Consider the following 72,089-nt stretch of genomic DNA (forward strand, 5'->3'; position numbering starts at 1 on the left):
ACCTTTAACTAGAAAGTTAATTTATTTACATTTATTAGGATTGCTGATATATTTGGATTCATTACCATCCTATTTCTTGTTTTGTATGTTCCTCTTTTGCTTCATCGCTTTTACTTTTTATCACTTTTTCTGCATCTTTTACATGAAGTTTTTATTTAAATTCTATTTCCCTCTTTATTCTTTTAATAGTTACCATGAAATTTTAACAGATTTATTTACTTAAAGTCTACATTAATCATTTTCTCTATTCCTTCTTTATATAACATAGGGACCTTAGAATTATAAAAATCAAATCACCTGCTAGTCTTACTTATTGTCCCATATTTTAATTATATCCTTTCTGTATTCCCAAATTTAATTTTTTTGTTATTTCACACAGACCCTGTGGTTTATCTACATGCTTTCCATGTTCTTCACTCAACATTTCTTCTTGTATCTGCAGCTTTCCTTTTGTAGTTATTTTCCATCTTGCTGACATATCGTCAAAAGTTTGTTGAAGTGTGAATCTATTCACTTTTAGGTTTCCTAAAGGGAGTTTTAGTTTTTCTTTTAGGTTTACTTACATCTTACTTTTGAATTATTTCACACATGACAAAATATGTGAGAGGAGTACAACTATTAATACTTCCTATATACCTTGCGCCCACATCCTTTACTTGTTTATGTTTTACTGAATGCACTTTATCATTCTCTCTCTCTTCATCCTCAGTGTTCATTTTATTACCATGTTGACAGGAAGAGTTGTTCTTGATATTATGTAAGGATTTTAAATCAACTTATTATCACTGCAAATTTCCAAAAGACAGAAAGAAGGGTAACAGTGTGAATCTCTCTGGCTTCTAGTAGAAATGGAAATATTGCTTAGATTGGAGGAAGGTCATAGAGCACTCAGAAGAAATATGATCGTATTGTCATCATAGAAGCAATACATTTGTCTTTTGTCTCCTTACTTGTTTATATTTTTTCAACTATTTAAATCAAACAATTTGAGGTGAAAGTTCACCACCACTCTCACCTACCAATAACAAGATAGAACAGTGGAAATATTAATTCACAAACATGTGTTTTCATTTTGATGATAGTCAGCTACTAATCTAGATGCTTGATATAAGAGACATTATCTAAGCTCTACCATACCTGTATCAGTAGAATTACTTCCCTATTATACATGAAGATATACAGGCATACCTTGGAGATATTACAGATTCAGTTCCAGACCACTGCAGTAAAGCAAACATTGCAATAAAGTGAGTCATACAAGTTTGTTGGTTTTCCAATGCATAAAAAAGTCATGTTTACATTACAATATAAGCAGCTGAGTGTGCAATAGAAGTATGTCTAAAAAACAATGCACATACTTTAATTTTAAAATACTTTATTGCTAAAATGCTAATGATTATCTGTTCCTTCATCAAGTTGTGATTTTTCACAGGTAAAGGGTTTGGTCCAAGTGTTGGTGGCAGCTGACCAATCAGGGTGGTGGTTTCTTAAAGTTAATGTGGCTGTGGCAATTTCTTCTAACAAGGCAGCAATGAAGTTTGCCACATTGGTTGACTTTTCCTTTCATGAAAGATTTTTTTTTTTTTTGTAACGTGATGCTGTTTGATAGCTTTTTCCCCACAGTACAACTTCTTTCAAACCCAAATTCTACCACTGCTTTATCAACTAAGTTTCTGTAATATTCTAAATTCTTTGTTGTTATTTGAAGAATGTTCACAGCATCATTACCAGGAGTAGATTCTATCTCAAGGAACGACTTTCTTTGCTCATCTCTAAGAAACAAATCCTAATGCATTAAAATTGTATCTTGAAACTGCAGCAACTCAGTCACATTTTCAGGCTCCAGTTCTAATTCTAGTTGTCTTGCTGATTCCACCACATCCGCATTTACTTCCACTGAAGAGTTAAACCCCTCAAGGTCATCTGTGAGAGTTGGACTCAACTTCTTCTAAACTCCTGTTATTGTTGATATTTTGGACTCCTCCCAGGAATCACAAATGTCCTTAGTGTCATCTAGAGTGGTGAATCCTTTCCTGAAGATTTTCAATTTATTTTACCCAGATTAATCAGAGTAGTCGTTATGGCAGCAATAACCTTACCATGTTTAGTTCTTATGTAATAAAACTTGAAAGTTGAAATTACTCTTTGATTCAGAGGCTACAGAATGGATGTTGTGTTAACGAGCTTAGAAACACTAATATCCTTGTTCACCTCCATCGGAACTCTTGGGTGGTCAGGTACATTGTCAATGAACAGCAATATTTTGAAAGGACTCTTTTTTTTCTGAGCAGTAGGTCTCAAGAGCGGGATAAAAATATCCAGTATACCATACTGTTAACAGATATGCTGTCATTCAGACTTTGCTCCATTTATAGAGTACAGGCACAGTAGATTTAGCATAATTCTTGCTATTTTCAGAATCGTTAATCAGTATTGGCTTCAACTTCAATTTACCAGCTGCATTAGCCCCTACCAAGAGTGTCACCCTGTGCACTGAAGCTTTAAAGCCAGGCATTGACTTATTTTCTAGCCATGAACGTCCTAGACAGCATCTTCTTTCAATATAAGTCTGTTTCATCTACACTGAAAATCTCTTGTTTAGTGTAACAAACTTCATCTATTATCTTAGCTAGATTTTCCAGATTATGTGCTAAAGCTTCTACATCAGCACATGCTACTACTTCACCTTGCACTTTTTCTTTTATTTTGGGATGGCTTCTTTCCTTAAAAATTATCAACCAACTTCTTCTAGTTTCCAACTTTTCTTCTTCATTTCTCTCAGCCTGAAGAGAATTGAAGATAATTTGGGCCTTGTTGTAGTTGGTTTGATTTTCTATCCAGACTGATAAAACGTTCTCCATATCAGCAACAAGCCTGTTTTACATTCTTCATCGTTCATTTGTTCACTGTAGTAGCACTGTCAATTACCTTCAAGAACTTTTCCTTTGTGTTCATAAGTTGGCTGTTTGTTATAAGAGACCTAGCTTTTAGCCTCTCTCAGCTTTCAACATGCCTTCTTCATTAAGTTTAATCATTTCCAGCTTTTGACTTAAAGTGGGAGATGTATGATGCTTTTCTTCTCACTTGAACACTTACAGGCCATTGCAGGGTTATTACTTGGTCTAATTTTAATATTGTTGTGTCTCAGGGAATAGTGAGGCTTGAGGAGAAGAAGAGAGATGGAAGAACAGCTAGCTGCTGAAGAAGTGGGAACACACATGATATTAATTAAGTTTGCTATCTTATATGTGCAGAGTGTATGGTGTCCCACAATTACAATAGTGACATAAAAGATCATTGATCACAGATAACCATAAGTAATATAATGACAATGATAAAATCTGAAATATTGTGAGAAGTATTGAACTGTGACCCAGAAACCAAAAGTGAGCACATACTGTTGGAAAAAATAGTGTGGATAGAATTGCTCAAGGCAGGCTGGCCACAAACCTTCAATTTGTAAAAAACACAACATCTACAAGAAAAGTGCAATGAAACAAAGTACGCTTGTCATTGCTCCAGGTTACAGAGAAAAAAAGTGGAAGAGATTAGATTCAAATCAAATCTCTCTGATGCCAAAATCCATGATCTTAATCATTAAATACATTGCTTCCAATTTTATGTCTAGATAATATATATTTCATAGGTTTTATATAAAAATCTATTGTTTAACCTCATCTCATTAGTAATATATATATAATATTCAGAAAGTTTAATTAAACAATGGTTGCTTAAATGAACTACTGCTTTATTAAGCAAGAAACAAATCTTAATCTGTAATATATATTTAGAAGTAGCATTTATAACATTAAAATAAGCCATGATGGTTTTTCCAAAATAATGAGAAAATGACCCCTTAAATCAATTATACTTTAAAAAGAAAGATGCCTGTTTTGTCTGTCTTTATGAAGGAGATGAAATTTGGCAAGGCAAAAACTATAGATTGTTAAAAGAAGCAAGTTAACTCATGTTTATGTTTTATAACTTATTTTATTTTTTAAAACAACCTTGAGTAGAGTTTTCTTTGTATTTATTTTGTACTATTTTAAGATGTATAGGTCATTTGCAAGTAGTTAGTTTCTGAATTTTCGGTGCAATCCAAATACTTAGTTTAGTATTACCTGTGGTTTACCTGCTAATTTAAAAAAATGACTAACATGCAAATTAAGATTATAACCACGCATTTTCAACTGCAAACTATATGGAGAGAGTATTCGTTATGAAAAAGATAAAAAATAAAAATCACATAGTTTCTATTTTCTTTGCAGTTTAAAAATGAATTGGAAAATGAATTAGTAATAATGTTTAAAATGCATTTAATTGTGTTTTTTAATGTTGCATGGCATAAAATTTTAATAGCTCGGTTAGAAATCTATGTCTGAACTAGATTTCAGAGAAATTGTTTTCCTCTTTCTATTGGTGAAATACAAACTGCTGTGTCTTGATATGACCACTTGATGGAACTCTTTCATTTTGCTTTCAGCAATCTCTAAGCAGTGACAAACTTACCTTTCTTGGCAGGTATAAAAGTGTATATAAGTATGTATGTGTGTATATATACATGTATATGTATGTGTGTGTGTGTATATATATGTATATATATGTGTGCGTATGTATATATGTATATATATATATGTGTATATATGTGTATATATATATCTATGCTTAAAGGAATTCGTTATTTGGCACATTTAGTATTCTCTACCGTTTTTTATGTATGTGAATTTTATTTATTTCTATGGAGAACCACAGTGTTAGTAAGTCGACCTGTAGAAAAAGAAATAAAATTCTACTTCTTAAATAAACTCTTGTTCTCATTTCCCTCCAAGAATTTTTTGCAAAAAATTAATTTTAAATAATTCTAAATATTTAAATATAATAATATCCAAGATGTTATTTGCTTTATAATCAAACTGAAACTGTATTTCTGGAATGCCTTCAAAATTCATAGTCAGAAGCATTCACAAGGTCTTGGGAATTAGAGGGTGTTAGGTAGCTGTGGGAACTTCCTAACAATTATCCTTATTAAGAAAGATAGTTTGAGAAGGGGAGAGATTGATTTTGAAGTGAAGCTTTCAATAAAGTCATATAGAACAATTAGGAAAAACTAGAAGTGAAGGATGGGGTGAAAATCACCTTCTCTTCATTGAAAACATTGACGCTATAGGTCATCCAAGAGCTGTGGATTAGGTATCAATCATCTATTTGTGACTTTTCATTTAAACTTTCTGAAGTTTTGCATAAAATAGGGATAATCGTAAATCTCTCACGAGGCTCAGATACAATAAAACTCACTGTAGTAATACATTTGTAAACTCTAAAAACATCGTGGAACTAGTAGTTGTTGGAATGATCACATTGTTGTAAAGAAAGCCCACATTAAGCATGTCAGCATATCTCGGAGAAAAAGGCCGTCTTCGGTAACTCTACCTTACAAAATATTTTCCATGCTCTGTAGTGTCTGGCTCCTAGTCAGAAGAATCTCAAGGAAGTAAGGCCTCTTTTTTGTTTGCCATTTATTCTAAGTGATCTCTGCCACTTTAGTGGCATCTAGTCCTATGCTAATGGTGGCCAAATCATTTTTCCAGTCCAGAATCTCTACATGAACTCCACCATCCTATTAGACACTTTCTCCCCAATATTCTGGAAACTTAAATTTCTCTGTCTTAAACCAAACTCACTGTGTTTATTCTGCAAAACTGTTGCATACACTTGGCTGACAGAGTTTTTGGTTTTTAAATTGATGACCGTGATTAATTTCTCTTTTGGCTCCCCAGTACCCAGCCTACAGTAGTCAGTGACCGATTAACCATTGAATGAATGAAGTATTTTGAAGCTCAAGACACAGATTTGACCTAATGGTGATAATTTCAAACATTAATTTGTTTTATTGTGACTCTGTTAGAGATTGGCTTATACAATATTACTTTCCTAGTGATTCTTGTTTTTATCTATTTTTGGTCTACACAAGGCATTGAAAATATAAGTCACTGAATGTGCCCTCATTTTCAGAGTTTAAAAGAAACTTCATTGCTGCACTAATGATAAACATTTAATCAACCCATTTTTAGGAATAAGTTATAAAACACTATTAATGCTTTTTCTCTATATACACTTTTTCTTCTTGAATTACTGGAGTGAGGAAATTCACTTAAGAGTAATGTCTTTCAATAAGAGCAGCTGTAAGGGAAAAGCATATTTTCACTGCCAAGAAAAACTATCAGATAAAATACATTCATTGTACAAAAAAATTACAAACGATTTCTGTAGACATGCAATATGGTATGTACTATTGAATGTGTTGGGGATAAAGTAATAAACAAAAGTACATGTCCTTACATTCTTTGAGCTTGTGTGGGAAACCCAATATAAACAAATGTGCTATTTATATTTCGGTTTAAATTATTTTATTTCAGGTTGCAACAGAACTATACAAAATGTGAAGTAGGGAAGGTGATGAAGTAACAGAGGCTGCTATTTTCTAATGGGTTGTCAGAGAAGATCTGTCTAAGGGGAGACTTTATATAGATATCTGAGTGAAATGATGGGCCAAGGCATTTCGGGAAGACATTTTGGATTGCCTCGAGAGGTCTCAAGAACCTTCCAGGGCTCTCCAGAACCCCTCTTCAGGGATCTCTGACAAGATACTGATTACAGAGATGTCTGAGGACAGAGCTGGGACAATCCAACATTTGTAGTACTGATGCAAAGAAAGCCCACCAAAAGAGATTTAGATCATTTCTATAGTTCTATAAAAATGTTTTTATGACTCCCAATTTTCATTTAGTTAGCGTATTTTTTCTTCTTCATGTCACCTTTACCCTTTGGTTGACTGTAAAGGAATCCATACACTTACGCAATGTATTCTGTAACAGCATAAGCTGTTTTCAATGATGGGAGCATCAATTTATAGGTAAGTATAACTCAATTAAAGCACATAAGTTCAGGTACTAAAATCAATACAAAGAGCATATTCTGGTACCTCCCAGTCGCCCGCCTCCGGTTTACATATGCTTAACATTTCTGGTGGACAGAATCTTGCTGCTTGTTTGGGATTCTTGACATCACAATATTCATCGTAGAGTAGGCATGCAATGCTTTTAATTTAAATCAATAAGTTAATTTCAAGGGGCAGGGAAGTGAGCAAAAGGGGGCTTATGACCCTTTTTCCTAAAGAGCAACCAATGGTCAGCCACCATTGATTGCTACACAAGGCCACTCCTGAGATCCCAGTTCTAATATCATAAATAATCAAGTACATGAAAATAATAGAAAATGAAACCCATCCTTTTCTGACAACAGTGTCTTGCTTCTGGAGATAAAACTAATGATTTTCCCAGAAAATTTTTAAGCAACATTTGGAGGAAAAGCTAAAGAGAGATTTGAATATTATTCCTTCAGGACAGGATTGCCTGGTAACTTACAGGGCACCTATTTAAATGTGAACTTCAGATAAGCCTCTAAGTATTTAAGATGTTCTTATACTAAAAAGTTATTTGTTTTTTACATGAAATTGAAATATAAGTAGAAATCCTATATTTTTATTTGCTAAATCTGACAATCCTATGTTAGGAATACTTTAGACAGATGAGGGTAAGATACTTTCTCTGGAAACATCAAGCAAGCTATTTTTGTTAGTCCATCAATCAAAGCCAAGGAGCCAATAGGATAGATTAGTATGGCTAAATGTCTTAGGCTATTGGCAAAAATGTGTGGGTGTAGTATTTTTCAGGACAAAATAAAAGAAAGGAAGTTAGCTTTTAGATGGATGAAATGTTCTTTCTTAGCTATGATTTTATTAAAAATATACTGAGATGAGAAAATCAATCCTTTCTCAGATGAGAAGAAATCCAAACATAAGCGCAATAAAACGTGTGAAAGCAATAAAATACATGCTATAGAATTCAACCATATTCCAATATATACTGATAGAGCAAATATGAGAGAGGATAATAATACATGAAGCTAAACTATGCCCTCTTCCATGAAAAATCATAGGCTCAAATTGTCTATGGAGGGGCTAGGCCACTCATAATGACAAAAGATGAAGACATTAATAAGAGTTATATAACATTTTTGTAGTTATATTAAGCTTCTAAGTGAGGGTAAAAAGTAGCAGAAATATTCCCAACCGTGTGATAAAAACAATAAAAAATTACTACAATTGACAGAACTCCAGGATCATAAGAGACTTGTTAGATTCTAAAGGAAGTTGCTAATGAATAAGGAAAGCTGTTAAACAGGCATTGAAAGTCTCCAAAGAACTAGGGCATGCATTAAAGAAATCCTCAGGAAAATGCAATATAGTAAAATTCAGAAAAAAATGTTTAACTGTGGTGTGGTATAAAATTCCAGTGGTGTGAATTTCAGAATCAAGAATAGACCTGAGAAAGAAGAGGAGGAGGAGGAGGAGGGGGACCTTTCTAGCAAAGATCATTACCTGTCAAAACCATGAAGTCTCTTAATAAAATAAGCTACTGACTAGATTTTAAATTTGCATTGGAAATGCCATGATTATTAAAAATTTTTACATAAAAAAAGGCCTGGGTTATTTGAATGTGTTCTCTAACTCTGGTTGTGTGCTTGGAAATAAAGCCCTATCACTGGCGTTCCAACTCTGCTGTGATCCTATTTTGGGGGTTAGTTCCTGGCAGTGCTGCTATGAGCATATTTGCCAAATTGTCTAAAGACCACTTTTCTTGTTATGCAAATATCAGTTTAGTCGTCCAACTTGTGTATACAGTTCTGGAACAAGAAGCATCTGGAAAAAAAGAACATATTATGACAGTTAGCTAAAAGTGGGGGATGGTGATATTCTTTGGAGGAAAAGAATTCTATCAAGGACCTAATGTATTTAATTCTGTTCGTTAAAAACAAATTTCCAATGGTTTCAAGCCAGAAATTAATTAAAATAAAAATGGGAGTTAACATGAAATATTAACAAAACTTTATCATTTCTATTTGTTTTTGTTAACTGTGCTTAATAAGTGTTCAGAAAAAACATGGCATTATATTAATGTCTCCTAAATATTTGAAAATCTGTAATTTAGCACTTCTTACATTTCTTTATTATTATTATTATACTTTAAGTTCTATGGTACATGTGCACAATGTGCAGGTTTGTATACATGTGCCATGTTGGTGTGCTGCACCCATTAACTCCTCATTTACGTTAGGTATTTCTCCTAATGCTATCCCTCCCCCAACCCCCCACCCCATGACAGGCTCTGGTGTGTGATATTCCCAACCCAGTGTTCAAATGTTCTCATTGTTCAATTCCCACCTGTGAGTGAGAACATGCAGTGTTTGGTCTTCTGTCCTTGCGGTAGTTTGCTCAGAATGATGGTTTCCAGCTTCATCCATGTCCCTACAAAGGACATGAACTCATCCTTTTTTACAGTTGCATAGTATTCCATGGTGTATATGTGCCACATTTTCTTAATCTAATCTATCATTGATGGACACTTGGGTTGGTTGCAAGTCTTTGCTATTGTGAATAGTGCCACAATAAACATATGTGTTCATGTCTTTATAGTAGCATGATTTATAATCCTTTGGGTATATACCCAGTAATAGAATTGCTGGGTCAAATGGTATTTCTAGTTTGAGATCCTTGAGGAATCACCACACTGTCTTCCACAATGGTTGAACTACTTTACAGTCCCACCAACAGTGTAAAATCCTTCCTATTACTCCACATCATCTCCAGCACCTGTTGTTTCCTGACTTTTTAAATGATGGCCATTCTAACTGGTGTGAGATGGTTTCTCATTGTGGTTTTGATTTGCATTTCTCTGATGACCAGTGATGATGAGCCTTTTTTCATGTGTGTGTTGGCTGAATAAAGGTCTTCCTTTGAAAAGTGTCTGTTCATATCCTTTGCCCACGTTTTGATGGGGCTGTTCGATTTTTTCTTGTAAATTTGTTAAAGTCTTCGTTGATTCTGGATATTAGCCCTTTGTCAGATGGGTAGATTGCAAAAATTTCCTCCCATTCTGTAGGTTGCCTGTTCACTCTGATGGTAGTTTCTTTTGCTGTGCAGAAGCTCTTTAGTTTAATTAGATCCCATTTGTCTATCTTGGCTTTTGTTGCCACTGCTTTTGGTGTTTTAGTCATGAAGTCCTTGCCCATGCCTATGTCCTGAATGGTATTGCCTAGGTTTTCTTCTGGGTTTTTACGGTTTTACATATAACATTTAAGTCTTTAATCCATCTTGAATTAATTTTTGTATAAGGTGTCAGGAAGGGATCCAGTTTCAGCTTTCTACATATGGCTAGCCAGTTTTCCCAGCACCATTTATTAAATAGGAAATCATTTCCCCATTTCTTGTTTTAGTCAGGTTTGTGAAAGATAAGATGGTTTTAGATGTGTGGTGGTATTTCTGAGGCCTCTGTTCTGTTCCATTCATCTATGTATCTGTTTTGGTACCAGTACCATGCTGTTTTGGTTACTGTAGCCTTGTAGTATAGTTGGAAGTCAGGTAGCATGATGCCTCCAGCTTTGTTGTTTTTGCTTAGGATTGGCTTGGCAATACAGGCTCTTTTTTGGTTCCATGTGAACTTTAAAGTAGTTTTTTTCCAATTCTGTGAAGAAAGTCATTGGTAGCTTGATGGGGATGGCATTGAATCTATAAATTACCTTGGGGAGTATGGCCATTTTCACAATAGTGATTCTTCCTATCCATGAGCATGGAATGTTCTTCCATTTGTTTGTATCCTCTTTTATTTCATTGAGCAGTGGTTTGTAGTTCTCCTTGAAGAGGTCTTTCACATCCCTTGTGAATTGGATTCTTATGTATTTTATTCTCTTTGTAGCAATTGTGAATGGGAGTTCACTCATGATTTAGCTCTCTGTCTGTTACTGGTGTATAGGAATGCTTGTGATTTTTGCACATTGATTTTGTATCCTGAGACTTTGCTGAAGTTACTTATCAGCTTAAGGAGATTTTGGGCTGAGATGATGGGGTTTTCTAAATATAAATCATGTCGTCTGCAAACAGGGACAATTTGACTTTCTCTTTTCCTAATTGAATATTTATTTCTCTTTATTTCTTTATTTCTTTCACTTGCCTGATTGCCCTGGCCAGAACTTCCAGCACTATGTTGAATAGGAGTGGTGAGAGAGGCCATCCCTGTCTTGTGCCGGTTTTCAAAGGGCATGATTCCAGTTGTTGCACATTCAGTAAGATATTGGCTGTGCGTTTGTCATAAATAGCTCTTATTATTTTGAGATACGTCCCATCAATACCAAATTTATTGAGAGTGTTTAGCACGAAGCGCTGTTGAATTTTGTCAAGGGCCTTTTCTAAATCTATTGAGATAATCATGTGGTTTTTGTCTTTGGTTCTGTTTATGTGATGGATTATATCTATTGATTTGCGTATGTTAAACCAGCATTGCATCCCAGGGATGAAGCCAAATTGATCTTGGTGGATAAGCTTTTTGATGTGCTGCTGGATTCGGTTTGCCAGTATTTTACTGAGGATTTTCGCAGCGATGTTCATCAGGGATATTGGTCTCAAATTCTCTTTTTTTGTTGTGTCTCTGACAGGCTTTGGTATCAGGATGAAGCTGGCCTCATAAAATGAGTTAGGGAGGATTCCCTCTTTTCCTATTGTTTGGAATAGTTTCAGAAGGAATGGTACCAATTCCTCTTTGTACCTCTAGTAGAATTCAGCTGTGAATCCTGGACTTTTTTTGGTTGGTAGGCTATTAATTATTGCCTCAATTTCAGAGTCTGTTGTTGGTCTATTCAGGGATTCAGCATCTTTCTGGTTTAGTCTTGGGAGGGTGTATGTGTCCAGGAATTTATCCATTTCTTCTAGATTTTCTAATTTATTTGCATAGAGGCATTTATAGTATTCTCTGATGGTAGTTTGTATTTCTGTGGGATCGGTGGTGATATCCCCTTTATCATTTTTTATTGCGTCTATTTGATTCTTCTCTCTTTTCTTCTTTATTTGTCTTGCTAGCGGTCTATCAATTTTGTTGATCTTTTAAAAAAAACCAGCTCCTGGATTCATTGGTTTTTTTGAAGGGTGTTTTGTGTCTCTATTTCCTTCAGTTCTGCTCTGATCTTAGTTATTTCCTGACTTCTGCTAGCTTTGGGATGTGTTTGCTCTTGCTTCTCTTGTTCTTTTAATAGTCATGTTAGGGTGTTGATTTTAGATCTTTCCTGCTTTCTCTTGTGGGCATTTAGTGCTATAAATTTCCCTCTACATACTGCTTTGAATGTGTCCCAGAGATTCTGGTATGTTGTGTCTTTTTTCTCATTGGTTTCAAAGAACATCTTTATTTCTGCCTTCATTTCGTTATGTACCCAGTAGTCATTCAGGAGCAGGTTGTTCAGTTTCCATGTAGTTGTGCAGTTTTGAGTGAGTTTCTTAATCCTGAGTTCTAATTTGATTGCACTGTGGTCTGAGAGATAGTTTGTTGTGATGTGTGTTCTTTTACATTTGCTGAGGAGAAGCACTTCTTACATTTCTGATGTGAAAACTGTTTAAACACTATGGCATCCTAGTTTAAAAATTACATATTGAGTGGTCCAAACAGACCGTAAAGTTTTCAGAAAGCAATATTCATATCACGTACATTGAAGTTAGTTTCGACTGGATATTATACGATACTGCTTATTTAGGCAAGATAGTGTTTTCTTTTAATATTGCAATGTGTGATGTACTAAAGAACTTTAATGTTGAAGCTTTAAAAAGACAGAAATAAGAGAAACCCAAACACATTCTGACTGGCTGTAAAAGTAAGAATAAATAGTACTTGCAAAGCATCATAAAATGGATATAACAGCAAAAAAAAAAAAAAAAAGGGTAGAAATGTTATCGTTGATTTTTCTTTGTTTCCTCAAGGAGGAAAAATAACACTTTTATCATGGTTGGGACATAACTTCTAAAGAAAAACAAGTTTAGAGCTTTCTATGTATTTTCTATTTCTTTCTTTAGACAATGTTACCACGTGGTCTGGTCTAATGCAGCTGTGACACATACACATACACACACATCACCGACCAGGATATGCTGTGCTATTGCTTTTGCTTCTTCGTGTGAATATTGAAAGGCCACAGGGTCACCTTCAGCTCCTTGGACACTGGCTTCCTGTGTGTCCTGCTGTGCATATAGGGCCTGCTACCGTGGTGTTTCCTCTGAGTCCCACACGCTGTGCCATTTTTGTACGAATTGAGCCAGATATTTTCTACATGGCATCATGGTCTGCCACTGGAATTTTACACTGAAAAGTTAGCAATAAGCATTTTACTACTCATTATTATTTATATGTTGCTATGTAATAAAGCACCGCAAAGCTTAATGACTTCAAATCACAGCCATTTTATTGGGTATGATGCCATGAGACAGCAATATGGGCAGGATGAAGAAGAGAGAACTCGTCCATGATTGACATGGTTTTGGCTGGGACAGCTCAGCTGGACATAGTGGAACCCATTGGCCTCATTTGCACGTGGGGCCTGGTACTTGCTGTTGGCTGGAATGCCATGGGTCTCTTCCATGTAGATTGTGTTTCTGCCTGTGGCCTGTCACTCTCCCGTCTCTCTGTGTGGTTACCCTCCTTAATAGGAGATTCCGGAATTCTTTATTCGGAGCTGAGTTCCGAAAGGGAAAGTAGAAACTGAAGACCTGAGCTCAAAAGTCCTAGAACATAACTTCTGTGACATTTCATTGATCAAAGCAAGCCACGTGGGCAACCCAGATTCAGGAGTTAAAGAAACAGACTTCACCTCTTGACAGGAGGGTGGCAAACACCTTAGAAAACGCGCATAGGCATGACCATTGGTGGGCAGTTTTCATCACTGTAGCACACTGCTTTTATGGGAGATGTGCAGTGGCCTTTGAAATGAACAGCTGTACCCAATATCATTTTGCTTTGAATAAGGCAGGAGCATGGATTCTAATTTTTCTCCCAAGTATTCCCTGAAGGAAAAAAATTTATATATCCATTTGTGGTTATAATGTTAAATTAGTTTTAAAAGTTTACAATTTTGATATAATCTCTTCCTCCTCAAGTAGCTTAGCTGGTTAATTCAGAAGGACTAAATGCATCTATTTCTATTTTTCTCCCTGTTTGAAAATAGACAAGTCACCTGTACTAATTTTCTATGATAAGACGTGGAGACTAGGTTATATATCTTTGCAGATAAGCACGCTCAGAACTGAAAGAATAAAGTTGAAAGTATGTTGTTTCAGTAGGGAACAGTGGGAAATAATTAATAACCCACATTAGTTCTGTGTGTTGGAATGTTGTTGTGGGGGTAGGAGAAGTAATTATTTTGCAGTTAAATTAATACAAGTCTACTTCCTGATGCTTCTGCTACAGTAACTTCTTTTTGTCTTACCACCTCGAATCCATGTGTTTTGTGATGTGCCATTATCTTGCTTTAAGCTCTTCAGTTTCTTCCAGTGGCTGGTAGAAAACAGTGAAAATTCCTTAGTGTGACATTTATGAGCCTTGCCTGGTTCCAGCTGTCACTCATCATGCCCCACCTCACGGCCTGTGCCCCAGCCAATCAAACTGCCTGTAATTTTCTCAGATGGCAGTCTGGGTCAGACCTGCAAGGCTGCTCGTTCAGTGCTCTCTGTTGTAGCTTCCTTTGGTCCCGGACTTCTTTTACTCTCCCACCTCCCAGAAAACTTGGTCCAAGAACACTGCTTCTCTCTTTAACCTTAGGTCAATACTGAATCTTATGTGAATCTTCTTGATAATCGCCTCCTCTTATGTAGAAGTGACCTTTTTATCCTATGTGTGCTAATTTCCGCACCTTCATAAGTTTTATTTTTGAAGCTATAGTATACTCCTGCATTTAATTACTTACTTATCTTTTTCTATGGCTGGACTACATGTAAATATATCTTTTTTTTTTTTTTCTAAATCCTCTCTTCCTAGGACAATGTCTGGCACATGTTTGGTATTTAAGAAATGAGGCTTGCTGAATTAATGCACATATGCCAAAATCCCTTTTGATAGTGAGTCTTCCTAGTAAATATTCTAGACATGTTCTAAGACAGATGCATAAGTATTATCTCAGCATGGACTTTCCCTGTATGATTCAGAACAGATTACTCAAATATGATTCTTTGTTGTTTTTTTTTTTTAATTGAGACTGGAACCATGATGAGAAGGTGAATGTGATCAGTCTGAGGATGTGCTCGGCTAGATTTCTGCAGGGTAAATTTTCTCCTCTATGCCATAAAATAACCAGCAGACTGTTTAAGAGCCACCAGGAACTCCAGTTTTTCTTTCAGAAGTCTGTTAAGACATAATGTTTGATGTGCTTGCTTTCCAAGGCATACATTAGTTGAGTGCAATTATATAAAGGAATGTTGTACCCACAAGCCATATTGCACTGAGTATGTTCTGCAGAAATGTACCTTGATATGCCACATAACACCCATACACATTTGCGGGCCTGCACTCATTATCGATTGAAAACAATCTGATCGAAAAGTGACAGTCTCGATTGCGATTTTCATTTGATCTTACAAGTTATTTCCAAGGGCCACGGTGTTGGCACATTTTTAACTCCTGTGTCTCCTTCACCCTCTAAAACAGACTTAGCCCCACCTTTTCATGGAAAAGCACAAGACCCTCAAATCATTGTGTTGTCCTAACGGCTTTCAAAGAATTACTTCCTTCGAAGTTATTTTCCTCTTTTTTTAACTTACGTTTCTAAAGCTAGAGTCAGGATAGTTGATTCTGGTGCTGAAAAAAATCAGTTAATAACCATTTTTATAAACTTCTACACATTTCTTTGGTGTAGGGTTGGTGTCGTGGAATATTGTGCATTTGGAGGTTAGAAAGAAACTGTTTCACTTCTTTTTTTTTTGAGGCAGGATCTCACTCTTGCCCAGGGTGGAGTGCAGTGGTGCGATCCCGGCTCACTGCAACCACCGCCTCCCGGGTTCAAGTGATTCTCCTGCCTCAGGCTCCCAAGTAGCTGGGATTACAGGCACCCGCCACCACGCCCAGTTAATTTTTGTATTTTTAGTAGAAATGGGGTTTCACCATGTTGGCCAGGCTGGTCTCAAACTCCTGACCTCAGGTGATCTGCCTGCCTCGGCCTCCCAAAGTGCTGGTATTACAGGTGTGAGCCAACGCGCCTGGCTGGTTCACATTTTAAATATGCAACTTTTTAACCAAATGATTTGGGGCAAGTTTCTCCTGTTTTTCTTTTTTTTTTTGAAATAGAGTTTCATTCTTGTTGCCCAGGCTGGAGTTCAATGGCGCAATCTCAGCTCACCACAACCTCTGCCTCCCAGGGTCAAGCGACTCTCCTGCCTCAGCTTCCCTAGTAGCTGGGATTACAGGCATGCGCCACCATGCCCAGCTAATTTCATGATTTTAGTAGAGACGGGGTTTCTCCATGTTGGTGAGGCTGGTCTCAGACTCCCGCCCTCAGGTGATCCGCCAGCCTCGGCCTCCCAAAGTGCTGGGATTACAGGTGTGAGCCAACGCGCCTGGCTGGTTCACATTTTAAATATGCAACTTTTTAACCAAATGATTTGGGGCAAGTTTCTCCTGTTTTTCTTTTTTTTTTTGAAATAGAGTTTCATTCTTGTTGCCCAGGCTGGAGTTCAATGGCGCAATCTCAGCTCACCACAACCTCTGCCTCCCAGGGTCAAGCGACTCTCCTGCCTCAGCTTCCCTAGTAGCTGGGATTACAGGCATGCGCCACCATGCCCAGCTAATTTCATGTTTTTAGTAGAGACGGGGTTTCTCCATGTTGGTGAGGCTGGTCTCAGACTCCCGCCCTCAGGTGATCCGCCAGCCTCGGCCTCCCAAAGTGCTGGGATTACAGGCATGAGCCACCATGCCCAGCCATTTCTCCCCTTTTTCACATGTTTTCTCAGCTATAAAATATTTATCCCTGTAGATCTCTGTTCACCTCGAAAGTCAAGATAAAACTTTCCATTTGCTTCCCAGTATATATTTGGACATTTTGCCATAGTGAACTTACCCATGCCTGTTTTTAAGTGTGTTCATTTGTATTACTTTGGAAAAGCAATTATCTTGCCATCCTCTTTGTTGTCTTCAGATTTCTACTCCCTATTTTTCATTGAGATTTTCTTCTGCCCTCAAGTAGTACATGCTCATCCATCTCCATTGCATATCAATAGGCCTTTGAAAATAATCCTAGCTATAAATCCTGACTATTAAATAATTCAGAATTATTTACTCATCTGCATCATCCTGATTTATATTCCTATGTTTCCCACACCGTGTTCAGTGGTAGAAACACATGCTAAATTATGCATGTACATTTTCTTTTTTCTTTTTTTTTTTAGACAGAGTATCACTCTGTTGCCCAGGCTGGAGTGCACTGGCACGATCTTGGCTCACTGCAACCTCTGCCTCCTGGCTTCAAGCGATTCTGCTGCCTCAGCCTCCCAAGTAGCTGGGATTACAGGTGTCCACCACCATGCCTGGCTAATTTTTGTATTTTTACTAGAGACGGGGTTTCACCTGTGGGCTGGGCTGGTCTCAAACTCCTGACCTCGTGATCTGCCCTCCTCGGACTCCCAAAGTGCTGGGATTCACATGTTCATTTTCCAGTCACTATTTACGCATTCTTCAATCATACTGCTTTTCTCAGCGTATACATACATAAAATGTTTTCTGTGCATCAAGCCTTATTCTAGGCACTGGGGATAGACTAAAAACAAACAAAATAGGATAATCTGTTCCCCTGCCCCCTTGAAACTCACGGTCAAACAGAAGAAAAATATATGAAACAAAAGAATAAAGTAAATAATTTTGTCATTTGAATAAACACAAAGATAGAGTGATATTATAGAACAAAATCCTTAACTACTTTTGGACAATGAGTAAGAGTTTTTAAAGAAATGCCATTTAAACAGATACTTTAAAAATAAAGAAAGATTCACCGAATGACAGGGATCAAGGAGGACGTATGAATAAGTAAAATTAACCTAGAGAGGAACTTAAGGAAGAAACGTAGATCAGAATGTGCAGAGCTTTGAAAGAGTCATTTTAAGAATGTTCTTACCTTTTCTGAAGGGTACTGGGAAGATACCGAAAAGTTTCAGCAGAAGGGTAACTTGACCTCATTTGTATTTTTAAAGAAATCATTCTAGTTTCTGTTTGTGGAGCAAGAAAAAAGAAAGATTGTTTGGGAAAGAACAGGAAGTGGGGGAAGATGGTGAGTAGAATTCTACAAGTAGGTTTTGCAAATATATGTGTAGAGCTAGAAGAAATATCTGGTACAGATATAAATTTGGGTCCCTTCAGTCTATCATTATTAAAGGAAAGAATGGGAGTAGGTGAGATTGCATTGAGTGTATATTGCATGAAGAGTGGGGAAAAGAAATTATGAGAAACTTCAACACTTTAAAATTAAGTAGAAAAGTAGGACCTGGTAAGGAACAATCAAGATGCAAGAATGATAGAGGTGTGAGGAACATCCTCAGAATGAGGTTACATTGTATGATGGGTGCTGTGATCACAGCCCTCTTTAAGGGTGGTCTCAACTGCCTGCAACCAATGACTGATCAATAGACGGATATGAAGGCACAGTCTACCCGTTCCAACTAGAACTTGGCCTTTATACAACTCTGAAGTGTTATTTTACCAGTGTCCCCATAGGCTGAAGCTGCGTCCAGCCCACTTTCTCTCCTTGTCCTACCATGCTTCTCTCTACTTTCCTAGGTATTGATCCCAAGAGAATTCCATAAAAGACATCCTTCTTGTTAGTATCCATCTGACATTCTCCTTCCCTGGGAACACAACTGGTAGCACATGGAAAACTGCATGTGTGTGTGTGTGTATGTGTGTGTGTGTGTGTGTATCTGTGTGTGTATGTGTGTGTATGTATGTGTGTGTGTATGTGTATGTATGTGTGTGTATGTGTGTTTATGTATGTGTGTGTATGTGTGTGTGTATGTGTGTGTGTATGTGTGTGTATGTGTGTGTATGTATGTGTGTGTGTATGTGTGTGTATGTGTGTTTATGTGTGTGTGTGTATGTGTGTGTTAAAAGAGTGTGCTAGATTGTGTCTAGTAATCTTGCACAGTCAATAAATAATGTCTGCAATAGGAACAAAGTAGTGATTCGCCCTTTTGTTTCAGTAGTGAATGCAGCTAAATTGGTCAAGTCATGCCAGCAGCAATGGAATTGGACCGTGTAGAGGAATAAGAGAGGGAGACTTAGGATGGGTAATGTTGACAATCTTCCTGAAGAGCTTAGGAGGAAACACAAAATCAGGACAGTGGTAACACATGTAAAATTTGTTTCAGGTGGAAGAAATGACATTGACTTTGGAATGTTCCTCCACAGGTGGCGGAGGGGACATAGGAAAGACTGGCGTTAGGTTGACTAGAGGAGGATGCAGCACAGTTTCCTGTCTTGGCTTTTGTTTGTTTCAGGGAAGAAAGAGACAAAGATTAAGGACAGCAGAGGGAAATACAGGTTGTGTTTGTGGTGAAAGATTAAAATAGTCATTCTGAAGGGTGATGGGTTGAATTGAGAAAATAAACGTGGTCTCTTTTTTTTTAGGCAGCATCAGGAGTTCAGTTGAGAGTAATGACAATGAATTTATACGGCACAAATGTAGGCAATCACATGTTCTACTTGTTTTCTTGTTTAATATAAATGGCCATGCATTTTGGGTTGGTTGGTAAATGGTGTTTGTGATGAAAACATCTGTTTCCCTTTTTTTTTACTCTCTTAAGAAAAATACCATTTAAAGAAAATTTAAATTACCTTGCATTTGAAAAGAACACATCAATAAGCTTATATAAACATTTTCTCTGTTGGGGAATACTTCCTAATGAATCGCATCCTTTGTCTATAGGGTAAAAGGAAAGAACATTATCTGACTAATAAGGAAGAAGGAGCTCTTTGTGAATCTATAATAATAAGCATAGATATTTGTCAGGCTAAACTTACCTGGTTGAGCCTCTATAATTAGAATATGACTGATGAAGAGAAGAAATATTTGTATATAATGTAATGAAAGGCTTTGTAAAGTTTATTTGCATAGGGGATGTAGGTGGAAGGCTGGCTCAAATTAATCAGTATTATCTGCGGAAGTGATGGCATTCCACTTCGGAGAATAAACGACATGACATCCTGTGGTTCCTTTGAATTCTGGACATTACATGAAAGGGGACATATTATTGCTCTCTTAAATAATATCCGACTTGTAATTAAAAATGAATGTAGGGTTTAATGACTTCTTTTGTCTTCTTTTTTGTGCAGAGAAAACTTCTAAAGCTCATTTTTAACATTTGCTATTCAATTTATAGATTTATAAGCCTAGTTCTTCTCTAGGTCTCTTTCATTACTGAGATTATTTTATTTTTAAAATGGGAAATTGCAGCAATTATTTTAAGGGCTTATGAATTTTTTTAATCTTGTTTACAAATGTAAGACATTTTCAAATATTTTTAAATTTATTTATAAACCTTTATAACTTATTTTTTGAGTGCTTCAAATTTAGGACAGTAAATTTTTTCTGCATATCTAAATAACTTTTATAAATCTAATTAATAAAAATAGTGACCCTAAAATGCATCTAGTTGTTCCAAAATAATATATAAATACTAAAATATCAATTTAAAATACCATGTCAAAATCAAGCAAATAATTACATATTTTAAGTTTGAAATTATGAAACCATCATTCCAATTCACTAGGAATTCCAAATGTAATATATTTTATTTCACTTAAGTTCTTTAGTGTCTGCATCTACAAACAAAATTTCCCCGATAATTTTATTTTTGTAAGAACAATCAATATGGTGAATCCAAACGCTTTGCCAAATGTTCCAATATTGTTTATATTAGTAAGAAATTTAAAATCAAATATCTGTTTCAAGTACTCAACTGCATATTAGATATTGTACCTTTAAAACTCACTCTCTGCTGGGCATGGGGGCTCATGCCTGTAATCCCAGCACCTTGGAAGGCAAAGGAGGGCAGATCACCTGAGGTCAGGAGTTCAAGACCAGCCTGGCCAACCTGGAGAAACCTTGTCTCTACTAAAAATACAAAAATTAGCCGGGCGTGGTGGGGTGCATCTGTAGTGCCAGTTACTCAGGAGGCTGAGGCAGGAGAATTGCTTGAACTGGGAGGGGAGGTTGCAGTGAGCTGAGATCCCACCACTGCCCTCCAGCCTGGGCGACAGACTGAGACTCTCTCTCAAAAAACAAAACGAAGCTTTCTCTCATAAGCGAAGTTCTCTTAAACATTACACGTATGTAGATTTCCAACTCAGATTGGATCCTTTCCAATGCCAAACTATCTTTACTAGGATTTCAAATTTTTAAAGTATTTCTATGCTTAATTGGAAACCCTGCCGAGGCTAAGGAGACGTGTACACATCATGAGAGCAATGACTATCTGGTAACTGAAGATACTCACAATACCAAACGCTTAATTCTAAATCTTATGCTGTGGGAGATCATGTCATCCTGCGCGACTATGATTTATTATGACCGGAAATCTTTGCCAGGATTTTGACTGATCTTTTTAGATTCTATTTTTTTTCTGAGCTACTAATAAAAACTTATGTAGAGCTTTTATGTTGGAGACCCTCAGACCTCAAGGAGGAAGTTATACCACCCATTCCCTGGAGTTCCTTGGAACAGATTTTCTAATTCTCCTGTCTAATCACAGAACTCTGCCCTCCCACCCACATTGGTCCTTTGTCTGTATGTCGAATGCATTATTTTAGCTCTTAAGAAACATATGTGTATTTTCCAACTAAACCTTAAAACTTCATGGGAATACCAATGAATGCCTTTTCCATCTAACTTTAAAGAACTTTGAACTTCATAGAATTTTCTATTTTTTCGTGTTCTTAATACCACAAAACACAGGTATTAATATCATATGTTATATGGCATTTGGATATCTCTTATAGCTTTATCTGACATGGGTTTGGAAATTATAAGGTCATTCTATTGGCATTTATTTAATTATTGCTTATGACATTTTATGTTGATTGATCCCTACATTTTTGGCTTTTGGAAATAAAGACTGCTGTGATTTTGTCTGTAATGGCACAAACACATTGTCATTCATTGACATATGAATGTACTTCAAGTTTAAGAGATGTCCTGTTTCTCTTGATCATCAGAAATCTCAGAGCTGACAGCACCAGGCATGTGTGTTTGTGTGTGTGTGACAGAGAGTGAGAGAGGGAGAGAGAGAGAGAGAGATTAAAAAAAACACTCCAGAACATAGTAAAGTGACAGAAACAAATTAAAGATGAATTAAATTTCATCCAAACTTTAAATATGGTCATTTTGCATCTTTGAGAAAGTTGGGTAGCTTATTCTAGGACGATCATATTGCAGAAAGGATGGAATACCTGATTAGTACATTAACGTAATTTTGAAGACATGAAATGAATAAAGTACTTGATTCTAATGCATGATATGCAGGTGTATGTAAGAACTTTGCTAATAGTTGTCTTTTTGAAACAGTAATAGATGTTTCCAGGTGTGCACAGGTATGTGCGAATATCAGAGATTAAAATAGAAATGGAACCAAAAAGCTGTGCCATCATTGAAAATGTATTTGTTTAAAGACTATATGACACTTAGGAGGCATTTTAATACGGTATTTTATGTATGCAATTATTTACATATGTTTAAGTGATTTTTATTTGACTTCCATAAAGTTTAGATTTGTTGCAATCTTATTTTTACCCTTGAGGGAAGAGAGAGACCCTCTCATATTGTTTTATATTGTTTTATACTCAGTACCTGTTTTAAGAAAAAAACAAGGAAGTGAAATCAAAGACAGGCAGCCCAGCGCCAGTCCCAAAACCAGGCCTGGGCCTGCCTGGCCTAAACCTAGTAGCTAAAAATCAACTCATGACTTAGAACCCGATGTTACCCATAGATTTCAGGCATTGTATGGAAGAACATTGTGAAACTCCCTGCCCTGTTCCGTTTCACTCTGACCAAAGGTGCATGCAGCCCCTGCCACGTACTCCTTGCTTGCTCAAATCAATCACAACCCTTCCTTGTGAAATCCTTAGTATTGTGAGCCCTTAAAAGGGACAGAAATTGTGCACTTGGGGAGCTCGGGTTTTGAGGCAGTAGCTTGCTGATGCTCCCCACTGAATAAAGCCCTTCCTTCTACAACTCAGCGTCTGAGGGGTTTTGTCTGTGGCTTGTCCTGCTACACCCTTAGTAGTTTTTGAATCTTGGAAAGGAAGGGGAGGGAATATCCAAATATCTTAAACGGGGTTCTCAGACTTCTAATAAACAGTTAAAATTTTACACACAAGGTATTTAAAGCATACAGATGATTCTACATGTGTCCTAACAGATCATAGTGCCATGAATATTTGTCCATTAACGAACATTCCTTACGTGTAAGAACATTTTGCCACTGTGCTTTTAGTTATCTCCTTTTCACCTACTGTCCCCTGGAATAGTCTCTACCTTTCGTTTCTCAGAGGTCTTCTTGAGCCTGAAGCTTTTATTGGGCCTCACTTTTTGCTGCTTTATTCCTTCGCCAGTTCTGGGCCTTTGTGCTGCGTCGACTACAGGTTGAAAAAAGGAGAAAGCGCAACCCCAAGCTACTGACCTATGAGTAACAAGGTCACCGAATTCCCCTTAGTCCTGCTGGGGTCTGATCCTCTACTCTGTGAAGACCACGGCTGGGGAAGACCTAACCTTCACTCCAGCTTGCCTGGATTTGTCAGTCTTTGATGATGGAAGCCTGAAATGCAGACCTTATACCCTAACCAATTCTTCCTCGGCCAAAAAAAAACAACCAAAAACCAAACAAAACAAAACAAGAAAACACGGCCACCTCTTTATGACCAACCATACTTTTGGTTTAAGCCTTCAAGACGCCCTTGTCTACTTAATCCATAATTACTTTGTAGTATCACGCTAAGCCTGGAGTTAATATCAAGGAGCAAATGGCCTCTGGCCTTTTGGAATCCACATGATCTTGGAACTCTGTGGAGATTGTCTTCGGATCACTTTGCCCTGCTGTTGTCCCCCCACCCCGTGCATTTTGTCTTTTCTATCTCCTTCCCTATTGTCGTGTAAAGTTACATCACGATGTTGAGTGGTGTGTTTTACACCCCGATGTCCCATAAACAAATACTTTTAATACCCTTTTGTTGGTCTAATTTGTAAGTGACCATTTTATACGCCACAGTAAGTACCTGTAAAGTTGGAGACAAAGAAAAGAGAATTGTGTTGTTCTTGTGCTAAGAAAGGGCAGCATTAAACTCCTCCGTAACCTCATTTCTGTATTTCCGTTTTAACAAGGGTAAAGTTATCACAAAGTGGGTGAATGTAAGCATTCTTCCCTCAAACATCTGTGTTCTTCAGCCTGTCCCACTTCACCCTTTCCAAAGAAGGGCAGGTTTTTAAATAGAAGAGAAGCAATGTTGAATAAAGACTATATCAGAACGCTCCATAATTCATCTAACCTCCAGACAAGTTATCAGGTTTATTGGTCAGAAAACACATGGTGACATTCACTACATTTTTGTTATTATTGTAAAGATTTCTGTGAGAGTGTGGGGCTCAGTCAAACTTTGTAGGGAGAAATAAGCCACAGTCACAGAGATTCATTCATTCATTCAACACGTAGCTTTGTTTCTATTATACCCCACTGTCCTAGGCTCTGGTGATGAGACAGTGACCAAAACTGACAGGTATTTAGCCTCATGGAGCTTAAAGCATATTGAAGGGAACAGACAAAACTCACATAGGAATATGCGATGTGCATAAATAAAATACTTTCGGTAAGTGCCATGACTAAAATACACCGAGGGCTGACATACAGTTGCATGTTGCGTAAGAGAGACTTGCGTTAGGTAAGGTGTCTAGGTTAGCTGTCTCTGAGGAAATTGCATTTCAGCTGGGACCTAAAAGATTACAGTGAGGTCGGAGAGTGTCCTAGGCAGAGATAAATAGAATGCGTAAAGGAATTTACGTTGAAAAATTCCTAAGCTGTTTGAAAAACTGATAGGGGCCAAGTTGCAGGTGAAATGGATGAGAGCAAGTCAAGCTATTTCCATTTTATTACAAACCACACATAGGGTCTTTAAATGTTCCAGAATTTTGATTTTTTTTATTACCTGGGAGAGAATGTAATTTTATTTTCATCAAATCTTGTTCTTATAAACTCCTTTTACATTTTGCTTTCATCTGAGTAAGCTGACCATATAGTGCCCTCGTGTGGCGTAGTGCTGTATTACACGATTAATACTGTAGACTCTTTGAGGCATGATTTTAGCAAAATTCTTTTACACCTTTTTCAGTTAATCTAAGTCACCTCTAGCTGCTCTCACTCAGACTCAAACATAGAATCTTATTTATTTGTATTGTTGTGTTTTACTACTTTCTCACATTCCACTGTGGAATGGACACGCGCTGGGAGCACAGACTCCAGTGACCTCAGGATCCAGGCAGACTGAGAACAAAAATGAGGGAGGCCAGACTAGACCTGAAACAAAGACTCTGAGAGATTTGGAGACGCAGGTTATAGGAAAGACTTTCAATTTTATGTATTTACTTTATAAATAAGTAATGCCAAAATAAATAGCCTTGGGGACCATTGTATTTTTCAGTCTCTGTCCCCAGATTTCTACGTTTAACAAATGTACATGGTTAATTTCTCAGTCAACACCACAAATGCTTTGTATCCTTTTGTACATTTTGACTATTTTAGAACTGATTATTTTGTGCATCAAGTTGTCTATTTCTGTTTCCAAGTTCAGCATTTTGCCACAGGTTTATTTTGGAAAGTATTTCAGGAATCTTTGTTGCTCAAAACCAAGCACTGTAGCTGGAGCTGGTTTCTTTCCTCCTCTCCCTTCCTCTCTCTTCCTTCTTCCTTCCTAAGGCTTGAGCCATTTTTCACTAGAAGAGTTTTATTTTTAATTTTATTTTTATTTATTTTTTTTGACAAATGACTGCCAGTATGATTTATGGAATGCAGCTGTTGAACTTTATTTCCTGCTTTTCTTTGCATTAAAGTAGTCCCAAAATTGTTTTCTGAGGAACTCTTCACTTTGACTGCCAGCGCTGCTTGTGTACCTTTCAAGTCAGAAATTGAGCGGTCTGTTCAGGCCCATCTTTATCCAGCTCCTGCTTTTCACATGAGGATGTTTGTGCTACATGCAATTTTGTTGACTTTTGGAGTGTAAAGCTTTGTTTGTAAATGAAAACATAGAATTACAGCTTTCCCGGTACTTGTCAGGGACTATAATCACGAATTCACTGCAGCTGGATACTTTTCAGACACGTGGATAAGATAAATAATATTTATGAAAGATGGCCTGGAGGAAACGAAGCCATCCATTCTGCCATGTTATCTAAAATCTGTTTCAAGATGAAGTGAGACCATCAAAAATGCCTAACTGGCCAGGCGCAGTGGTTCACGCCTGTAATCCCAGCACTTTGGGAGGCTGAGGCGGGCGGATCACAAGGTCAGGAGATCGAGACCATCCTGCCTAACACGGTGAAACCCCGTCTCTACTAAAAACACAAAAAATTAGCCGGGTGTGGTGGTGGGTGCCTGTAGTCCCAGCTACTCAGGAGGCTGAGGCAGGAGAATGGGGTGGACCCGGAAGGTGGAGCCTGCAGTGAGCCGAGATTGCGCCACTGCACTCCAGCCTGGGGGACAGAGAGAGACTCCGTCTCAAAAAAAAAAAAAAAAAAGGACCACATCATACTGGGCCCAACACAGTCGCTTCTTACTGAACTGCTTTAGCCATCATAAAACCTTCTCTTCATGAGGGGCCGTAGGAAATATTTTCTCTTATTTCATATTGGTGTTCTCCCAAATAACTAGAATATATCATGCACGGTCTTGTTACTGGTTATATTTTCTCCTTTCTGCATGTTAATTAGAAAACTAAAAGTCAAATTTGTGCTCTGCCCTGACTCAGTGCATGATTCGTCAAAGTGTCCATTTGTTCACTGACCACATTTCTGACACCATCTTCCTTCCCTATTTTTTGTATTTTCTAAAGGTTCTTTCTAAAGAGTTTAAGTATTTTATATTGCTATATTGTATGCATTTGCAAGCAACTTAAATGCATTTGGAACAGAAGTGATAGATAAGTAACAACCATGGGATCGCTATCGATTCTGTACCTAATTATAAGTACATAATTCCTGGCTTAACCGTCTGTAACCTAAATAAGTAAGAATTAATACACCCTATAATTCCTCGATAGCTGAAACCTCCCCCCAGATAAATTTTATAAGCCATGCTAATCCTATTTCTCAGTGCACAGAGGTTGAACTTGTGGACTAATAATGCATTAATATTCCTCATGAAAAATATAGCTAAATAGGGAGAAAGAGATGAAAAGAACCAAAAATATTCTTTTAAGGATAATATTTGATCCTCTGCATCCATTCATTAAAGCTAATATTCATTCTCCATTTCTCTCTGTCCGTCTGGTTCTATGAAAAGACCTAGCCTGCCCTCAACATGTGTGTGACATTAATAGATGTTAGTGATACAGAGATTGCCCTCAGTGCAGATTGACAGCACTGTGTGGAGGTGAGAAGGAGTCTTGTTTACCACTTAGGATCTGGATCTCTGGTCTGCTTTGTCATGCAACACAATCCTTCTGGGATTTGTAAGTGATGACAAGCCTCAGCGATGATTATATTAAAATGCTTTTAACTTAGTGTAAACATAATTTAATAAGATGTAGATGTTCCAGTAGGCTAGCCTTGAATTCAGTCTTGAGACCAGAGACAATATGCCTTTGTGCATGATGTATGTCTGGAAAGCATGTACATTCTTTGACCCCAGTTAATTTCTACGAAGAAGTGTGTTAGTCTCTGATCTAATAATCTCATCTGCAGATTACTACATTTTTATTACGATAAAGAACACCTGGGCTTTTAAAATATAGTAAGGTTATCTTACCTGGAATATTAAATATTATTGAAGTTACAACTTTGGAGAAATTATATTTTGAATGAATATGGTTATATTATACCTGTTTGTTATTAGAGTAGCCCTCAAAGTTGGCGATTTATCAATGCGTTGCTGCTGAATAACAATAGCTTTATTGAATGTCTGCTTGATACTGAGCGTTGTATTAGCGGCTTTTCATATATTATCTCATTTAGTCATCGTAAAACATTTTATGGAATGCATTGTCAACATGTTGAGAATGATAAGTGGAGTAAATTGTTTGCATTCCCTTAGGTGGGCAGGTATTTTATGCTAAAAAAAAAAGAAAATAGTTGCATTCACATCTCTTAACCTATATGCACACTTCCTTTGCACGGTGGGGTTTGGCAAAGCTCTATCTTCTGCTAGTGATAGGGCAATTCTGATTGAAATCATACCATTTTAGATAAAATTAAAATTAAACTTGTATTTGTATAACTTGAAAATTGTGAATTTTTCCTGCAATGACAGGGAGGCACACATCATGATTGGCACTCAGGTTTATGTTTTAGAGTAGCAAACAGACAGTGATAAGCCAGAAAAATGAGTTTGTACATAAACTGCAAATATTTTTACTTAATATAGTAAGCAGTAAATAATTAGTCAATGTTTTTGATCATATGAATGACAATTTGAACATGGGAATATTGCAGCCCTTATGCACTGCAGATGAGATTATGGATTGTCACACTGGTTGAAAAAACAATATGAAATTATACAATATGTTTTAAGATGCTCACAACCCCTAAAAAGCTAGCAAGGAAGCTCAGACACATGTGCATAAGGACACACAAGAGCATCCATGGCAGCTCTGTTTACGGTAACGGGGCACTGAAGATCAGCAGGAGAGCAAGTTAACAAATCATAGCATGTTTACAAATGGAATACTACACAGCAGTGTGAATGAGGGACCGGAACTGTAAATGTTAACAAGATTAATCTCAGGAACACAATGTTGAATGAAAATAGCACACCACAGAAACATACATACTTCTTGAGTATACTTGAATAAAGTTCAAAGCATGCAACACTAAACAACATATTAGAGGCACATATGATGGTACAACTATTAATAAAAATAAAGAGGAATTAAAAACCACACAAGATACAGGATAATGGTAATCTCTCTGGGGGAGAGAGTTGTCAGGTTGAGGGACCCTCAGGGACCCTAAGGGTTTCGGCAACTTCTTTTTTTTTTATTTTTTTTTGAGACGGAGTCCCGCTCTGTCACCCAGGCTGGAGTGCAGTGGCGCGATCTCGGCTCACTGCAAGCTCCGCCTCCCGGGTTCCCGCCATTCTCCTGCCTCAGCCTCTCCGAGTAGCTGGGACTACAGGCGCCGCCACCACGCCCGGCTAATTTTTTGTATTTTTAGTAGAGACGGGGTTTCACCGTGGTCTCGATCTCCTGACCTCGTGATCCGCCCGCCTCGGCCTCCCAAAGTGCTGGGATTACAAGCGTGAGCCACCGTGCCCAGCCTCAGCAACTTCTTATTTTGAGCTGGGTAGCTAGGCGGTGGGTGTAAGGAACCCCCTTTTACATTTAATCTCATTGTCTCACGTTTATCACAAGCATTTTTTGTTTTTGCTTTTGTTTTTTTGAGACAGGGTTTTGCTGTGCTGCCCAGGATGGAGTGCAATGATGTGACCACAGCTCACTGCTGCAGCCACGACCTCTTGGGCTCAAGCAATCCTGTCACCTCAGCCTCTGGAGTAGCTGAGACCACAGGCGCATGCCACCACCCCTGGCTAATTTAAGTGTATATATATATATTTTGTGTGTGTAGAGACAGAGTTTTCCATATTGCCCAGGCTGATCTCAAACTCCTGGACTCAAGTGATCCATCTCCCTCAGTCTCCCAAAGTGCTGGGATTACAGGCGAGAGCCACAGAGCCTGGCCACAAGCGTTCCTTTAGTGTCTATGTATTCAATATTCCAACAAGGACAAACAATGAGAAAATATTTAGACCTTAAATATTTTCTAAGTAAAGTTATTTATATCACGCTCTTTAGAGAAGCACCTCCTCTTACTTTATTATTTACACATATTCTTCTCTGAATTTAATTCATAAAAGTTATTGTCCAGTGTCCTCTAATTTGTGCCACTTTTTCATCAAACGAGGAAGATATGTGTGTGTCCTCGTACCCTGGGTGGCATGTTGCAAATTTTTCACTCCTGGTAGTGCATAGTCCCTCTCTGGAAATCAGGTCAATTGGTAGAGTCCTCTGTATTTCTGCCTCCTGCCCCAGTGTATTAAAAATGATAAAAAGATAGGCCTCTTCTTCTTCGTGTTGTAATACAACCCAAGCATAGCAAAGCTTTGATTAAATGAGTACAGAATAGTTGGTAGCTGATGCTTGCTATTCCCCAGTGTGATGGTTAATAACGAGTGTCAACTTGATTGGGTTGAAAGATGCAAATAACTGTTCCTGGGTGTGTCTTTGAGGGTATTGCCAAAGGACATTAGCATTTGAGTCAGTGGACTAAGAGACACAGACCCACCGTCAATCTGAGTGGGCGCTGTCTAAGCAGCTGCCATTGTGGCTAAGATAAAAGCAGGCAGGAGAACGCAGAAGGACCAGACTGGCTAAGTCCTCAGGTCTCCATCTTTCTCCCGTGCTGGGTGCTTTCTGCCCTCGAACATCGGACTCTTGAGTTCTTCAGCTTTCAGACTCTTGGATTACACCAGTGATTTGCCAGGGGCTCTCGCGTCTTCGGCCACACACTGAAGGGGACACTGCTTGCTTCCCTGCTTTTGCAGTTTGGGACTCAGACTGGCTTCCTGGGTCCTCAGCTTGCAGATGGCGTATTGGGGGCTTCACCTTAAGATCATGTGAGTCAATTCTCCTAATAAACTCCCTTTCATGCATACATCTATCCTATTAGTCCTGTCGCCCTAGAGAACCCTGACTAATACACCCAGCTAGGAGGTACAGTTAAGTTGTAAATACCACCCACAGGCTGGTTCTTGTGGCCACTGCCTCTTACAGTGTTTATTTCTCCATCGAGTTCGCAATGGCTGTGTGCTTGCTGTGCTCTCCCTCTTCTCTCTCAGTACCTGATGGCCAGAGCTGTTTCCAGATCTTTGCCTTTATAAATGCCTTCTTCCCTCCTACAGCTGATTCCTTCCAACAGGGCTCAGCAGGTGAAAGGCAGTTCACACAATTCTTCTCTAATGAATACTGCTGTGATGCTTTTTGAAATTACTAACATTCCTATCGTTTTCATTAAACAGTGAAGATAGAAGATTAAAGGCCACTATCCCTGCACAAGAGCTCCTCCTTGTGGCCTGCCCATGTTTTAAATGTGCAAACCTTGGTGATATATTGATATCCTGTGATGAGTTTATCCCACATCAACAATTGAGTTTTCTTCTGTTCTTTCGTATTTTATCACGTGTATAATTATTTTTCTCCAGATGAATCTTGTACTGTTTGTTATATTTACTTGTTCTTATATATATTGCCATATTGCCTAGGCTGGGAAAAAAATTGACGTATGCACTTACTTAGTGCCTCATTTGAAAAAAATGATGATTTCAGTGATATGAAACTCTAAAGTACATTTTCTTCATGTCTGTTTTCTATATTTTAAAAATGAAGTACTTTCATATGTATTCATGTCACTACAGTCATAAGTTCCCGTCCAAAGTTCCTCTGAAGAACCACCTTATCTTACACATCTCAAAGGAATTTAGCTGATGAAATAATTTGAACTACATTAATCACTGTTTCTGACAGGTAAAATGCTGAAATAAGCTTCTTGTAATGAATGTGAATTTTTTGGGGGGCTTGCAGAATATTGCAGATTAATATCACAGAAAGCATGTCTAGTTCATGCAACAATTATTTTCATGCAAATTTTGTGGGGCTTTACAAATAATACGTATTTGTTACCACTCTTCTTGACAGCAAAGAAAATAAAAATAATAAATATTTGAGAAAAGATCAGGTTCACTTATACTACATATACCACATTATCTTTCATGTCAATAGTTGCCTTGCACTTTAAACCTGTGACAAAACATGACAAATTTTAGAAGGGAAAATATTGTAAGATAAATTAATACCTCTGAAGCCTGTATTCCTATAAATTTAGTTGATAAAGCTCAGCTTATTTAGAGTTTTGAAGAGATATTTTCTCTTCAATGAAGAAATCTCCATAATTGAATGATCTAAATTTCAATGATTAAAAGTACTATTAAAAGAAAATATTTATAGAAAAGCTTTCCTTTAACAATTTTTACGTCCAAAATATGATTTATTTTTTCATGAAATGGGAATATGAATGATCATACATTCTTTTACACACACTTCATAAATTAAAAAGTTCTCAATCTATTTTAAAAACCCATATGTAAACAACAGTGTCATAGGATGTGTTAAGAACTACAGCAGTCAGAAAAAGTTAACAACCCTTGAAATGGCACAGGAAAGGACAGGATGTCTTCCAGGAAGAGGTGCCAATTCTGTTTAAAATTAAGAGACAACGGAGTAATGCAAATACTAACTTTACCCTGCAAATTGCAACATTTATCATCTAGCATCAAATGTGTATGCTGGGACTGACACATGCACGCATAGATGGTTTGTGTTCCATAATAAAGTTAATTGGTGAAATAAAATAATGGGTTTAATTTCTAGCAAAGAAATGCTTGGTTAATCTAAATTAGTAATGTTTGCTTATGGAATTTCCTACCCCAATTATTTCAGATGCTGTCCTTGAGATTCTTTTTGTTAAACTGCATGATACACATTTTGCGTGAAGTATTTTTAAAACTTAGGGTATCTCCTTATTTTCTGATTAAAGTAAAATTTCTCAGTGTTTCTGTAAGGACTTTGGCAAATACTCTTTCTGCTTTATAAAGCAAAATATAAGAACCAGAAATCTTTGTAATCCTTCACTATGTTGATGTCTTTTTACAGCAGATTTCTCAGGAATTATTGTTTGTGGTTCCAAATTGAAATTTTCCCTGCATAATCTAACATTCATATCTTCAGATCTGATGTGATAAACTGACCAATCTCTTTGTAAGTGATATTTTGTAAAACTCATTCTGTGTTTCGGACAAGGGAACACAAAGTTGTCACCTTCAAAATAGCTAATGGTCATATCACATGTTAAATTGACTGGGGAAATTCTAAACATTGAAAGTGTTCAAGTCTGGATTTTTCCTCTGGAAATATAACCTTTGGTTATTTATATTTGAAAGAAGCTAGTTTTATGAATTAAGCTTTAATTCTGAGATAATTATATGTTCATAGGCAGTTATAAGAAATAATACAGATATATTTTATTGCCACTTGCCTAGCTTCCCGCAGTGGTCATGTAGGCCAAACTATAGGACAGTATCGTAACAAAGATGCTGACATTGATATAATCCACTGAACTTATTCAGGGTCAGTTTTACTTTTTACGTTAAAGTACATGATTCATTTAGTTTTTGTTTTTAAAATAAAATATCTGAGGGCCAAGTCTGCTGACTTAGTTCTTTAAATTTTACAACTAATACAAAGTTACTGAGACTTACAGAGCTTTGAGAAGTGCACTGTTATTTCTAGAGTTAAATTTAAATAAAACACTTAAAGTCTGAGACTATTTTCTAGTTGTAAAAAGGTTAAAACTGCATTGTAGATGTTCTTTTCCTTTCATTTCAAAACCTAAACAACGTTCTATTATTTAAAGGTAGTTCATTAATAAGCAAAGATTTGTTACAACTGTGATGAGAATAACATGTATGTATATTTTAGCATTTGAATACATTCTACATGAAAACATTTCTTTATATTTAAACTATTATTTCATACAAATAGAAGTCAAAAGAAATGTTATCAGATGCTATAAAATAACTCTTCCATAATGTAGGATGCACTAGGAAAATAGTGAATACAATATCATGTGCTGTTTTGGCATTAGATTTTCCATACATTAAGATAAATGCGTTCATTAACTTCTTCCACCCATCTTTTTTATTTTGGAGATTGACTTCATATTACTGTGATAAGAGGCAAATTGAAATCCTGGCTTCCTGATGATATATCTTCTTGTATGAACTCTTGTTGATGTAGATTAAGTGGGCTAGCAGATACAGTAGTACTCATAAAATAGTTTTTCAGAGCTTTTTATAGTTTAATAAACATTTGCCTATTTCCCAAAAATATCGTGCAAACATACTAAATTTAAGTCAATAATCCGTACTTTATATATCTATTACCATTGTCTAACAATGTAATTTATCTATTTGAAACTAAATTGACCAAAGACATTAACAAACACATAGGGAAATTTAAGTTTTATGTCTTTATGGAAATATGTTTTAAGTCCTGCCTTTTTGTAATTGAGAGTTATATTTTTACTCGAATATTTAAATGTTATAAGTAATTACAATCATAAGGCAACCCCTATCATGAATGAATCCTGATTTGGTGAGGTGAAATGTCTTAGTTTATGTTTGTATAAATTGTATACAGTATTGTGTAATTTGTATAAAATATTTTATCTGAATTTAGTTCTTTAGTTCAGATTGAAAAACCTCTCCTGCCTAGCCCTACCTCCAATAATTGGAAAATCTACTTACTGACATGTCAAGTCACTTCTCTTGAGGAATCAACTTCTAAAAGTAGTAGTCATAGAGTGAGTTTAGACAGAAATTCAGAAACGTCAACTAAAGTTAACTATACCCCTGTTGTTCACTGTTATCATGACTTTCATTTTTCTATCCGGCCAAAAATACTTCTAGTTTTATTCCCTCCAAGTTTAATGCCTTCTTGTTTACATGCCTATTGCATGTTGTCACTTATAAGTAGGAGCTGAAGAGTAAGGACACATGGACATAAACAGAGATAACAGACACTGGGAATTCCAACAGGATTTGGATTATGTATTATATTATTCACATTAAGTCCTATGAGCCTATCAGTGGAGGTGCATAATAATTATTTCAAAAATAATTTTAAACATGGAAGTTTGAAACGCATTTTTGGCATAGTTTATCAGGGAAAGTTGGAGAGAAGAGCAGAGATTTTCTAGCTGTCCTCTTGGTATGCTTGCTTATGCATTAGCTTGCATAAACTGACACATCCCGTGTCAGCCCTGAAACCCTTAAGCTGGAGTTTGGGGAGGTGAGGAATCTCTGGACATATCCTTGAGTTGATTGATTATCAGTTTGAAAGGGCAGTGTACTAGTCTGTTCTCATGCTGCTAATAAAGACACACCCGAGACTGGGTCATTTATGAAGGAAAGAGGTTTAATGGACTCACGGTTCTACATTGCTGGAGAGGCCTCACAACCATGGCTGAAGGTGAATGAGGAGCAAAGTCACATCTTACATGGCAGCAGGGAAGAGGGCATGTGCTTTATAAAACCATCAGCTCTCATGAGACTTATTCAACATCACGAGAACAGCATGGAAAATAACCACCTCCATGATTCAGTATCTCGCACGGGGTCCCTCCCACAACCTGTGGGGATTCTGGGAGCTACAATTCAAGATGAGATTTGGGTGGGGACACAAAGCCAAACCATATCAGGCAGACCTTACTAATTGTCACCACCATCTTTTTATTGTATTTATCTTATGTCTAATTTTAGATACATAGATTATTTGTTACATGGCTATTCCATGCGTGATGGTAGGGAATGTGCTTCTAGTACACCTGTCACCCAAATGGTGAACATTATACACAATAGGCAGTTTATGAACCCTCATTCCCATCGCCCTCCCCGCTTTTGGAGTTTTCAGTGTCTGTTATCTCCATCTTTATGTCCATGTGTCCCCATTATTTAGCTCCTACTTGTGAGAATATGAAATGATTTGATTTCCTGCTTCTGGGTTTGTTCACTTAGAATAATAGCCTCTAGCTCCATCCACATTGCTGCAAAGGGCATGATTTTATTATTTTTATGACTGTATGGTATTCCATGGTGTATATATACATTTTTTAAATCTAATCAACTGTTGACTACCAGCTTTTATTTTATTTATTTATTTTTTTAATTTCATTTTTTGAGATGGAGTCTCACTCTGTTGCCAGGCTGGAGTGCAGTGGTGCCATCTCGGCTAGCTGCAACCTCCACCTCCTGGGTTCAAGCGATTTTCCTGCTTCAGCCTCCCAAGTAGCTGGGACTACAGGCACCACCACCACACCCGGCTGGACCACCAGCTTTTAAAAACAAACTTGATTGACTAATTTTACTAGTTTTTGTGACTCACGACTCATTCAACACTTTGGAGATGAAAAATACATCCTCTGGTTTTGCATCCATGGATTCAACCAAGTGCTAATTGAAAATATTTGAAAAAATGAAAAACAAAAAAAGATACAAATAACACAAATTAAAAACAATACAGTATAACAACTACATAGCATTCATATTGTATTAAGTATTATAACAACTCTGTAGATAATTTGAAGTATACGGGAGGATGTGCATAGATTATATACACATATTACACCATTTTATGTAAAGGACTTGAGTATCTGCAGATTCTGAGGAGGGTCCGTTCTGGAACAAGCGCCCCACAGGTACCAAGGGATGACTGTATTCAGACTGAAACAAAATATTCTTAAACAGAAGCCATTGGCCCATATAATATAGTTCTAATACTAACCTTGCTTTTAAAACCTTTAAATTACATGATATTTTCTTTAAAAAATGGTGACTTTTTAAAAGGCACGATCATGTTGGTTGTATTTAATTTTAACTACATGTTCTAAAAGGGTCTCCAAAATAAAATCGAAAAAAAATAACCCATTCACTTTTAAAATACTGAGGTTTTGTTGCCTGTTTATAGAGGAGGTTACCAAAAAAAAAGAAAAGAAAAAGGATCTTACATGTATCACTACACTGAAGCAATTGCCTTCAGGATACTTAGCATAGACTTAAATTTGAGTCTTGTAACATTCTGAGGAACATTTATGATGGGAGGGTTGCAGATGTTTATGGCAATTTAAGGAGGTACACATCTTAAACATACATCAGTAGATTATGAATTCAGAAGTGGTGACTGGTAGCACTTTATAATCTGCAAATTGATTTGCTAAAGTCTACCCTATAATAGAGGAAAGTGTAATGTCAGATGTAGCAAATTGCAATTTTGGGGCATATGTTAATAGTATGCAGTTTCAATCCTTCATTAAAACAAAACAAAACAGCTAAAAATTATGGTCTTTTTTAAAAAAAAATAATTATGTTGTGTATGCATGTGTATGTATTTAAAATATGTTATTTACCTAAATATTCTGTCTACTTAATTTTGGAGTTCCCCAAATTTTCTAAAGACCAGTTAGAAACAAAATGAGATCTTAAAATATTTTATCATGAGCATCTGGATTCCGTTCCTTTGTGTGTAATATTTTAAGTTACCATCATCTCTCACCTTCTAGGGCCTTTTATTTATACGTGCTTCAATCTGATACTAGGCGTATGCAGGCTTATTCAAATGTGTGCCACTCACAGCCTGCAGTGCCTATGACATTGAAGGAGTTTCTTAAAGTCATTTAGACTCTCCATCCTTGGGTTTATACGACACATTTGTTACTTCAGTAATTCAGTATGAATGATCCTCAGTACCTCAGGAGGAACAAAGCTCTTATGCTTAGAGATGTTAATATTTAGAAGCTTTGGAAGGTTCGAAATACTTTAAAGGAGACAAGCATTCTCTTAAAAAGCTAGAATATTTCCATATTTCCTTTATAAACATGTTCATGGTTGATAAATAAGTCAGTTTTGGGTCACAAAAAGGGGTTGTGCTGCACACTTCTGCATTTGGAATTATCCTCAGCATAGTAAGCTTTCAGGGTGACACGTAGATGGAACTTTTTTAGAGACATATCACTTTCTCGGGAAAGTATTGTGGAGTAGAACAGATTTATAGAGCTGGAACCGTATTATACAGAGCTGTAGATCACTGCTGCTGACCAATGAGACCAGCTTTTTTTTCCCTTTTTGCAAATATTCACCAAATGTCCTTTGTTTTATCTTTCCTTGTTGAAGTAACAATTCAATTAGTTTTTTGGTCTGAAAAATAAGATCATTCCCTGTTCTAAATCATTTTTCTTGATTTTTGTTCCTAATCTCATACCATAAACAAATGTTTTTGTTTAGCTGTGTTTGTCAGGAATGACAGATTTAACAGCAAAGCATAAATGTAGATAGGTAGTTAAAAATCCAGTACAGTAAATCACTGCTTTTACCATGTGTTTGTGAAGGGTTATGATTAAAAATGGAACCTGAGTGAGGTAGATAAAAGAAATCCAATAATGTTATTTTAGGAGGATAGTGTTGTAACTTTCAGAATTGTAATCATTATAAAGAGCTTTTTTTTTCCCCTTTTTTAAACTATACATTCACTTCTGGGACACATGTGCAGAATGTGAAGGTTTGTTACGTAGGTCTACACGTGCCATGGTGGATAGCTGCACCCATCAACCCATCACCTCCATTAGGCATTTCTCCTAATGCTCTCCCTCCCATAAATCCCACCCCTGACAGGCCCCAGTGTGTGATGTCCCCTCCCTGTGTCCACGTGTTCTAATTGTTCAACTCCCACTTAGGAGTGAGAACACGCGGTGTTTGGTTTTCTGTAGAGAATATTTTTAAAAGGAAAACAGATACTATAGTTATTACTACTGAATGTATTTAGAAGTTCTAATAAGTTCATATTATGAATGTAATACTGCCTTTTGCCTGAAGCACCTAGTGGGTAATTATAAAACTCATTGCGACCTAATTGATTAAATAGGTAGAGTGACAATTTCCACTTGTTGATGAACGTTACACATGAACTATCACATGTCGAAACAGCAGAAACTCTTTTTTTTTTTTTTTTTGCTATTTGGTTGCAAGATGGTTTCTTTGCCTTTTTCTTTTAATTATTATTATACTTTAGGTTTTAGGGTCCATGTGCACAACGTGCAGGTTTGTTACATATGTATCCATGTGCCGTGTTGGTTTGCTGCACCCATTAACTCGTCATTTAACATTAGGTATATCTCCTAATGCTGTCCCTCTCCCCACCCCACAACAGTCCCCGGAGTGTGATGTTCCCCTTCCTGTGTCCATGTGTTCTCATTGTTCAATTCCCACCTATGAGTGAGAACATGTGGTGTTTGGTTTTTGTCCTTGTGACAGTTTACTGAGAATGATGGTTTCCAGCTTCATCCATGTCCCTACAAAGGACATGAACTCATCCTTTTTTATGGCTGCATAGTATTCCATGGTGTATATGTGCCACATTTTCTTAATCCAGTCTATCACTGATGGACATTTGGGTTGGTTCCAAGTCTTTGCTATTGTGAATAGTGCCTCAGTAAACATATGTGTGCATGTGTCTTTATAGTAGCAACGATTTATAATCCTTTGGGTATATGCCCAGTAATGGGATGGCTGGGTCAAATGGTATTTCTAGTTCTAGATCCCTGAGAAATCGCCACACTGACTTCCACAATGGTTGAACTAGTTTACAGTCCCACCAACAGTGTAAAAGTGTTCCTATTTATCCATTTATCCACATCCTCTCCAGCACCTGTTGTTTCCTGACTTTTTAATGATGGCCATTCTAACTGGTGTGAGATGGTATCTCACTGTGGTTTTGATTTGCATTTCTCTGATGGCCAGTGATGATGAGCATTTTTTCATGTGTTTTTTGGCTGCATAAATGTCTTCTTTTGAGAAGTGTCTTTTCATGTCCTTCACCCACTTTCTGATGGGGTTGTTTGTTTTTTTCTTGTAAATTTGTTTGAGTTCATTGTAGATTCTGGATATTAGCCCTTTGTCAGATGGGTAGGTTGTGAAAATTTTCTCCCTTTCTGTAGGTTGCCTGTTCACTCTGATGGTGGTTTCTTTTGCTGTGCAGAAGCTCTTGAGTTTAATTAGATCCCATTTGTCAATTTTGGCTTTTGTTGCCATTGCTTTTGGTGTTTTAGACATGAAATCCTTGCCCATGCCTATGTCCTGAATGGTATTACCTAGGTTTTCTTCTAGGGTTTGTATGGTTTTAGGTCTAACATGTAAGTCTTTAATCCATCTTGAATTAGTTTTTGTATAAGGTGTAAGGAAGGGATCCAGTTTCAGCTTTCTCCATATGGCTAGCCAGTTTTCCCAGCACCATTTATTAAATAGGGAATCCTTTCCCCATTTCTTGTTTTTGTCAGGTTTGTCAAAGATCAGATGGTTGTAGATGTGTGGTGTTATTTCTGAGGGCTCTGTTCTGTTCCATTGGTCTATATCTCTGTTTTGGTACCAGAGAAATTCTTTTATATATTTTTAAGACATTATCACATCAAGGTATTTTGGTGTGATTTCCAACAGAATCGGCTAGAAAATGTTTTTTTTTAAAAAAAGAAAATGTGATTTGAGTATTTGATTATCATCACTGACTATAACTATAAATCATTTCCATGCTCTTATAATCCAAAAACTACCTGTGGGAAAATTATTAGCAATCACATCTATGCTGAATGTTCATTCATACATAAATTAAAAAGCATTTTCACACAGAGACCTGATTTTTGTGTACATCAGAAATAGAATAAAACCTAATATGGGTATTGTATTAATAATCCCATGTGGTGAAGGAACGATTAACTATATCTGTAACCATAATCTTGAGAAATATCTTACCTTTTAGTAAATAATAAAACCCATCTGCTGTTGCATCTCTCTGAGGTTTATAAAATTATGCTAGGGTTAGTTATTTTAATCAGCACAGGACATTTTGGCCCCGGATCTGTTGTCTTCTGGGAAAACATTGGCTTCCACAGAAGGTGGTCGTTTCGAAGGCTGGCAGCGATTTCTGCTGGTGACTGTCACCGAGGATTTTCATCCCTAACAATGGGAAGTGTAAATATAATCTGACTGCTGTGGCTAATTTGGGTCCCTTTACAACTGTAAATAACTAGTCCAAGGTTTTTGCTTAAGGTGTCACACCAATGTTACAACTCTTTTGAATTTTTTCAAGTCAGGAATAGACATCTCCTTCTTACTGCTGTGTGAAAGATAATTAATAGATCTTGTCTGTGACTCTTAACTTGGAAAAATGATTTGTTATGGGCAGAGAAATAACAGAGAATAAGAAATCTCAAACTTCGCCATCTCATGATCATCCCTGTTCCCAACTTGGAATTTGATTTAATGTTCTTTCACCTTGGACAGCGGTCAGTGTTTCAACATTAGAAATCCTAGAAGCATGTTCTTGCTATAGTTTCACCCCAAGGACAAGATTATTGCAAAACTCCACTCGATTTGAGGATTTTATTTTCCCTGGTATGATTTGCAGCCACCTGGAAAATGCCATGTTTATTTATGTTATTCTTCTTTATAAAGATTGCGAAAAATCAATGTCAAGGTGAATTCACATGTGCAAATTCTCAGCAACAAGTTAATTTAATGTCAAAGTTTAAAAAAAATGTCGTTATCATTCCTAAAACCAATTTTAGAAGCTGGAATTGTTTTACTGAATAAATTCAGGTAAAGTGCATGCTTCCTTTGAACACCTGCATCCTGCATCTCATGGTCAGCAACCAAGTTAATAATTAGGAAACACATCGCATTTCAGCTGAGTTGTTTGAGCTCTCTGTGTTTAAGTATAGTCTCATTATTCAGATTGTTTTTTTCTTTTTTTGGTAAGATGTATTTTTTACTTTTAAAGGAACCTGTAGTCATTGTTTACTCTGTAACTAAAGGTGGACACAGATATAAAATATTGTTTGCCTGTATTTTCTATATTTGACCAGGAGTTATTAACAGAGTTGTTTGATAGTAGAGACATGTTCTGTTGAAATTTGTGAAAAAAACATATTTTATCTAGATGAACCTGTTTACCAAATACTTTTTGGATATACAGCTGGAAGCACCAGAAATTTCCCTCCTGGAGAAAGTAAAGTCACACTTTTTAATTGTGTTAGTTCTATGCAGCTGCTGTAACAAATTACCTCTAATGGCTTGGTGGCTAAAACCCCAGAAATCCATTATCTTAAATTATGTATCTTAGAAATTCAACAAGGGTCTCAGTGGGCTGAAATCGAGGTATCAGCAGGACTGAATTCCTTTCTGGAGGTTCTACAGGGTCCATTTCCTTTCTTTTTCTATCCGGCAGGGGCCACCCGCATTCCTTTGGTCCCACAGCATCCTCAAAGCCAGCAACACTGCTCTCTCTGTTTCTTTCTTCCATAGTCACATCTCCCTCTGACTCTCGCTCTTCAGCTTCTCTTTCCCATTTTAAAGACCATTCTGATGTCACTGGGCTTGCTGGGATGACTCTAAATAATCTACCTATTTTGAGGCCAATTGGCTAGCAATCTTAACTTTCCCTGTGCCATGTAACCTAACATATTCACAGGTGTACAGAGATTAGAATGCGGACATTCTTGGGGGATATGGCCTAGTTCTGCCCACCACAAAGATGGAGCCAACTCTTAAAACAATCTTTGAAAGGCATAACTGATTTTTGGGTGCAACAGTAAAATTTAAATATTAATAAGATAATCAAAACAGCACGTCTAAAATAATTTGTTTTAAAAGTTAACTTACAAATTTCAATTGAAACATATTTTTTTTTATCAGAAATCCTAGCAGAGTTATATGCTGTCCGACTACTTCACTAATGTGATCCCCAAACAATTACAGGTGTACGAGTCACTGTAGTTTTACGACATTAGCAAAACTTTGTACCAGGTTTTGTCAGTCACAAAACGCGAAATTTCAAATCCAAGTTTCTCCCTCCTTCATTGATAAAAAGTGAAGTCAATACTCAGTCTTACCTGGCATTCTTCTTCTTACTTGGGTTATAGGCCTGTGTTCTAGATGCAAAGGAAATTGGGTTTTTGCTTTCATCTTAGAGAAGAATTTATAAGGTGAAATTTTCCCAGACACAGGCACAGTATTCAAAGAAAGGCAGATCAAAAAGCATGAACAGTGTTAGCTATAGGGCTGTCAGAACGGAATCGTTGCTTGACCCTAGCAAATCATAGCTTTGTTCTGTTTTCCCCCAGATAATGGTGAGAAATCACAGAAAACATTTGGGGAGATTTCAAAATTGTTAAAATCATATATGTTGGAGTTAATATAGGAGAAAATTATGCCTACTGATACTAATATTTGTCTATGTCATTTTTAACAATCAGAGTTCATTTAAGTGATTTTCTATTCATAAGTAAGAAATCTATTACTGTAAGTTCTTGATTAAGCTTATTAGATTCATTCATTCTAAAAGCCTGGTTACATTTTGTCACATATCAGCTCATTTAAACAACTGATACTCAAATACTTAACCTATGTTTATGCAAGGTAACACTAACTATAGTCTTTAAAGAGGGAATGAGTCACCATACTTGGCAGCTATGCAAAAGTTTTGCATTGTTAATCATGAGCGTAATGTAATGTGGCAGAGGGCATGGGGCCTTTTGAGTTACTGGGCGAAGTCTAAAAATAGCTGCCATTCACTGAGTCCAGACCGTAGACGTTGCTCTGAGAATTTTTTTATGCTGCCCTTCTCCCCCCCTTTTTTTTTTTTTGAGGCGGAGTCTCACTCTGTCACCCAGGTTGGAGTGCAGTGGCACAATCTTGGCTCACTGCAAACTCCACCTCCCGGGTTCACGCCATTCTCCTGCCTCAGCCTCCAAGTAGCTGGGACTACAGGCGCCACCACCACGCCCGGCTAATTTTTTTGTATTTTTAGTAGAGACGGGGTTTCACCGTGGTCTCGATCTCCTGACCTCGTGATCCGCTCGCCTCAGCCTCCCAAAGTGCTGGGATTACAAGCGTGAGCCACCGCGCCCGGCCTTTTTTTTTTTTTTTTTGAGACAGAGTCTCACTTTGCTGCCCAGGCTGGAGTGCAGTGGTGCAACGGTGGCTGACTGCAGTCTTGACTCCCTTTGGGCTCAAGCAATCCTCCCACCTCAGACCCCCAGGTAGCTGAGACTGCAGGTGTTGCCACCACACATGACCAATTTTATTATTTTTTTTGTAGAGATGAGACCTCACTCTGCGATCCAGGCTTGTCTTGAACTCCTGGCCTCAAGCTATCCTCCCATTTCGACCTCCCAAAGTGCTGGCAATACAGGCATAAGCCACTGTACCCAGCCTGTGTTAACTTTTCTTTCTACCAAACTTTTGAGATAGGTGCTAAGCTTATTCATATACTGAGATGTAACTTGACAAAGGTCACTCAGCAGACTTACGGCAGAGTAAAATCTCTGTACATCTGTTTTGTCTCCTGTGTACATGTGCTTTGTTTAATACCCTACCTTTAAGTGGAATTGGTGTGTGTGAATATAACTAAGCAAATTATACCACAAGAGTGATCCTCTTGGGATTATTTCTTGTTACATAAGCCTCCCTTATAGCAGGCTGGAGAGTTTCCTCTAGCTTTAGAGAAGTAAGCTGCTATGTGTTGAGAGGGCCATATGGCTTGGATCTGAAGGTGGCCTCCAAGAGCTGAAAGCAACTCTCGTTGACAACCAGCAGAGAAACAGGGACGTCAGTCCTCTAACTGCAAGAAGCTGAGTTCTGCCATCAATCAGAATGAGACTGGAAAAAGACCTCCGAGTTTCATGTGAGAATTGCAGACCGGTTGACACCTTGATTTCAGACTTGTGAGACCCAGAGCAGAGGATGCAGTTGAGTCACACACTCAGATTCCTGACCCATGGAAAATGTGAAATAATACACTTGTGTTGTGTTACACTTCTAATTTTGTTGTAATCTGTTATGCAGCAAGAGGAAACTGACATATTATGAAGGTTACACAGCTGATGAGGAGTTAAGTATTTTGCTGAGGAAGCTCAGCTGCAAATCCTCTGGCCTCTCCCATTATAGATGGTTGCCTTCAAATTCGAGGACTCAGCCGTGAACCAGTCCAGGGAACTAGCACAACCCTTGTCCTCTGGGCCAAGCTCCTAGGTAGTTCCACTGTCATTAGAGAATTACGGTTTGGTCCTCTGATGACCAAATTTAAAGACAAATTATTGGTGATTTGAAATTTATCTGAATGCTAATATATGATTAGCTCTAACAATCCTTAAAAAGAAAGAAAGATTTTCTAATAATTACTTTTATTCCTTTAGCAAATATAAGTACATCTGAATCAGGTCTTTTAAACTGATTTTCTTTTAATGAAAATAAAAGTTGGGGGCCTGAAAGAATACATACAATGTAAAAGCACAATAGAGCTAAGATATTTGAGGAAGTGTCTATTCAGGGCAGCTTGAATCTATGCTCCTGGAAATAACATTTTAAAAATAAAAAAGAGAAAGATCTAAATATTTTAAAGGGTGTATGTACCTAATAATACCTATCTTTTCCAATTTTATTTCAAATGTGCCATGCTGCCATAAAATAAAGGTAAGTTTTTTTTCTTTGTTTGTTTGTGTTTGACTTGTATATCTTTATCACAGGAGTATAACAAAGATTATATGTATAGTCATTAATCAATTTGCATTCCAGATTGTTATTATATATATATTTGCATTCCAGATTGTCCATATATAGGGAAATAGATAAGTTGAAACAACTTTCAGAAAGAAATGAAGCAAAAGTGGTTAATAAATATAATAGCATAAAAATTATTGTAAGAAACCGAAAGATTTGTAGCCCGTAAAGATTTCATTAATGTGGTGAGAGACACAGGCTCCGTATCTCTCTGTTGTCAGAGTTAACTTGATTTCCTCACAAAAAAGTGCTTTCAACAATCATTGTGGTTGCTTATCCTAGAATTATAGAATATGTTTTTCTTTGCTCAATTGTAAAGTAGTAATTAGTGCTTATTCTCAGGATATTTTAAATAATGTGCGAGAACAATTTACAATCTCAAGGAAGATGACTGCAAAGCGGCTTTTAAAACACTGTGTATATGATTCAAAAATCATTGGTAAAGACATAACAATCGTGTTGTGTTGAATACTTACTTCCAAATCGATGCCAAAGATTGTTGGCCACTAGTTAACCATATTTTGAACTATAAGAAACAAAATCTTTGGCAAATTCTCTCTGTAAAAGCATCAGAAACCTAAAAAGCCTCTACTTAGAAAATGAAATTTCCCTTATAATAACCTTTCCTCCAAAGGGTTATATTTTTGTAATGTTATGGAAGAAATAAAAATTATTTGACAAAGTAAAATTTTAAATGCCTAAAAATACAGTCTGATATGAGTTTTCACATTCATACCAATTTTTAAACTAAATATAAGCATGTGTATATATATATACACTCACATATATGCTGCCATTTGTAGTTTTACTTAGACATGTTGATTCAGTGCAGTGGTTATTCCAAATTTTGTCTGAAATATTTTAGATTAACTATTTAAAGAATAGTCCCTGTATTGAAAAATTGTCCATCCCATGGCAGTGCAGATGATAAGCTTTCTGTACTTCTGTATTATTCCCTGCTCTCAACAGCTGCTCTTAATTGAACCCTAGGTACGATTTAGGATTGTTTTCTTTTGCTTTGTTGTTCTAAGAATTCTCACTTTAAATCCGTCTAAGGTTACAACAGCCTCTTATCATGTAGCTTTCGTACAAATGTGACATGGTCTCATTATATTTCTGCCAATGGATTTTATCGCTTTAATAATCCTTTGCAATATTTATAGAATGTCATGATGAATCATATTATATTTATCATATCACACAATAAATAGCATGACATGCTAATAAATCATTCCAGTTTGGAGAGTGTTGAAATTATTCTTTGTAAGCTTACATCAAAATGATTAGTCAGCATCCAGTCTCTGCATTAAATCTGTAGTCTTACACCAATTTATAACTTAGAATGGATAATGCAAATGAATACTCAAAATTATTTAATTATTTGCTAATATTTTATATAAGTTAACTTCTTTAGTTGTACAAAATACTAAATTACGGAACCAAATATTTTTTATAATGAACCATTTTCTTAAGAATAATACAATAGACATAAGTCTAATAAGACTTTGCAAAAATTGAGATGTTTGTTGAACATTTTTCAAATTAGCAAGAATAAATTTAAGAGAAAACTTTATTTTAAGGATATTAGAATCCACAGAGAAGAAAGGAATAGAGAAATATGATTTAGTCTGCCAATTTTATATGTGAAAAAACATAGGCTCACCTATGTTAAGGAATGCAATCAGTTAGACTGACAAAGAAATGAAATTAGAAATTAGGTTTTCAGACATTTATCTTAGTGGTACTTTATAATAAGTTCTTTTCTGTTCTCTTTAAAATTTCATGTTGAGTTTTAAGAATTTAAGAAATAATATATAAATATTAAAAGATAATTAAGCTGATAGATATAATCAATCAAGTTAGCTTAGATTGCATCAGAATCTTTTGGAATCCGGGTGTTATCTTCTTGGCTGCGTGTTTGAAGCCAGCAATTTCTTTTCAATTGTCTTTTGCCTTAATGTGAATTCTTTATTAGCTCTTTCGAAACAAAGACACTTTCCATGGACAAATACGAGTCTCCAGCTCGATGACTGTAGGGTTCCTGAGGTTGTGTGGCTGACACAGGAAGCCCGAGGCAATAGCTGAGCAAAGTGGTTCAGGTTGTGAATTCTGGAGTCGGCTTTTTTGGTTTGAATCCCAGATTAGACACAAATCAGAAATGTGATCACAGGCCAGTTATCTGATTTTTCTAAGCCCCAGTTCCCTTCTGTTAAAAATGGGGATAATAAAGAATACAACACAGCTCACATCTGTTGTATGATTAATTATTGTATATCAAGATCAAAGGAGGACAATATCTGCATAATAATCAGCAAATAACAGCTATTGTGTATACTAGTAACAGGGACTAAGAGGAATCTTTCTGAACAAATGTTTGGAAAACATGGTAGAGATTGGCAGCCAAATTTAGTCAAATAGTTTACAGAATTCCTGCGATTCACTGCTTTTCTTTACAATAGATACCAGAGCCTTGGAAATGTTTTTTTTAAAAAAAACTATTGTTTACCTAAAGATCCATAAATATATCAGGCTCCGCACAATTAAGTAGAAAAAGAATCTTTTTTATATTATTATTATCCTGTAGCATTTATCTGTACTTGGTGTCATATCAAAAACCTTTGCGAGAGGGCCTGGTTTCTTCCAATTACAAAGTAGGAAATGTATTTATTTTGTAAACTTTCACCAGTGCTCTAGTTACCAGTATTTATTTTTGCCTTCTAGTCTTACGAGAAATCTCACTGAAAACTACAATACCCTCTAGTGTACATGATTGCATATAGTTTAAACATTGTTGTTTTAGGATTTTTATGCAAAGTAGTAAAAATTTGAGGTTAAGCCCTAAAATATCATTTTATTCATTTATCTGGCAAACTTACTGAACATGTAATATGTGATGGATAGTAATTTAGCTGCTGGATATATAGCAGTGAACGACGGGTAAAAATTTGTGTTCTCTTAAAATCTAAAGGGGTAAGACAATTATCAAAGAAAATATTTAAAACTCTTAATATGTCGTGTATTGGTGAGTGCTAAGGAGAAGAAGTACACGTGGAGGGTGGAGGGTTACAAGGTCAGGAAAGACTTCATTAAGCAGGTGAAATGTGAGCAAAGGCACAAATGAAAAGAGAAGGCAAGCCCTGCAGAATAGCCTAGTTGTTAAGAGCACAGACTTTGCAGGTACAGAGGCGTGCAGGTGTCTGGTGTGTTTGAGGGAGGGTAAGGAGTTCTGTCTGACTGGGCTGTAGTCAGCAAAAGGACAGAGAGAGCAGAAGGGGACAGCGGGGTAATGGAGCCAAATTACATAGTTCCTTGTAGGCCTCCGTAACACCTCAGGCTTTTACTTTGAATGAGATGGAAAGCCACTGAGGAGTTTGTAACCAGTCATACCTTATGGTCTGGTTTAATACGAGAAACTGTCACTGTGGGTGCCATGGAGAAGGTGCCCTAAGAGGCCACAGTGTGTTCATAGGAAATGCTAAGTCTTCTACCTGTGTGCCAGACACTGTCACCTCTCACCTAATGCAGGAACATCATTCCCCCAACTTTTCCCTTTCTTCTGCATCATCAATTCTCCTCTTGCTAATTAATAATATTCTTCATATGCAAACATGCTACAATTATTCTTATTTTAAAATACCTTTCCACATTCTACAAATCTCTCAAGATACTGCCTCCGTTCTCTGATCCTCAGAGCAAAACTCCATGCACCCATTATACCCAAATCCTTTCATCTTGGTTTTTAAAGATTCCACCCCAATCTGCCTTCTCCTTTTCTACTGTCCAAAATTTGTTGTTGCCAAGGACAACATTGATCTCCATATTCTTCAACTTTTAGTCCTTTTCACAGAATTTGACACAGGTAATCACTGACTTCTCCTTGAAACATGTTTGTCACCTGGGTTCCAGGTCACAGTATTGTCAGTTCCATTCACCTTGTTACAGCTGCTGCTTCCTGCGTTCCTTCGTTCACCATCATCTTCCTGATTTCTCAGTTACAGCACAGAAGGGATGATTCTGGCATTTATTTACTTTATTTAAATGCATTTTCTTTTTTATCTCAGATGGTGTCATGCTTTAACTCCTATGCGTATACTGCCGATTTTCAAGTGTTTAATCCCCAGCCTTCATTGTGCTGTAGAACTCTAGAATTGTACATTGAGCCACCTAGTTGATATCACTTCTTGAAATCTAATAAGTAACTCAAGGTTATTATTTGCAAAATTGACCCTCTGATTTTCTCCCTAAACCTGGTTCTGCCGCAACTTGGCCAGCTCAATAAATGACAGTTTTATTCTTCGATAATTTAAACCAAACTCTATGAAGTTATCCTTACCTGCTATTTCTAGTTTTCCCAGATTCAATCCATCAGGAAATCCTGCAAGTCTACTTTTAAACTGAATGCCTGTTGAGGTAATTTGCACTGACACTACTTGGTATAAACCACCATCAGCTCTCAATGGAATATTGCCTTAGTTTCCTGTTTGCGTCTAGAGCTGATGAAGCCGGACAGCAGGCTGATGGCTAGTTTTTTTTTTTTCCTGAAAGAAATAAATTATTGTAATTTGGTGGGTCTTAAATAACTGACTTAGAAATTATGTAATCTCATTAAAATTCCTACACTATTTTTTAATGAAAATTAGAAACATCCTAAACTTTGTTTAGTAAAGTCTTGACAAGTTCTTTCTGTGTGAGTTTTAATGGCGAAATCTTGTTCAAGAACAAAGAACACGTTCAGACGTGTTAGGTAAGGGAAGGTCTAAGCTAAACTCAGAGAGAAGAGGCCTATTGCTTTATTTGAATTTGTGATTCTTTGAGATTCTTAATGTCACAAAAACAAGTATAAAAAGAAACCATACAAATACCTCATTAGCCATCTAGTTTTTAATATGCTGTCTAACCAAGGGTTGCATTTCTTGAGTCAAAGGTAGCATTTTATGATTCATAGTTTCTACCATTGCTAAAATTTTAAATTTGGTCTTAACATTTGATTGGTTCTCTTTCATAATTGCAATTTCAGGGCCTATAGTTTGTCTGGGTTGATAATTATTCAGATGAATGATTTATCCATTTAGATAAACATCAACTGGTTCTAATAATTTGCAGTTACTGTTTATGTCAGGTTGCTTAATCATAAATGCTTTCTTGAGACCCCCTCTTTGTCAAAACTGTTCTTTAGATTCCCACAAAACACTTTTGGAGTTAGAATTTTCCCTATCATTTCTAAAGATAAATGGAAGAACTCAGAAATTAATTTGACCTCTTTGCTGCCTTGCCATCCTGCTTAATTACTACAGAGTTAACTATAAAAGCTATTATCTCATCAGTAACTATCTAATTTATAATATCCTATATTGAGTATAAAATGTATGAACTGGTTGGGTTATCTGGCTTTATGTTACATAATTGCCCATTCAAATTTTTATTTCAACCTGGTTTATGTGCTTTGCGACATTTCGGATATATTCGTATTTTTAGGTATTTCTCGTTTTAGTAGAGACTGATGTTCTTAAATACAAGCTTTTACTTTGATTTTTATCAGCATTGTGAGCAATTTGCTCATTTTCTAATCGGACGTTTTCAGGTCATAGAAAAATTAAGGAATGATATTGTCATTTAAATTCACTAAGAGAGTTGGAAACACCAGTAGTGATTTACAAGTTAAGGAAAGTAAACAGACGCTTTAAAAATATATATTTTTTAATGATTATATTATTATTAATTGAAAGCTGATTTTTAGGAATGGAAACAAATGTAGATTTGTGGGTTCTTAATGTCAAGCTAACACCTGTTTCTGGTAGTTTAATTTACTTTGGTTCACTGTCTTCTTCATGTAAGAGTAAAAACTGTTTTGTGGAACACACTTCAGTACCAAGAAAAGCTTGTTAATAGCTGTTCTACAGTATATATTCTCAAATTCGTGTCATGCCACATCTTTTCATATGTTGTAAGTCAGTGGTTTAGGACATTAAAAAATGATGTTTCTCAAAACACTTGTTATTTTCTCACACATACTGTGTTCTAGCATTCTAGAAGTGTTTTGGTAGATTTAAAGATTGGTTTGCTCTGTCACACTATAATCTAACAAAGTTTTCTTTGGCTTTTAAATCTAATCTCTGAGGCTGGATAGTAGGCTTTCTTTCCCCCACAAAAAAACTCTTCGTTGGATTTTTTTTCCTTGAGGCATATCAAATTCTTATTTCCTTTAGGTTATAAAGAAATAGAGACTCAAAACATTGTGTCAAAACTTTTTCATATTTTACCCCCTATTTTGTGGAGAAATGTTTCGAAAAGTAGCCAATGCTATATTTCTTAGTTGTATTTTATTTTTATTTTTACTTCATATTATGTTGAATATAAAATAAAACTTGAGAGATGCATTTACCAGTTTATTCAATAAGGCCTTTTCTTTATATATACTCCTAGATAAATTTTAGCAGGAAAGTCAGAAACTTGTACTAAATTAAAGCTTAGTTTTTTTTTTGTTTTTTTTTTAAGACCTACAAACTCCTCTTGTATCAGCACACTTCATATTATGGCTTAAGCTGTTATCAGAAATACTATTTCTTAATATCATATATTATTTTTAAAGCGCAAAAATTTAATACAGCTCTATTTATTAAGACCCTCACAGATCAAGAGCTGAGGGTGTTTATAAATGAAACATAAAAGATGACAGACATAGGGCCAGTGGTCTCGAGCAATGTCCATGAAACCCCAGTGCAGGAATGCAGGCAGGCCTCAGAGGTAGTAAAGTTATACTAAGAAGTAGAAAGTTGACAATTGTTTCTCTACCTATTCAGACCTCTGTTTCCTCATTTGTCAAATGAAATCAATAATAGAAAGTACCTCCCAGGACAAACGATGGGATGGATATAAAGCATTCTTACACTTTAGCACATGATAATTTTTCAGTGTTCCACAAGAAACCTTTATTTTGATTTATTTTATTTTGTCCCTATTCTTTCCCCAGTCACTTGAAATGTTGGAATGAAGGTGAGGGGACTGATCTGCTTACTGCTCTTGTGTTGTGGCTGAAATTTGTAGGGGAGGCTGCTCTCCATAATTAAGTCTAGTATCATTGTTTCATACGTGTGCCTTTAATATTTTTAAAACATTTATTTAAAAACTTAAGCCTAACTGATTTGTGAACTTCTCAGAATGAGTATTCTTCTGAAAATGTTAAATTAATAAGAAAATTAAGCACAATATAAGGAAGACATTTATATAAAAACTGAACAATAAATTAAATTGGAGTGTAGTCAAAGGCACTTGGGATGCTAGAGCTGTTATAAGTGAGCTTTCAATTTATGTCAAGAGTCCTGGTAGATGGAAGATTAAGAGTCTTTGTATCTTACCATCTTATAAAGTAAGTTATACGGGTTCAACTAGAGAGATAAGCAGTGTCCTGACAAACGTGAATACGGGTTCCCTTTTAAAAACGTTTCTAATAAAGGCATTGCGTTGAGCTTGCCTCCAATGTGGCATCTCGGTGGAGACCTGAAGCTGAGGCTCCAGGTCCGTGGAGGTCATTTCTCACTCTTCAGTTCCATCAGATGATGTGCCAGGGGTTAGGAGAAGCTACACCCCGTCTCACATTTCAACTCTGCTGCAATGAGAAGGAAATAAGCCAAGGAAAATGCCTTACTGCGTTAAGGCAGGGGCAAGAGAGAAGAAGAGCACCATGGTTTGCTCATGATTAAAAAATATTCAGCCAGATGGCCCACAAGTAAATGTGGCCCAATTAATTGGTAATGTGTAATCAGATTAGAATCTCTTGCCTTCTTAGAGGAGTAAGAAATGGGCAAAGATATGGACAGAGGTGCCAAACATATCTTCTTTCTTAATTTCTCATCAGGAAAAATGTTGATTATGAGTAAAAAGGAAGGAATTAATTGAAGTTAAACTAATATTAAGTGAGATGGATCAATATGTTAGGTTAAATACTTGTCATTAATCTGGAGGAATTAGTATAAAGTAAAATATAAGACTGTTCATTGTAAAATAGTCAATAAAATGAATATAAAGGCACATAGCCCACATATGCTAGTTTTTTAATGAAAAAGGAAAGTTCTGTTTCAGATATGGCCCTTCAAAATATATGTAAAGAAGACACAAAATAAATTGATCAAAAAATGGTAAAGTAACATGTCAGATTACTTTTAAAAATTGTTCCTTTAAGCAAAAGTTAATGAAATGGTGGTAGTTGCATATAAAGAAAGAAATATGTGACAATAGGGTCTTTCATATTCACTAGAAACATACTTGGGGATGAGACTTAACCCATAAGGCATGAATACGAACAGAAATGGAAGACATTCAGACACAAGTGATCATTTGTGAGACATGAGATTGGTCGTATTTATCCTGCTGAGTTCTTTGTTGAAACGACATTGCTTCCCCACATGATATTTCCCACAGCCCGTCTGAATTATGCTGTGTGGAGCCGTGTCACCCAGGCTTTCTGTGCCAGGGCCACCGTGTGATGGCTCATCCAGTATCTACTATCCACTAGCCAGTAACTTCCAAGGCTGAGAGTGGCCAGGGGAGGAAGAAAGATTATGTCATTATTACCAGGAAGGCAAGGTACACTGGTGATATCTACAGCCTGAATGTTTCTACAGGAAGAGTGTTTCAGAAAGGCTCAATCAAAAATATAGTTCAACTCTTTTAGTTGAATGCAAAGAACAGAACGAAGTTTCACAGAATGCTTCTGTGTAGTTTAGATTTGAATATATTCCTTTTTCACTATTACCCTCTTAGCGCTCCGAATGTCCACTTGCATTTTCTACAGAAAGAGTGTTCAGAACTGCGCAATCAAAAGTATGGTTTAATTCTGTTAGCTGAATGCACATATCAGAAATAAGTTTCACACAATGCTTCTGTGTAGTTTTTATTTGAAGATATTATTTTTCCCAATATAGGCCTCTTAGCGCGCAGAATGTCCAATTGCAGTTTCTACAGAAAGAGTGTTTCAGAACGGCTCAATCAAAAGTAAGGTTCAACACTGTTAGTTGAATGCACAGAACAGAAAGAAGTTTCATACAATGCTTCTGTGTAGTTTATATTTGAACATATTCCTTTTTCCACTGTTACCCACTTAGCGCTCCGAATGTCCAGTTGCATTTCCTACAGACAGAGTGTTTCAAAACTGCTCAATCAAAAGTATGGTTTAATTCTGTTAGCTCAATTCTCAGATCAGAAAGAAGTTTCACAGAATGCTTCTGTGTAGTTTATATTTGAATATATTACTTTTTCTACTACTACCCTCTTAGCGCTCCAAATGTCCAGTTGCATTTTCTACAGAAAGAGTGTTCAGAACTGCTCAATCAAAAGTATGGTTTAACTCTGTTAGCTGAATGCACAGATCAGAAAGAAGTTTCACAGAATGATTCTGTGTAGTTGATATTTGAAGATATTACTTTTTCCACTATTACCCTCTTAGCGCTCCGAATCTCCACTTGCATTTTCTACAGAAAGAGTGTTTCAGAACGGCTCAATCAAAACTAAGGTTCAACTCTTTTAGTTGAATGCACAGAACAGAAAGAAGTTTCACAGAATGCTTCAGTGTAGTATTTAGTTGAAGATATTCCTTTTTCGACTATTACCGTCTTAGTGCTCCGAATGTCCACTGGCAGTTTCTACACAAAGAGTGTTTCAGAACTGCTCCTTCAAAAGTAAGGCTCAGCTCTGTTATTTGAATGCAGAGAACAGAAAGGAGTTTCAGACAATACTTCTGTGAAGTTTTTATTTGGAGATATTCCTTTTTCCACTATTACTAAATTAGCGCTCCGAATGTCCACTTGCATTTTCTACAGAAAGAGTGTTTCAGAACGGCTCAATCAAAACTAAGGTTCAACACTTTTAGTTGAATGCACAGAACAGAAATAAGTTTCACAGAATGCTTCTGTGTAGTCTTTATTTGCAGATATTCTTTTTCCCAATATAGGCCTCTTAGCGCTCAGAATGTCCAATTGCATTTTCTACAGAAAGAGTGTTCCAGAACGGCTCAATCAAAAGCAAGGTTCAACTCAGTTAGTTGAATGCAGAGAACAGAAAGAAGTTTCACAGAATGCTTCTGTGTAGTTTATATTTGAGTATATTCCTTTTTCCACTATTACCCTCTTAGCGCTCCGAATGTCCACTTGCATATTCTACAGAAAGAGTGTTCAGAACGGCTCAATCAAAAGTATGGTTTAGCTCTGTTAGCTGAATGCTCAGATCAGAAAGAAGTTTCACAGAATGATTCTGTGTAGTTTATATTTGAAGATATTCCTTTTTCCACTATTACCCTCTTAGCGCTCCGAATCTCCACTTTGATTTTCTACAGAAAGAGTGTTTCAGAACGGCTCAATCAAAACTAATGTTCAACTCTTTTAGTTGAATGCACAGAACAGAAAGAAGTTTCACAGAATGCTTTTGTGTAGTTTTTATGTGTAGATATTCTTTTTCCCAATATAGGCCTCTTAGCGCTAAGAATATCCAATTGCATTTTCTACAGAAAGAGTGTTTCAGAACGGCTCAATCAAAAGCAAGGTTTAACTCAGTTAGTTGAATGCAGAGATCAGAAAGAAGTTTCACAGAATGCTTCTGTGTAGTTTATATTTGAATATATTGCTTTTTCCACTATTACCCTCTTAGCGCTCCGAATGTCCACTTGCATTTTCTACAGAAAGAGTTTTCAGAACTGCGCAATCAAATGTATGGTTGAACCCTGTTAGCTGAATGCACATATCACAAATAAGTTTCACACAATGCTTCTGTGTAGTTTTTATTTGAAGATATTATTTTTCCCAATATAGGCCTCCTAGCGCTCACAATGTCCAATTACAGTTTCTACAGAAAGAGTGTTTAAGAACGGCTCAATCAAAAGTAAGGTTCAACTCTATTAGTTGAATGTGCAGAACAGAAATATGTTTCATACAATGCTTCTGTGTAGTTTATATTTGAACATATTCCTTTTTCCACTATTACCAACTTCGCGCTCCGAATGTCCAGTTGCATTTTCTACAGACAGAGTGTTTCAAAACTGCTCAATCAAAAGTATGGTTTCACTCTGTTAGCTGAATGCTCAGATCAGAAACAAGTTTAACACAATGCTTCTGCGTAGTTTATATTTGAATATATTCTTTTTCCACTACTACCCTCTTAGCGCTCCAAATGTCCAGTTGCATTTTCTACAGAAAGAGTGTTCCGAACTGCTCAATCAAAAGTATGGTTTAACTCTGTTAGCTGAATGCACAGATCAGAAAGAAATTTCACAGAATGATTCTGTGTAGTTCATATTTGAAGGTATTACTTTTTCCAGTATTACCCTCTTAGCGCTCCGAATGTCCACTTGCATTTTCTACAGAAAGAGTGTTCAGAACGGCTCAATCAAAAGTATGGTTTTACTCTATTATTTGAATGCCCATATCAGAAATAAGTTTCACAGAATTCTTCCGTGTAGTTTTTATTTGAAGATATTCTTTTTCCCAATATAGGCCTCTTAGCTCTCAGAATGTCTAATTGCAGTTTCTACAGAAAGAGTGTTTCAAAACGGCTCCATCAAAAGTAAGGTTCAACTCAGTTAGTTGAATGCACAGAACAGAAAGAAGTTTCACAGAATGCTTCTGTGTAGTTTATAGTTGAATATATTCTTTTTCCAGTATTACCGTCTTAGCGCTGCGAATATCCACATGCATTTTCTACAGAAAGAGTGTTTCAGAACGGCTCAATCAAACATAAGGTTCAACTCTGTTAGTTGAATGCACAGAACAGAAAGAAGTTTCATACAATGCTTCTGTGTAGTTTATATTTGAATATATTACTTTTTCCACTACTACCCACTTAGCGATCCTAATATCCAGTTGCATTTTCTACAGAAAGAGTGTTCAGAACTGCTCAATCAAAAGTATGGTTTAATTCTGTAAGCTGAATGCACACATCAGAAACAAGTTTCACAGAATGATTCTCTGTAGTTTATATTTGAAGATATTCCTTTTTCCACTATTACCCACTTAGCGCTCCAAATGTCCACTTGCATTTTCTACAGAAAGAGTGTTTCAGAACTGCTCAATCAAAAGTATGGTTTAACTCTGTTAGCTGAATGCACAGATCAGAAAGAAGTTTCACACAATGCTTCTGTGTAGTGTTTATATGAAGATATTCTTTTTACCAATATAGGCCTCTTAGCGCTCAGAATGTCCAACTGCAGTTTCTATAGAAAGAGTGTTTCAGAACGGCTCAATGAAAAGTAAGGTTCACCTCTTTTAGTTGAATGCACAGTACAGAAAGAAGTTTCACAGAATGCTTCTCTGTAGAATTTAGTTGAAGATATTACTTTTTTGACTATTACCCACTTAGCACTCCGAATATCCACTTCCAGTTTCTACACAAAGAGTGTTTCAGAACTGCTCCTTCAAAAGTAAGGCTAAACTCTGTTAGTTGAATGCAGAGAACAGAAAGGGGTTTCAGAGAATGCTTCTGTGTAGTTTTTATTTGGAGATATTCCTTTTTCCTCTATTACAATCTTAGCGCTCCGAAGGTCCACTTGCATTTTCTACACAAAGAGTCTCTCATAACTGCTCAATCAAAAGTATGGTTTAGCTCTGTTAACTGAATGCACAGATCAGAAATAAGTTTCACAGAATGCTTCTGTGTAGTTTTTATTTGAAGATATTATTTTCCCAATGTAGGCCTCTTAGCTCTCAGAATGTCCAATTGCAGTTTCTACAGAAAGAGTGTTTCAGAACGGCTCAATCAAAAGTAAGTTTCAACTCTGTTAGTTGAATGCACAGAACAGAAAGAAGTTTCATACAATGCTTCTGTGTAGTTTATATTTGAACATATTCCTTTTTCCATTATTACCCACTTAGCGCTCCGAATGTCCAATTGCATTTTCTATAGACAGAGTGTTTCAAAACTGCTCAATCAAAAGTATGGTTTAACTCTGTTAGCTGAATGCTCAGATCAGAAAGAAGTTTCACAGAATGCTTCTGTGTAGTTTATATTGAATATATACCTTTTTCTACTACTACCCTCTTAGCGCTCCAAATGTCCACTTGCATTTTCTACAGAAAGAGTGTTTCAGAACGGCTCAATCAAAACTAAGGTTCAACACTTTTAGTTGAATGCACAGAACAGAAACAAGTTTCACAGAATGCTTCTCTGTAGTTTTTATTTGTAGATATTCTTTTTCCCAATATAGGCCTCTTAGCGCTCAGAATGTCCAATTGCATTTTCTACAGAAAGAGTGTCCCAGAATGGCTCAATCAAAAGCAAGGTTCAACTCAGTTATTTGAATGCAAAGAACAGAAAGAAGTTTCACATAATGCTTCTGTGTAGTTTATATTTGAATATATTGCTTTTTCCACTATTACCCTCTTAGCGCTCCGAATGTACATTGCATTTTCTACAGAAAGAGGGTTCAGAACTGCGCAATCAAAAGTATGGTTTAACTCTGTTACCTGAACGCACATATGAGAAATAAGTTTCACACAATGCTTCTGTGTAGTTTTTATTTGAATATATTATTTTTCCCAATATAGGCCTCTTAGGGCTCAGAATGTCCAATTGCAGTTTCTACAGAAAGAGTGTTTCAGAACGGCTAAATCAAAAGTAAGTTTCAACTCTGTTTCTTGAATGTACAGAACAGAAAGATGTTTCATACAATGCTTCTGTGTAGTTTATATTTGAACATATTCCTTTTTCCACTATTACCCACTTAGCGCTCCGAATGTCCAGTTGGATTTTCTACAGACAGAGTGTTTCAAAACTGCTCAGTCAAAAGTATGGTTTAACTCTGTTAGCTGAATGCTCAGATCAGAAAGAAGTTTCACAGAATGCTTCTGTGTAGTTTATATTTGAATATAATCCTTTTTCCACTACTACCCTCTTAGCGCTCCAAATGTCCAGTTGCATTTTCTACAGAAAGAGTGTTCAGAACTGCTCAATGAAAAGTATGGTTTAATTCTGTTAGCTGAATGCACAGATCAGAAAGAAGTTTCACAGAATGATTCTGTGTAGTTTATATTTGAAGATATTACTTTTTCTAGTATTATCCTCTTAGCGCTCCGAATGTCCACTTGCATTTTCTACAGAAAGAGTGTTCAGAACGGCTCAATCAAAAATATGGTTTTACTCTATTAGTTGAATGCCCATATCAGAAATAAGTTTCACAGAATGCTTCTGTGTAGTTTTTATTTGAAGATATTCTTTTTCCCAATATAGGCCTCTTAGCGCTCAGAATGTCCAATTGCAGTTTCTACAGAAAGAGTGTTTCAGAACGGCTGCATCAAAAGTAAGGTTCAACTCAGTTAGTTGAATGCAAGGAACAGAAAGAAGTTTCACAGAATGCTTCTGTGTAGTTTATATTTGAATATATCCCTTTTTCCACTACTACACTATTAGCGCTCCAAATGTCCAGTTGCATTTTCTACAGAAAGAGTGTTCAGAACTGCTCAATCAAAAGTATGGTTTAATTCTGTTAGCTGAATGCACAGATCAGAAAGAAGTTTCACAGAATGATTCTGTGAAGTTGATATTTGAAGATATTACTTTTTCCACTATTACCCACTTACCGCTCCAAATGTCCAGTTGCATTTTCTACAGAAAGAGTGTTTCAGAACTGCACAATCAAAAGTATGGTTTAACTCTGTTAGCTGAATGCACAGATCAGAAAGAAGTTTCACAGAATGCTTCTGTGTAGTGTTTATATGAAGATATTCTTTTTACCAATATAGGCCTCTTAGCGCTCAGAATGTCCAATTGCAGTTTCTATAGAAAGAGTGTTTCAGAACGGCTCAATCAAAATAAGGTTCACCTCTTTTAGTTGAATGCACACAACAGAAAGAAGTTTTACAGAATGCTTCTGTGTAGTATTTAGTTGAAGATATTCCTTTTTTGACTATTACCCACTTAGCGCTCCGAATGTCCACTGGCAGTTTGTACACAAAGAGTGTTTCAGAACTGCTCCTTCAAAAGTAAGGCTAAACTCTGTTAGTTGAATGCAGAGAACAGAAAGGAGTTTCAGAGAATGCTTCTGTGTAGTTTTTATTTGGAGATATTACTTTTTCCTCTATTACAATCTTAGCGCTCAGAATGTGCACTTGCATTTTCTACAGAACGAGTGTTTCATAACTGCTCAATCAAAAGCATGTTTTAGCTCTGTTAACTGAATGCACTGATCAGAAATAAGTTTCACAGAATGCTTCTGTGTAGTTTTTATTTGAAGATATTCTTTTTAACAATGTAGGCCTCTTAGCGCTTAGAAAGTCCAATTGCAGTTTCTACAGAAAGAGTGTTTCAGAACGGCTCAATAAAAAGTAAGTTTCAACTCTGTTAGTTGAATGCACAGAACAGAAAGAAGTTTCACACAATGCTTCTGTGTAGTTTATATTTGAATATATTCCTTTTTCAACTATTACCCTCTTAGCGCTCTTAATGTCCACTTACATTTTCTACAGAAAGAGTGTTCAGAACGGCTCAATCAAAAGTATGGTATTACTCTGTTATTTCAATGCACAGATCCGAAAGAAGTTTCACAGAATGCTTCTGTGTAGTCTTTATTTGTAGATATTCTTTTTCCCAATATAGGCCTTTTAGCGGTCAGAACGTCCAATTGCAGTTTCTACAGAAAGAGTGTTTCACAATGGCTCCATCAAAAGTAAGGTTCAACTCAGTTAGTTGAATGCACAGAACTGAAAGAAGTTTCACAGAATGCTTCTGTGTAGTTTATAATTGAATATATTACTTTTTCCACTATTACCCTATTAGCGCTCCGAATGTCCACTTGCGTTTTCTACAGAAAGAGTGTTCAGAACTGCGCAATCAAAAGTATGGTTTAGTTCTGTTAGCTGAATGCACATATCAGAAAGAAGTTTCACAGAATGATTCTGTGTAGTTTATATTTGAAGATAATATTTTTTCCACTATTACCCTCTTAGCGCTCCAAACGTCCAGTTGCATTATCTACAGAAAGTGTGTTCAGAACTGCTCTATCAAAACTATGGTTTAACTCTGTTAGCTGAATGCATATATCAGAAAGAAGTTTCAAAGAATGATTCTGTGTAGTTTATATTTGAAGATAATATTTTTTCCACTATTACCCTCTTAGCGCTCCGAATCTCCACTTTCATTTTCTACAGAAAGAGTGTTTAACAACGGCTCAATCAAAACTAAGGTTCAACTCTTTTAGTTGAATGCACAGAACAGAAAGAAGTTTCACAGAATGCTTCTGTGTAGTATTTAGCTGAAGATATTCCTTTTTCGAATATTACCCTCTTAGCGCTCTGAATTTCCACTGGCAGTTTCTACACAAAGAGTGTTTCAGAACTGCTCCTTCAAAAGTAAGGCTCACCTCTGTTAGTTGAATGCAGAGAACAGAAAGGAGTTTCAGAGAATGCTTCTGTGTAGTTTTTATTTGGAGATATTCCTTTTTCCACTATTACTATCTTAGCGCTCCGAAAGTCCACTTGCATTTTCTACAGAAAGAGTGTTTCAGAACGGCTCAATCAAAACTAAGGTTCAACACTTTTAGTTGAATGCACAGAAGAGAAAGAAGTTTCACAGAATGCTTCTGTGTCGTTTTTATTTGTAGATATTCTTTTTCCCAATATAGGCCTCTTAGCGCTCAGAATGTCCAATTGCATTTTCTAGAGAAAGAGTGATTCAGAACGGCTCAATCAAAAGCAAGGTTCAACTCAGTTAGTTGAATGCAGAGAACAGAAAGAAGTTTCACAGAATGCTTCTGTGTAGTTTATATTTGAATATATTGCTTTTTCCAATATTACCCTCTTAGCGCTCCGAATGTCCACTTGCATTTTCTACAGAAAGAGTGTTCAGAACTGCGCAATAAAAAGTATGGTTTATCTCTGTTAGCTGAACGCACATATCAGAAATAAGTTTCACACAATGCTTCTGTGTAGTTTTTATTTGAATATATTATTTTTCCCAATATAGACCTCTTAGCGCTCAGAATGTCCAATTGCAGTTTCTACAGAAAGAGTGTTTCAGAACGGCTAAATCAAAAGTAAGGTTAAACCCTGTTAGTTGAATGTACAGAACAGAAAGCTGTTTCATACAATGCTTCTGTGTAGTTTATATTTGAACATATTACTTTTTCCACTATTAGCCACTTAACGCTCCGAATGTCCAGTTGCATTTTCTACAGACAGAGTGTTTCAAAACTGCTCAGTCAAAACTATGGTTTAACTCTGTTAGCTGAATGCTCAGATCAGAAAGAAGTTTCACAGAATGCTTCTGTGTAGTTTATATTTGAATATATTCCTTTTTCCACGACTACCCTCTTAGCGCTCCAATTGTCCAGTTGCATTTACTACAGAAAGAGTGTTCAGAACTGCTCAATGAAAAGTATGGTTTAATTCTGTTAGCTGAATGCACAGATCAGAAAGAAGTTTCACAGAATGATTCTGTGTAGTTTATATTTGAAGATATTACTTTTTCTAGTATTACCCTCTTAGCGCTCAGAATGTCCACTTGCATTTTCTACAGAAAGAGTGTTCAGAACGGCTCAATCAAAAGTAAGGTTTTACTCTATTAGTTGAATGCCTATATCAGAAATAAGTTTCACAGAATGCTTCTGTGTAGTTTTTATTTGAAGACATTCTTTTTCAAAATATAGGCCTCTTAGCGCTCAGAATGTCCAATTGCAGTTTCTACAGAAAGAGGTTTTCAGAACGGCTCCATCAAAAGTAAGGTTCAAATCAGTTAGTTGAATGCACAGAACAGAAAGAAGTTTCACAGAATGTTTCTGTGTAGTTTATATTTGAATATATACCTTTTCCAGTATTACCGTCTTAGCGCTGCGAATATCCACTTGCATTTTCTAAAGAAAGAGTGTTTCAGAACGGCTCAATCAAAAATAAGTTTCAACGCTGTTAGTTAAATGCACAGAAGAGAAAGGAGTTTCATACAATGCTTTTGTGTAGTTTATATTTGAATATATTACTTTTTCCACTACTACCCTCTTAGCGCTCCAAATGTCCAGTTGCATTTTCTACAGAAAGAGTGTTCAGAACTGCTCAATCAAAAGTATCCTTTAACTCTGTTAGCTGAATGCACAGATCAGAAAGAAGTTTCACAGAATGATTCTGTGTGGTTTATATTTGAAGATATTCCTTTTTCCACTATTACCCACTTAGCGCTCCAAATGTCCAGTAGCATTTTCTACAGAAAGAGTGTTTCAGAACTGCTCAATCCAAAGTATGGTTTAACTCTGTTAGCTGAATGCACAGATCAGAAAGAAGTTTCACAGAATGCTTCTGTGTAGTGTTTATATGAAAATATTCTTTTTACCAATATAGGCCTCTTAGCGCTGAGAATGTCCAATTGCAGTTTCTACAGAAAGAGTGTTTCACAACGGCTCCATCAAAAGTAAGGTTCAACTCAGTTAGTTGAATGCACAGAACAGAAAGGAGTTTCACAGAATGCTTCTGTGTAGTATTTAGTTGAAGATATTCCTTTATTGACTATTACCCACTTAGCGCTCCGAATGTCCACTGGCAGTTTCTACACAAAGAGTGTTTCAGAACTGTTCCTTCAAAAGTAAGGCTCAACTCTGTTAGTTGAATTCAGAGAACAGAAAGGAGTTTCAGAGAATGCTTCTGTGTGGTTTTTATTTGGAGATAATCCTTTTTCCTCTATTACAATCTTAGCGCTCCGCATGTCCACTTATATTTTCTACACAAAGAGTGTTTCATAACTGCTCAATCAAATGTATGGTTTAGCTCTGTTAACTGAATGCACATATCGGAAATATGTTTCACAGAATGCTTCTGTGTAGTTTTTATTTGAAGTTATTCTTTTTAACAATGTAGGCCTCTTAGCGCTTAGAAAGTCCAATTGCAGTTTCTACAGAAAGAGTGTTTCAGAACGTCTCAATCAAAAGTAAGGTTCAACTCTGTTAGTTGAATGCACAGAACAGAAAGAAGTTTCACAGAATTCTTCTGTGTAGTTTATATTTGAATATATTCCTTTTTCAACTATTACCCTCGTAGCGCTCCGAATGTCCACTTGCATTTTCTACAGAAAGAGTGTTCAGAACGGCTCAATCAAAAGTATGGTTTTACTCTGTTAGTTGAATGCACAGATCCGAAAGAAGTTTCACAGAATGCTTCTGTGTAGTTTTTATTTGTAGATATTCTTTTTCCCAATATAGGCCTTTTAGCAGTCAGAATGTCCAATTGCAGTTTCTACAGAAAGAGTGTTTCACAACGGCTCCATCAAAAGTAAGGTTCAACTCAGTTAGTTGAATGCACAGAACAGAAAGAAGTTTCACAGAATGCTTCTGTGTAGTTTATAATTGAATATATTTCTTTTTCCACTATTACCGTATTAGCGCTCCGAATGTCCACTTGCATTTTCTACAGAAAGAGTGTTCAGAACTGCGCAATCAAAAGTATGGTTTAACTCTGTTAGCTGAATGCACATATCAGAAATAAGTTTCACACAATGCTGCTGTGTAGTTTTTATTTGAAGATATTATTATTCCCAATATAGGCCTCTTAGAGCTGAGAATGTCTAATTGCAGTTTCTACAGAAAGAGTGTTTCAGAACGGCTCAATCAAAAGTAAGGTTCAACTCTGTTAGTTGAATGCACAGAACAGAAAGAAGTTTCATACAATGCTTCTGTGTTGTTTATATTTGAACATATTACTTTTTCCATTATTACCCACTTAGCGCTCCGAATGTCCAGTTGCATTTTCTACAGTCAGAGTGTTTCAAATCTCCTCAATCAAAAGTATGGTTTAACTCTGTTAGCGGAATGCTCAGATCAGAAAGAAGTTTCACAGAATGCTTCTGTGTAGCTTATATTTGAATATATTCCTTTTTCCACTACTACCCTCTTAGCGCTCCAAATGTCCAGTTGCATTTTCAACAGAAAGAGTGTTCAGAACTGCACTATCAAAACTATGGTTTAACTCTGTTAGCTGAATGCACATATCAGAAAGAAGTTTCACAGAATGATTCTGTGTAGTTTATATTTGAAAATAATCCTTTTTCCACTATTACCCTCTTAGCGCTCCGAATCTCCACTTTCATTTTCTACAGAAAGAGTGTTTCAGAACGGCTCAATCAAAACTAAGGTTCAACTCTTTTAGTTGAATGCACAGAACAGAAAGAAGTTTCACAGAATGCTTCTGTGTAGTATTTAGTTGAAGATATTCCTTTTTCGACTATTACCCTCTTAGCGCTCCGAATTTCCACTGGCAGTTTCTACACAAAGAGTGTTTCAGAACTGCTCCTTCAAAAGTAAGGCTCAGCTCTGTTATTTGAATGCAGAGAACAGAAAGGAGTTTCAGACAATGCTTCTGTGAAGTTTTTATTTGGAGATATTCCTTTTTCCACTATTACTAAATTAGCGCTCCGAATGTCCACTTGCATTTTCTACAGAAAGAGTGTTTCAGAACGGCTCAATCAAAACTAAGGTTCAACACTTTTAGTTGAATGCACAGAACAGAAATAAGTTTCACAGAATGCTTCTGTGTAGTCTTTATTTGCAGATATTCTTTTTCCCAATATAGGCCTCTTAGCGCTCAGAATGTCCAATTGCATTTTCTACAGAAAGAGTGTTCCAGAACGGCTCAATCAAAAGCAAGGTTCAACTCAGTTAGTTGAATGCAGAGAACAGAAAGAAGTTTCACAGAATGCTTCTGTGTAGTTTATATTTGAGTATATTCCTTTTTCCACTATTACCCTCTTAGCGCTCCGAATGTCCACTTGCATATTCTACAGAAAGAGTGTTCAGAACGGCTCAATCAAAAGTATGGTTTAGCTCTGTTAGCTGAATGCTCAGATCAGAAAGAAGTTTCACAGAATGATTCTGTGTAGTTTATATTTGAAGATATTCCTTTTTCCACTATTACCCTCTTAGCGCTCCGAATCTCCACTTTGATTTTCTACAGAAAGAGTGTTTCAGAACGGCTCAATCAAAACAAATGTTCAACTCTTTTAGTTGAATGCACAGAACAGAAAGAAGTTTCACAGAATGCTTTTGTGTAGTTTTTATGTGTAGATATTCTTTTTCCCAATATAGGCCTCTTAGCGCTAAGAATATCCAATTGCATTTTCTACAGAAAGAGTGTTTCAGAACGGCTCAATCAAAAGCAAGGTTTAACTCAGTTAGTTGAATGCGAAGATCAGAAAGAAGTTTCACAGAATGCTTCTGTGTAGTTTATATTTGAATATATTGCTTTTTCCAATATTACCCTCTTAGCGCTCTGAATGTCCACTTGCATTTTCTACAGAAAGAGTTTTCAGAACTGCTCAATCAAATGTATGGTTGAACCCTGTTAGCTGAATGCACATATCACAAATAAGTTTCACACAATGCTTCTGTGTAGTTTTTATTTGAAGATATTATTTTTCCCAATATAGGCCTCCTAGCGCTCACAATGTCCAATTACAGTTTCTACAGAAAGAGTGTTTAAGAACGGCTCAATCAAAAGTAAGGTTCAACTCTATTAGTTGAATGTGCAGAACAGAAATATGTTTCATACAATGCTTCTGTGTAGTTTATATTTGAACATATTCCTTTTTCCACTATTACCAACTTCGCGCTCCGAATGTCCAGTTGCATTTTCTACAGACAGAGTGTTTCAAAACTGCTCAATCAAAAGTATGGTTTCACTCTGTTAGCTGAATGCTCAGATCAGAAACAAGTTTAACACAATGCTTCTGTGTAGTTTATATTTGAATATATTCTTTTTCCACTTCTACCCTCTTAGCGCTCCAAATGTCCAGTTGCATTTTCTACAGAAAGAGTGTTCCGAACTGCTCAATCAAAAGTATGGTTTAACTCTGTTAGCTGAATGCACAGATCAGAAAGAAATTTCACAGAATGATTCTGTGTAGTTCATATTTGAAGGTATTACTTTTTCCAGTATTACCCTCTTAGCGCTCCGAATGTCCACTTGCATTTTCTACAGAAAGAGTGTTCAGAACGGCTCAATCAAAAGTATGGTTTTACTCTATTATTTGAATGCCCATATCAGAAATAAGTTTCACAGAATTCTTCCGTGTAGTTTTTATTTGAAGATATTCTTTTTCCCAATATAGGCCTCTTAGCTCTCAGAATGTCTAATTGCAGTTTCTACAGAAAGAGTGTTTCAAAACGGCTCCATCAAAAGTAAGGTTCAACTCAGTTAGTTGAATGCACAGAACAGAAAGAAGTTTCACAGAATGCTTCTGTGTAGTTTATAGTTGAATATATTCTTTTTCCAGTATTACCGTCTTAGCGCTCCGAATATCCACATGCATTTTCTACAGAAAGAGTGTTTCAGAACGGCTCAATCAAACATAAGGTTCAACTCTGTTAGTTGAATGCACAGAACAGAAAGAAGTTTCATACAATGCTTCTGTGTAGTTTATATTTGAATATATTACTTTTTCCACTACTACCCACTTAGCGATCCTAATATCCAGTTGCATTTTCTACAGAAAGAGTGTTCAGAACTGCTCAATCAAAAGTATGGTTTAATTCTGTAAGCTGAATGCACACATCAGAAACAAGTTTCACAGAATGATTCTCTGTAGTTTATATTTGAAGATATTCCTTTTTCCACTATTACCCACTTAGCGCTCCAAATGTCCACTTGCATTTTCTACAGAAAGAGTGTTTCAGAACTGCTCAATCAAAAGTATGGTTTAACTCTGTTAGCTGAATGCACAGATCAGAAAGAAGTTTCACACAATGCTTCTGTGTAGTGTTTATATGAAGATATTCTTTTTACCAATATAGGCCTCTTAGCGCTCAGAATGTCCAACTGCAGTTTCTATAGAAAGAGTGTTTCAGAACGGCTCAATGAAAAGTAAGGTTCACCTCTTTTAGTTGAATGCACAGTACAGAAAGAAGTTTCACAGAATGCTTCTCTGTAGAATTTAGTTGAAGATATTACTTTTTTGACTATTACCCACTTAGCACTCCGAATATCCACTTCCAGTTTCTACACAAAGAGTGTTTCAGAACTGCTCCTTCAAAAGTAAGGCTAAACTCTGTTAGTTGAATGCAGAGAACAGAAAGGGGTTTCAGAGAATGCTTCTGTGTAGTTTTTATTTGGAGATATTCCTTTTTCCTCTATTACAATCTTAGCGCTCCGAAGGTCCACTTGCATTTTCTACACAAAGAGTCTCTCATAACTGCTCAATCAAAAGTATGGTTTAGCTCTGTTAACTGAATGCACAGATCAGAAATAATTTTCACAGAATGCTTCTGTGTAGTTTTTATTTGAAGATATTCTTTTTCCCAATGTAGGCCTCTTAGCTCTCAGAATGTCCAATTGCAGTTTCTACAGAAAGAGTGTTTCAGAACGGCTCAATCAAAAGTAAGTTTCAACTCTGTTAGTTGAATGCACAGAACAGAAAGAAGTTTCATACAATGCTTCTGTGTAGTTTATATTTGAACATATTCCTTTTTCCATTATTACCCACTTAGCGCTCCGAATGTCCAATTGCATTTTCTATAGACAGAGTGTTTCAAAACTGCTCAATCAAAAGTATGGTTTAACTCTGTTAGCTGAATGCTCAGATCAGAAAGAAGTTTCACAGAATGCTTCTGTGTAGTTTATATTGAATATATACCTTTTTCTACTACTACCCTCTTAGCGCTCCAAATGTCCAATTGCATTTTCTACAGAAAGAGTGTTCAGAACTGCTCAATCAAAAGTATGTTTTAACTCTGTTAGCTGAATGCACAGATCAGAAAGTAGTTTCACAGAATGATTCTGTGTAGTTTATATTTGAAGATATTCCTTTTTCCACTATTACCCACTTAGCGCTCCGAATCTCCACTTTCATTTTCTACAGAAAGAGTGTTTCAGAACGGCTCAATCAAAACTAAGGTTCAACTCTTTTAGTTGAATGCACAGAACAGAAAGTAGTTTCACAGAATGCTTCTGTGTAGTTTTAATGTGTAGATATTCTTTTTCCCAATATAGGCCTCTTAGCGCTCAGAATATCCAATTGCATTTTCTACAGAAAGAGTGTTTCAGAACGGCTCAATCAAAAGCAAGGTTTATCTCAGTTAGTTGAATGCAGAGATCAGAAAGAAGTTTCACAGAATGCTTCTGTGTAGTTTATGTTTGAATATATTGCTTTTTCCACTATTACCCTCTTAGCGCTCCGAATCTCCACTTTCATTTTCTACAGAAAGAGTGTTTCAGAACAGCTCAATCAAAACTAAGGTTCAACTCCTTTAGTTGAATGCACAGAACGGAAAGAAGTTTCACAGAATGCTTCTGTGTAGTATTTAGTTGAAGATATTCCTTTTTCGACTATTACCGTCTTAGCGCTCCGAATGTCCACTGGCAGTTCCTACACAAAGAGTGTTTCAGAACTGCTCCTTCAAAAGTAAGGTTCAGCTCTGTTAGTTGAATGCAGAGAACAGAAAGGAGTTTCAGAGAATGCTTCTGTGTAGTTTTTATTTGGAGATATTCCCTTTTCCACTATTACAATCTTAGCGCTCCGAATGTCCACTTGCGTTTTCTACAGAAAGAGTGTTTCAGAACGGCTCAATCAAAACTAAGGTTCAACAATTTTAGTTGAATGCACAGAACAGAAAGAAGTTTCACAGAATGCTTCTGTGTAGTTTTTATGTGTAGATATTCTTTTTCCCAATATAGGCCTCTTAGCGCTCAGAATGTCCAATTGCATTTTCTACAGAAAGAGTGTTTCAGAATGGCTCAATCAAAAGCAAGGTTTATCTCAGTTAGTTGAATGCAGAGATCAGAAAGAAGTTTCACAGAATGCTTCTGTGTAGTTTATATTTGAAAATATTGCCTTTTTCCACTATTACCCTCTTAGCGCTCCGAATGTCCACTTGCATTTTCTACAGAAGGAGTGTTCAGAACTGCGCAATCAAATGTATGGTTTAACTCTGTTAGCTGAATGCACATATCACAAATAAGTTTCACACAATGCTTCTGTGTAGTTTTTATTTGAATATATTATTTTTCGCAATATAGGCCTCCTAGTGCTCACAATGTCCAATTACAGTTTCTACAGAAAGAGTGTTTAAGAACGGCTCAATCAAATGTAAGGTTCAACGCTGTTAGTTGAATGTACAGAACAGAAATATGTTTCATACAATGCTTCTGTGTAGTTTATATTTGAACATATTCCTTTTTCCACTATTACCCACTTAGCGCTCCGAATGTCCAGTTGCATTTTCTACAGACAGAATGTTTCAAAACTGCTCAATCAAAAGTATGGTTTAACTCTGTTAGCTGAATGCTCAGATCAGAAATAAGTTTCACAGAATGCTTCTGTGTAGTTTATATTTGAATATATTCTTTTTCCACTACTACACTCTTAGCGCTCCAAATGTCCAGTTGCATTTTCTACAGAAAGAGTGTTCAGAACTGCTCAATGAAAAGTATGGTTTAACTCTGTTAGCTGAATGCACAGATCAGAAAGAAATTTCACAGAATGATTCTGTGTAGTTCATATTTGAAGGTATTACTTTTTCCAGTATTACCCTCTAAGCGCTCCGAATGTCCACTTGCATTTTCTACAGAAAGAGTGTTCAGAACGGCTCAATCAAAAGTATGGTTTACTCTATTAGTTGAATGCCCATATCAGAAATAAGTTTCACAGAATTCTTCTGTTTAGTTTTTATTTGAAGATATTCTTTTTCCCAATATAAGCCTCTTAGCGCTCAGAATGTCCAATTGCAGTTTCCACAGAAAGAGTGTTTCAGAACGGCTCCATCAAAAGTAAGGTTCAACTCAGTTAGTTGAATGCACAGAACAGAAAGAAGTTTCACAGAATGCTTCTGTGTAGTTTATATTTGAATGTATTCCTTTTCCAGTATTACCGTATTAGCGCTCAGAATATCCACTTGCATTTTCTACAGAAAGAGTGTTTCAGAACGGCTCAATCAAAAATAAGGTTCAACTCTGTTAGTTGAATGCACAGAAGAGAAAGAAGTTTCAAACAATGCTTCTGTGTAGTTTATATTTGAATATATTCCTTTTTCCACTACTACCCTCTTAGCGCTCCAAATATCCAGTTGCATTTTCTACAGAAAGAGTGTTCACAACTGCTCAATCAGAAGTATGTTTTAACTCCGTTAGCTGAATGCACAGATCAGAAAGAAGTTTCACAGAATGCTTCTGTGTAGTGTTTATATGAAGATATTCTTTTTACCAATATAGGCCTCTTAGCGCTCAGAATGTCCAATTGCAGTTTCTATAGAAAGAGTGTTTCAGAACGGCTACATGAAAAGTAAGGTTCACCTCTTTTACTTGAATGCACAGAACAGAAAGAAGTTTCACAGAATGATTCTGTGTAGAATTTAGTTGAAGATATTCCTTTTTTGACTATTACCCACTTAGCGCTCTGAATATCCACTTGCAGTTTCTACACAAAGAGTGTTTCAGAACTGTTCCTTCAAAAGTAAGGGTAAATTCTGTTAGTTGAATTCAGAGAACGGAAAGGAGTTTCTGAGAATGCTTCTGTGTAGTTTTTATTTGGAGATATTCCTTTTTCCTATATTACAATCTTAGCGCTCCGAAGGTCCACTTGCATTTTCTACACAAAGAGTGTTTCATAACTGCTCAATCAAAAGTATGGTTTAGCTCTGTTAACTGAATGCACAGATCAGAAATAAGTTTCACAGAATGCTTCTGTGTAGTTTTTATTTGAAGATATTCTTTTTCCCAATGTAGGCCTCTTAGCGCTCAGAATGTCCAATTGCAGTTTCTACAGAAAGAGTGCTTCAGAA

The sequence above is a fragment of the Symphalangus syndactylus genome, chromosome 1 (assembly GCF_028878055.3).
Source record: "Symphalangus syndactylus isolate Jambi chromosome 1, NHGRI_mSymSyn1-v2.1_pri, whole genome shotgun sequence".
Classification (NCBI taxonomy): domain Eukaryota; kingdom Metazoa; phylum Chordata; class Mammalia; order Primates; family Hylobatidae; genus Symphalangus; species Symphalangus syndactylus.